The 72,089-nt window shown below is 40.2% G+C and overlaps 3 protein-coding genes across 14 annotated transcripts; all 3 read right to left on the minus strand.

Moving 5' to 3' along the window:
• Positions 1–19,860: 19,860 nt before the first annotated feature.
• LOC308298954 (low-density lipoprotein receptor-like) lies at positions 19,861–44,222 on the minus strand. Of its 12 annotated transcripts, none has more exons than XM_080742657.1 (19): positions 43,879–44,222; positions 42,931–42,994; positions 41,053–41,762; positions 39,939–40,079; positions 38,031–39,352; positions 29,408–29,504; positions 26,596–26,718; positions 26,063–26,185; positions 25,335–25,712; positions 24,577–24,699; positions 24,249–24,371; positions 23,780–23,902; positions 23,381–23,509; positions 22,297–22,489; positions 21,909–22,086; positions 21,640–21,793; positions 21,451–21,516; positions 21,228–21,351; positions 19,861–21,084 (listed from the first exon to the last, which is right to left on the minus strand). In XM_080742657.1, exons 6-19 carry the CDS (start codon positions 29,478–29,480, stop codon positions 20,898–20,900), a joined length of 2,097 nt encoding a protein of 698 aa, XP_080598783.1. In that variant the 5' UTR covers positions 29,481–29,504; positions 38,031–39,352; positions 39,939–40,079; positions 41,053–41,762; positions 42,931–42,994; positions 43,879–44,222; the 3' UTR covers positions 19,861–20,897. The 12 variants fall into 12 exon arrangements, 11 of the variants coding, with proteins under 11 accessions (XP_080598783.1, XP_080598785.1, XP_080598789.1 ...); XM_080742659.1 differs by having other exon boundaries at positions 41,053–41,228; positions 41,404–41,762; positions 42,931–44,222; XM_080742663.1 differs by having other exon boundaries at positions 38,031–38,094; positions 39,270–39,352; positions 42,931–44,222.
• LOC308298956 (zinc finger MYM-type protein 1-like) lies at positions 32,289–38,022 on the minus strand. Its single transcript, XM_080742665.1, has 2 exons — positions 33,006–38,022; positions 32,289–32,780 (listed from the first exon to the last, which is right to left on the minus strand). The coding sequence occupies exons 1-2, from the start codon at positions 34,877–34,879 to the stop codon at positions 32,771–32,773; spliced, it is 1,884 nt and encodes a 627-aa protein (XP_080598791.1). The 5' UTR covers positions 34,880–38,022; the 3' UTR covers positions 32,289–32,770.
• Positions 44,223–44,812: 590 nt separating the features above from the next.
• LOC308299837 (low-density lipoprotein receptor-like) lies at positions 44,813–58,997 on the minus strand. Its single transcript, XM_080743620.1, has 12 exons — positions 58,752–58,997; positions 57,444–57,566; positions 56,917–57,039; positions 56,189–56,566; positions 55,431–55,553; positions 55,103–55,225; positions 54,698–54,756; positions 53,565–53,685; positions 53,166–53,294; positions 46,278–46,462; positions 45,927–46,102; positions 44,813–44,953 (listed from the first exon to the last, which is right to left on the minus strand). The coding sequence occupies exons 1-11, from the start codon at positions 58,822–58,824 to the stop codon at positions 45,947–45,949; spliced, it is 1,593 nt and encodes a 530-aa protein (XP_080599746.1). The 5' UTR covers positions 58,825–58,997; the 3' UTR covers positions 44,813–44,953; positions 45,927–45,946.
• Between the last annotated feature and the right edge of the window lie 13,092 nt (positions 58,998–72,089).

A 72,089-nucleotide genomic window follows, 5' to 3' on the forward strand; every position in this document is an offset into this window, starting at 1 on the left:
ACATTTGTTTTTCATTCTAAATTTAGCTGGTGCGGCTTATATTGAAGTGTGGCTTATAGTCCAGCAATTACGGTACATTATCTTCTATTTTCAAATGTAATTTTAAACTGATTTCTGATACTATATCAACACATTTTGCTGGGGCCCCTGTTATGGACCCCTGGGGTCCCCGGACAACGACCACTGGTCTAAGAATATCTGAAAAAAGTGCGCTCCTAAGAGCACAGATCTCCACCAGGACTGTGTCAGTCGTGGGGTTCAGTCGTCAGCCAGGATACAAGGAATTGCTGAGGGGGGAAATAGAAGTACAACAGATGGTGCAACTGTTCATGTCTGTGGCCATGGGAGCACCAACATGCTTAATGTTTCACTGTAGGCCTTCATGTCACAGAAATACTGTACTATTGTCCCAGCTTCTTCACATCCTGATGGCTGCACCTCTGACTTACACAGCCCTGGCTAGGCAACCCAGCCTGGCAGAGATATGCGTTCTGCAGAGCTGCTTTTTCTAGTCTTACCTGTTCTTCTGATATCATAGATGAACTTTCCCAAGTTTGATACTGGATTCACGCATTCCTGTCCGTTAGCTGTTGTCACACTAGAGATGAATAATAATATTCATGGACAACATGTAAAATGAATGACAACCCACAGGAATATAACTTGGGCTGCTGTCTAGAATATTCTACTCACATGATCTCCCTGCGAGGACAGAAACAAGTCACTTCATATATCCGGTGGTATAAAAAGGATCTTGGATGCATGGAGTCGAGTCCGCCTTGACCTGAACATTTGCAGACATCTGTGGAATGAAGGGACAAGACACTGTTGAATGAACAGTTGTGTTCAAATAATGCAGTTGTGTACAACGTAGGTTCAGGAGTAGAGACAACCCTCTGCTTATCACGACCACTCCCCGTCTCAATCTACCACACTGTCTTCACTCATTAGCCACTCCCCATTCACAATCAGCCGTATCCTCTTCAGCTGCCTCCACTCACCACAGCCTATCCTGTTCCAGTCACCACAGTATAAATACACCTGCAGAGCGACAGTGACTCAGGGGTAGAAAAACTGTCATTATAACACGGAGTGTTCCCAAAAGGTTCCCAGTTCGACCCCAGTTAAGCTGGTTGCACACTGCTGTGTTTTTCAGGGCACGGCGAGAGAGACAGAGATAGAGAGACCCAGTGGTCCGAAAATAAATACGAAACGCGCTGCAGTGTGCAAACGTGATTGACATAACGTGATGTTGATTTCTTTATTTATGCGCTCAGAAATTGTGTGTGTGTGTGTGTGTGTGTGTGTGTGTGTGTGTGAGAGAATGTAATGCACAATCTCTGTAAAGCGCCTTGGATAAAAATGGTAAATGGTAAATGGTGCATTTATATAGCGCTTTTAATCCAAAGCGCTTTACATAGATTGTGCATTACATTCACCCATTCACACACACATTCATACACCGGTGGCGGAGGAAGCCATGCAAGGCACCAACCTACTCACCGGAGGCAATTAGGGGTTCAGAGTCTTGCCCAAGGACCCTTCGACATTAACTCAGGGGGAGCCCGGATTCGAACTGGGAACCCTTCGGGATTTATACCCTTCGTGCTCTAATACCAGTTTCTCTACCCCTGAGCTATGCCGCCCCCCTAAAGGCGCTATATAAATGCACCATTTACCATTTTACCTGCAATTGTGTTTGTGTAGGTGCTCGACAAAGCCGGATGCCTCATGCATACATTTTTTTCTATGTAAACCATTAGCAGACAAATACATGAAATGATTATTCCAAAACGTTGGTAGATGCAGCTGTCACTATGTCACACACTGCACTGTGAGATGCCTTGCATCCCAGAATGAACTTTAATTAGAGTAAAGCCGAAGCCTTTCTTCTGGTTTTAATTATCTGACGCTCAACCGGATTGAATTAACATCCCTCTAACTATTATGACTAATATACAGATACTGTGTGTGTGTGTGTGTGTGTGTGTGTGTGTGTGTGTGTGTGTGTGTGTGTGTGTGTGTGTGTGTGTGTGTGTGTGTGTGTGTGTGTGTGCGTGCGTGTGCGTGTGCGTGTGTGAGTGAGTGTGTACCTGCTGATAGGCTATGTTATAAAATCTGTAAAATGTAATATTCTTTTTGCACCTCGATGTCTAATATCATACCCACTCACCACTCTCCACAATGTTAATATAGGATAACTACAATACTGAAGATGCCTCTCACCTGTCACATCCATCCTGCACTCTGGTGACTCTCCAAGGCCAGAGATGAAACACTTGTAGAATCCTTCATCAGACGTGGAAAAGCTGTGGATGGTCATCTGTCCTGTAGACTCGGCACTGATGAGGGATCCGTTTCTATAGAAATCAGCTGGGAGGTCAGAGGATGGTTTACCAGTTGTCTGGTCTAGGTACAAGCAGCGGAACGTGACATCACTTCCCTGCGGCACAGGATGAACAGGACTCTCCAGGATCACATCCCCATCTAAAACAGCAGTGAGTTATGAACATGTGTTTCATGAACAAGTGAACAAGAACAAGTTTGGTGGCCCCGCAAACTAGATGACAAGTGCAGTTGTCATCAACCAATCAAAATCATTCACATGAAATTGGTATAATGTGAAAGATGTATAACAACAGACCTATATACATTCATAATTTCACATAGACTAGTAAGATGCCTGTGTGTGTGTGTGTGTGTGTGTGTGTGTGTGTGTGTGTGTGTGTGTGTGTGTGTGTGTGTGTGTGTGTGTGTGTGTGTGTGTGTGTGTGTGTGTGTGTGTGTGTGTGTGAAAACTCTCATTCAAATAATTTGTGTGTGTGTGTGTGTGTGTGTGTGTGTGTGTGTGTGTGTGTGTGTGTGTGTGTGTGTGTGTGTGTGTGTGTGTGTGTGTGTGTGTGTGTGTGTGTGTGTGTGTGTGTGTGTGAAAACTCTCATTCAAATAATTCAAAAGGTATCATGCCTTTTGAATGAGAGTAATAAAAGTCTTTGTTAACAATGACAGTATGTTAAATATGTCTACATGGTACAATATATTGATTATAATAATAGTAATAATTATTGATTGTACCAGAGACTGTAATACTGATGGATGGGCTGACTTCTCCTGAGTTAGACTGACACCAATAACGCCCACTGTCCACATAAAACATGGTTACTCTACAGGACTGACCTGTACAGAATCACAATGAAAATAAAGAGATTTCCGTTAAAGTATGTCTGTCTGTCTGTCTGTCTGTCTGTCTGTCTGTCTGTCTGTCTGTCTGTCTGTCTGTCTGTCTGTCTGTCTGTCTGTCTGTCTGTCAAACAAGCAAAACAAACAAACCATTCATTGACAGTATTGGCACAGCTCCGCCTACACAGAATCACAATGGAAATAAAGAGATTTCAGTTAAAAGCCATCCATCCATCCATACCTTTGATGTTTAATCTAGGTCCAAAATCAATGCCACAGGTTTCATTTACACTCTCACTGCCCTCTCTTCTCACAGACCACTCCTGCATAGGTTTCCCTTCCTCCTCACAGCTCAGTGACATTAACTCTTCTTCAAAGAACTGTAATCTTTCAGGAGTGACTCTCAGAGACACTAGAGAGAGAGAGAGAGAGAGAGAGAGAGAGAGAGAGAGAGAGAGAGAGAGAGAGAGAGAGAGAGAGAGAGAGAGAGATTATCTATAATTATTCAAGTGTATGTAAAGTTACTACATTCAGCCTTCCCCTGGAGATGCCATGCTTCCCAGAATGAAGCACTTGTGCATACAGTATAATGATCTGTGTTAAAGGTGGGGGTAAGTGATATTCCTTTGCTAAAATAAGTGTTAAATAATAACTATGTAATCTGATAGCATACAGACTCCATATGATTACTATCAGAATAGGCCTATAGTTATTTAAAACTATATTATAGTGTTCAGTAGCAGGAGCTTTAACCTTTTAACAAATATATATATACGGTACACCATACCTGCCAACCTCAGACCATCAGAAAACAGTAGATTTCGTCAGGGGGGGACCCATAATTGTCCATGCTTCACTAGCATGGACAATGATGGGTACAATTTAAGCCATTAAAACACAAAGAAATTGAAGCAATGTTAGCTCCTTTCAGAACCTCTCCCTCCACTGCTATGCAACTCCGAGATGAGGTTCCTCCCCGTCATATGCCAGAATCTTCCTACTGGGTGGAAGATCCGCCATTAGCGATCACTTCTTACCTTTGGTGAACATTCTATCCGAAAAGTGTTCTGCTGATCTCTCATCGTTTTACTTCTCAAGCGTGGAAGAAAATCGAAGCAACGAGTTGAAATAAAGAGTTGACATTTTGTCAGCCGGTTCTGTGTTTTCCCCCATAGACTGTAGCACTGGAGCCCGGAAGTTAGTCAATAGTTAGCGTTACCGGTGCTGTAGCAGCTGCAGACACCCGCGCCACCCCCATCTGCTCAGACAGGCTCTACCGGGTAAAAGAACAGGCGCACAGTATGGCGGCATCGCAGCGCAAATAAAGAAACAAGTGTTTCTTTTTGCGGCAAAAGAGTTAAAAATAAATAGCAAAAAAATATATATATTCAGGATTCCAATTAAAAAGTATTATCAAGTGTTTGTAGATCGGCTATTTTTGCTACTTTTGTGTGACAGAATGATGAAGTAGGTAGGGAAAGCCTGCACAATTGTAAAGTTTTTCACATTTCAATACTTTACTCAGAGATTCTTTTACCTACATATGTCATATTTTCAGGCAAAGGACCTACACATGTCTGCTATCATAAACCACTTCAGGTTTTTCATTTTATAAAACAGGTCATGAGTTAAAAAAAACGAAGCCCACGTGGGATTAATTGTAACAGCATGAATTACAAATGTAACACAGCTAAAGAACCGCATTAAAACAAATTATTTTTAGTTTAAATCAATTATATTTCATTCAAGCAACTCTTTTACATTGTTTTCATACCAAGATTGTGATAAGATACTATATCATATGCAAGGAAAATATTAAATATTACCAGATGTACTAGTTTGAGCGTTTGAGTGAATTCCATGGCAAAATGCATTGATTACCTAAATAAATAGCAAGTTTGATTAATGCAACACGTTATACATCCCTAATCTGACTTAACATACCCTGTAATTGAATGTCAGCTGACTGAACACAATATTGGCCAATATGTCAAATATGTAAATATGATATTATCATGTTAAATACTTAAATTGTGTTACAATTGCCGATTTGGCACCCCTGCTTTGACGTTGCCTACAGAACAGAACTAACATGCATAGCATGTTAAAACGATATAAACTAATGAAGAACAGATAAATGCAGACAACCATCTAGAATTTATCTCACCAACATTAAAGAAAAGATTTGAAGACCAAAGATACTCAAGATGATTTTTTACGCATTTTGCAAAGTTTTTCTGCAATAACCCGGTCTAGATTGGACACTTCATTACGGCCCTGGTCACATACCGATGCAGATGACGTCATGATGGCATTGACCAATCAAGAGATAATGTGCTTGTTACAATTATGAAGTGTTACAAATGAGGCGGCTCTCCCCCTAGGGCATTAACTACGAAAAAGGTTAAAGGAATAGTTCATGATTTTTTTTCTATTGATTATTCACCCCTAGCCTCGTACCGCCCTCTTCTGGAAACCATTTATCCTGCTGGATTACGGAAGTTGGTCGTTTACTAGGCTAATTCACCCCATGGAGAGTTGGTTTCAATAATATTTAGTTTTTGACAATAACTTGATTATAATAAAAGTAGCTACATTGATTCCGGATGGAGACAGACACAAATGCATTTGTGTCTCAATGTCATTGATCATTTGGGGTGAACTATTCCTTTAAAATACAGAGAAAAGAGGTTTCTGCCCAACATTATATGCAATGTGTCCCTCTGGAGTGAGAGTGGAAATATAATATTGTGGAATCATCAAAGTTGCCCATCACCCCTAGTATAGTGGAGCGGCGTAGCTCTTGAAACATGTCAAATCGTTCAATTTTGCGATAAAAGCGCCAAACTTGGTAGATATGTTGATTGATATATTAGAAACAAATCTGGATATCGGGCCATCAAAAATTTTGATTTTTCAAAATGGCCACTAGCGGTTTGTTAAACCTTCCTAAATCACCCTCTAGAAGTGACAGTTTTAGTGATAGGAAGCTGAAATGTTGCATGCTGTGTGTGCATGTTCATGTCAATTGGTTAAAAGGGGGTGTGGCAATGGGAGTGGCCTATCATAAAAAGGTGCATAACTTTGATATAGATGCACAGATTTGCACAAAATGTTGTAGAAAGGTTGGTCACGACCCAAATAACATCTGAGTAACTGTTCACACCATCTTCCAAAAAAGGGGTTTGTCATTAGGACCAGTGTAATACCAGTGTTAGTACCAGTACAAAACCAGAAGCTCCCTGCAGTCCAAACACCCAGAGGTCGTAGCGGTACGGGGCAGGGTGGAGGAAGCATGGCTTGGCTTTGCATGTGAGCCTACTGTGGAGAGACGTGGGATACTGAACGAGGCCAAACAGCTTCTCTTCAGTACCTATGATAACATCAAGGCCGGGGGAGGAACTGATGGAGAGGGTGCAGAGAGTCCAGGCAGTGCATGGTAAGAGGCAGTATGGAGAAGCCTGGACGAGGACGAGGACCAAGGAAGAGGACCAAGGAGGGACAGGTAGAGGGACACACCAGTGAGGAGAGGGTAGCAACCTGGTTCAACCACTTCCGAGGGCTGCAGGGCACAACATCAGATGGAGAGGAGGAAGATATACCATCATTCCTCCAGGACCTCAACATCAAGGATGATCCCTTCACGGTCATTGAGTTTGCCATGGTGAAAAACACTCTGAGAGAGGGTAAGAGTGCTGTGCCGGACGGCATACCCCCATAGGTCGTAAAGAACTGATGTCTTGACCACATCATCCTACAGTTCTGTAACCTTGCCCTGCTAGGCAACTACCAAGGCATCAGCCTGACCTGTATTGCAGCAAAGGTCTACAACCGGATGATACTAAACCGGATTCGGCATGCCATCGACCCTCACCCGAGGAAAACCAAAATGCCTTTCGAGAGGAGAGAACCACATTATCCCAGATCTTGGCCCTGAGGAGTTGAATTGAGGAGGTGAAGAAGAACAACCTGATGGGAGGGAGCTTCTGGTTTTGTACTGGTACTACACTGGTATTACACTGGTCCTAATGACAAACCCCAACAGTTACTCAGATGTTATTTGGGTCGTGACCAACCTTTCCACAACATTTTGTGCAAATCTGTGCATCTATACCAAAGTTATGCACCTTTTTATGATAGGCCACTCCCATTGCCACACCCCCTTTTAACCAATTGACATGAACATTCACACACAGCATGCAACATTTCAGCTTCCTATCACTAAAACTTTCGCTCCTAGAGGGTGATTTAGGAAGGTTTAACAAACCGCTAGTGGCCATTTTGAAAAATCAAAATTTTTGATGGCCCGATATCCAGATTTGTTTCTAATATATCAATCGACATATCTACCAAGTTTGGCGCTTTTATCACAAAATTGAACGATTTTATAGCCACGCCGCCCTACTATAGCTCCTGAGCCACTGACGCCCCACTGCCAACCCCCACCCAAATACAATGCTTTAACTGTTCGATACGCCCTTCTCACATGACGTCCCCTCGTCGTTCTGCTTTACGGCAGCACGGCTAGTGGGGATCGCCCCACTAGGCTCCCTCTACACAACAGAGCCACCACAAACCTACAGCTACTCGTTCTTAAGGTAAAGTTTATTATGCTACTTTTAGCAGTTTGTCATCATGTTCTCTTGTTAATGTTGTCAGTCTTTTTTCACTTTGGAAATTGCCTTAGATTGGGGTGAGGGGGAAAAAACATAGCATTATAGCTGCTAGTAATGGTACAGGCTGCCTGCCTGTCTACATGAGCCACAAGTCTGGCAATGGCAGAAAACAATTTATTTACAATACATGACAGAAGAAAGTTAAGGACAAAATCACCACTCAGCAGTAGATTATATTAACAAAATGTTAAGCCTTATTTTTTTTTAACTCAGTGTGTACATAATATGATTTAACAGAGGTGAATCCACTTGGCTATGCATACTGGGTTTTATACTGTGTGTTGTTGATGTAATACAAGTTGAGTGGGCATTATCCAAGTCTAGGCCATATCTTTTGTTATGTTAACTACTTAGAAATTGACATCATCTGGTAATCCCCCATTCCCCCTATCAGAATAAGTCTCATTATAATAGTCATAATAGATAAAATAAATGATACTTATGCCTGATCTGTGAAAGATAACCAGCATGTTTTAACCACCTCTCTTGTTTCTCCTATGGCAGCTGTGAGTTAGCAAAGGTAAATAAACGTATATGTATATAGATAAACGTATATAGGCCTATACTCATTGTTATTTCTCTTAACAGGTTACACATAATTCAGGATATGTTCTTATGGAGCCCGAAGAGCAGGTCATGCTGTCTGTGCTGGGAACAGTAAAGCACTTTGGGAGTCAAGTAGCTCCTTTCGGAACCCCTCACTCCACTGCTACGCAGCTCCGAGATGGGGTTCCTACTGGTAGAATGCCGGAATCCGGCATGTTTGAACATTTTTTTAAAATTGTGGAAAATGTGAGTTACAAATGTTTGAGTTACAAATGTTGAGTTACAAACTTTATTTCACCCCCTTGCTTAGAGTTTCTTCCACCTTAAAGAAGTAAAACGATTATAGATTAACAGAGACCCGTCACTTTTTGGATAGAGTGTTCACCAAAGGTAAGAAGTGTTCGCTAACGGCGGATCGGCGATCCAGCCGCAGGATTCCGGCATGCTACCAGTAGGAACCCCATCTCGGAGCTGCGTAGCAGTGGAGTGAGGGGTTCCGAAAGGAGCTAGGAGTACCATTCAGTTATGGGAGCATATGAACAGATGATCCACTCAATGTGACAGAATATTTATCACTTCTAAAATGTACATGGATGCCTTAAGTTGTACATCTTGAGGTATAATTGCATAATTTACAATGCATATCCTGTTCAAAATAAATATTAATAAATGTTATTTGCAATTTACCAAGTGTTTAAGGAAAAAAGCAGCAGTTTAGAAAAGCTGCAGTTTAGAAATCTTATTGTTCCTTTAATGTTTCACAGGTTGAGAACAAAGCAAACATTTTGTTTCAAGAAAAACAATTTACCCTGACCTTCATGCAAAATACAAGACAGAGTAATATTTCAGGTTTGGGGTTAGCTGGGTGCACAGTACACGTGTGTGGATATGATGCACCTTGTTATGGTTATTCTTCACAACATGTGCATGCTTTTTCTCTTGTGTAATGTTATAAATATTCAATAAAAACAATACACTATGAGAGCAATGATGCCTTCAACATCTTTGTTTCTCCCAAGGTTTAACAAATGCTACTTGTTTAATCTGATTTAGCAGACTTGACACAAGTGATGCTAGTGCTGTCAAACAAGTCTATGGAGCTGATCTAGGGACAGCAAGGTTATCCTTTTCAGGTGCTGTGAGACAGAAGAGCATGGTCCTTTCACATCCCTCGTGATGGTCCTCTCACATCCCCCATGGAGGTCCACGTTGCATCTGAGTTGGCCCTAAAACAAAGCATTAAACAAATAAAACAAATGCAACAATAATGTAAATATTAAATGGAAAGCATTAATGTTGAAGATGGTTGCATGTTCATTTATGAACATTTTAAAAGTGGCTATGCAATGTTCAAACAGTTTTTGCTAACTTGCCACTGTCATTGTAGAGACAGGGTAAAACATAATGGCCATCTTTCACAGATCAGACAAATAGGCTATGTATCATTTATTTATGCTGATCTATTCTAGGGGGAGCAAGTTGAGCGTATAAATTATGGTTATCAGCCTATGCATTCAATGACTAGTGGATGGTAGTTAACATAATTAACATAATAGATACTCAACTTGTATTCTATTAAAACAAATCCACAACACAGTATAAAACGGTTTAAAAGGTATCTTTGACATAATGTTGAGTTATATATTGAACACTGGAATAGCTATCAGGTTTGTGTAAATCACTGAAGCTCATTTGCAGCAGATGGACCTAGGGACTGTGTGAACTACTGTTAATCTGAAAAGATTAACAGTAGTCAAAGTTATGGTGGAGGTATGGTGAATGATAATATACCTTGATAAAAAACGGACACTGTTACAACACTATACAATATAATGGCTATCTACTGCTGAGTGGTGATTTTGTCCTTAACTTTCTTCTGTCATCATGTATTGTAAATACATTGTTTTCTGCCATATTATTAATACAAGATACTTTAATGGTTTCCTGTGGAAATAAGCTTAGTCTTTTCATGGATCTCCTTTTAGTAGACCTTGTACCAGTGAACTGTACCGTCATGAAACTGTACCTATTCCTACACAAACTTCGAATAAAGTCTTCAATCAATCAATCAAACCAGACTTGTGGCTCATGTAGACAGACAGGCAGGCAGCCTGTACCATTAGCAGCTATAATGCTATGTTTTTTCCCCCTCACCCCAATCTAAGGCAATTTCCAAAGTGAAAAAAGACTGACAACATTAACAAGAGAACATGATGACAAACCGCTAAAAGTAGCATAATAAACTTTACCTTAAAAACGAGTAGTTGTAGGTTTGTGGTGGCTCTGTTGTGTAGAGGGAGCCTAGTGGGGCGATCCCCACTAGCCGTGCTGCCGTAAAGCAGAACGACCGGACGTGACGTCACTGTGAGAAAGGAGTATTGGCTCCTTGCACGCACCTGCTTGTCAAAAAAAGGTCAAAAATCACGGTATCCGTTTTCACAGAAGGGAAATTTGTATTCTCCCGGTACTTTCACCAAAAATTACTAGGTAGTTTGCCGTAACATTTCGGACGCCAAAACTTCCGGCACACAAAATAAGTGGTCGTTTTCACATGGCATGAATTTCAATATTGCCGTCATTTTTTTAAAAACTTCCAGAAGTTTTGCTCAATGAAAAATCAGTCAGTCAACTAGAAAGCCACAGTTCACATGTTCAACTGCACTCCCGCCAGTCGGCCGGCCAGTGTTGTACCCGAACGCGTTCAAAGAACGATCGTTCATGAACACGTTCATATTTTGGGCGAACGTGAACTGAACGTAATTGTTTTCGCTTGATGAACGATATTGTCGAACGCGGTCATTCTGACGCCCGTGAACGACGTTCGTCGGCGTTCGTCGGCCGTTCATGCGGCGGTCCGCGCCTCCGCGGTTGTCTGTCCTCTCCTCTCTCTTTTCATCACTGTGTGCCCATTCACTGAGCTGAAGTGTATTCTCTCGGTGGAACACTGTCTTACGGACTAGTATAGCGCTGCCCCTAAGCTCCCCCATGCCCCCTCCCCTTTCTACACACAACACTTCAGCTCAGTCTGCACTCTGAGCAGTGAGAGAGAGAGGGAAAAAGTGATCTGCCGTCTCTAAGTGAAGCTGTTAAAACAGGATTTAGATCACTCACTGGAATAATAACTGATCATCATACAGTACATCTTATAATATAGTCTAGCCTACTTCTACCTCTGTTCCTGAAATCCGCGATGTTGTTAGGGTGCTGGGTGCTCCAACTTTCTTGGATCAGATGACAGACTGCACGCACGGTAACACTGCCAGGCATAACGATCGACTCGATCGCCTCATTGAAAATGCGCATTTGACACAGATTTGACCACAGGCAATTAACAGCTCAACATTAATAGCAGCTGTTACAAACGCTTGTTTTCTCTGTCTCACGTGTGTCAACTGTTAAATCTGTAACCAAGATGTCAAATAATTCCGTGTTATAGTGCAGTGGTTCTCAACCTGTGGGTTGGGACCCCTAGGGGGATCCCCAATTGTATTTTTTGGGGGGTCCCTGACTCCCCAGTTGTTAAGCTTAATGTTAACATTGTTTTCTCACTCAACAATAAACAGATCAACATACAGTATAGGTGTGGCATCTGCACATTTCTAAAGCACATGTTCACAAGCATGTAGATCGGCTATTTTCACAATCAAACAGTCAAACTATATGTAATGCCAACTCCTATAATTCCAAGTGCTTGTCAGGGTGGGGGGTCCCCAGTTCATATGATTATTTTGGGGGTTGCATCCTGAAAAGGTTGAGAACCACTGTAGTAGAGTAGTGCAGGTAGGGCCTACTCAGTAGATTCTCTCCACCTTATTTTAAATGACTTGTAAGTTCCACTTCTCAAAGGGGCCACTTTATTTGTCAACCTGAATGGCAAGCCTAATATTATTGTGTTCATGTCTTACTTTATTTAATTCATATTTCTTCAAGACGTCGTGTGTAGGCCAGTGTTTTAGACATATCCTTAGGCCTATTGTATAGATTGCTACACAATAAATGGTAAGGTAAAAAAAAAGAAAAAAAAAGAAAACATAAATAAAAAAATACATAAATATTCTTTTTTTATTTTTATTTTTATTTTTTTGAATAGCCAAAAGTATAAAAAGAATTATGGTTAAAAAAAAGAACGAAAAAGAACTAAGTTAGTTATTTTGGGGAACCATGAACTTTAGTTCAAAATATAGAATCATGAACTAGAAATGAACTAGTTCCTTTTAGAAGTTCTGAACTTGAACTTGAACTAGTTCGTTTTTAAAGTGAACTTTCCCAACACTGCGGCCGGCTACCAAAAACTCATCAATCTCTACAGTAGCATAGACACAATCTCAAAGACTCAACCATACTGTACATACAGCAACAGTAAAATATGTGTCTTGTTCATTTCAGTATATTGTAAAGATTTTATTTTGTTTTAACACATTTATTTCATATAGTGACACAAGCATGCATTCAGTATGGGTTTTTACAAGTTCTTGTTGATTAGCCGTTCACACACACACCACACACACACACACACACACACACACACACACACACACACACACACACACACACACACACACACAGTGAGCGAGTGTGCACGCATGTACTCTCCCACATACTCGCTAATTTATTCATATTATAAGAATGTATTCATTGTATACTGTAGTTTAATAACCTTCATTTCACAGCAATATATATATTTCTGTATATCCATTGACACACTTTTTTTAAATTCAGTTTGAGGTTCTTATTGAAGTTCAAGTCATCACCTACCTTCTGCCGTGCTGATTCCAGCCACTGCCAACAACAGCCACACCAACCACAGAGCCCTGAGGCTCGCCTTCATGTTCTTAGCAACGTTCCTATGTTAAAATTATACAAACTGACATCCAGTAAACAATATTAATAGTGCTTAATTTTAACTGTATAACTGTTATTAGATGTCAGCTCTCCTGTTCCAGATGGAGACTGAAGGGGTGGAACCAACAACCAACTAATATGATACTTTACACATGTAACTCCTCCCATACAGTATGTAGGGCAGTTGTTACAATTTATTATGAGATGGGGGGAAAAAAAGAACACCCTGGTTATCAAATCAACCACCATGAACGTATATATTGAAATTAGTTTTCATAGTTGATGGAGTAGTAAATCTAAGTAGGCTACAACATAATTTAATGTAATGAGCAATCTCTAGGTTGTATACATTACTAATCTGATTGCTATTAAAATAACAGTTTTCATCAGGATGTGGTTTCTCTGTAACTTTCTTACTGAAAGAGGAAGCGTTATCATCAACACCTTCTGAGACTACGTCAAATTATTATTTTGAACTAATCTGCAATTTCTATTCACACAAACACACACAGGCCTACAGTAGAGTGAAAGGTAAAGTCTGATATAATCTTGTATTTTTCAGCTTTTAACATCTCCAAAAAATGTCATATTCCATCCTTGATACATTTTTTCACAGTAGTGGTTCGCTTTGGCCAAAATGCCTCAAAATCATGAACGCAGCAGCCGATTGCTGTGAAAGGCAAAGGAAGAAATGCCACCTGCGACAAAGGTCGCCATATTGGCGACCTTTGCTCCGAGGAGCTGTGTTTCCTTGTTGCACCCTATAGGGACAGTGCAGGGCAATGCCCTGTTTGCCCATGCAGCTCATTTGCTGCCCCTGTGTACAGTTGTAGCAGCTTCAGGGTGTTCAGGCCAGCTGGTGAACTTCTAACATTCAGTAAACAAACCGACATAAAGTATAAGTGCACATAGTCTATCTGCACGTTTCTAAAGTGAAGATTAATGGACTTTCAACTATAAAATAAAAACATTGGCCAAAGTCTAAAAAATATTATGCAAAGAGGCAAAACAATTGTGAAGACAGCCATGTACGGTACATGTCCACAACGTGAGCTTGTAGATCTGCTATTTTCACAATATGCCAGGAGGTCCATGGCCACCCATCAGTATGGGACCAGAGGGGAGCGAGAATGTTTTGCACTCAAGTTTGATCTGCTCCAAATCCCCTTTTTGGAAACTGAAGTGATAAGTGCATCTATTCAGTGACAACTCTTATAGTGTTATTGTTGTAGATATCAGAGGCTGCGGTCAAAAAAACAAGAATTGACACAGTCAATATATAAGCTGGTCAGATGAAAAAAAAAATGTTTTTTGAAAAAAAAAAAAATGTTTTTTGAAAAAAAAAAAGTTTTGGAAAAAAATGTTTTTTGGAAAAAAAAAGTTTTGAAAAAACTCGGGCGTGCTCAAACAACAGTAATAACTGCGTATTACCTTACTGTACTTTACTGTACTGTATACTGTACCTCACTGTACTGTACTGTACATATTCTGTGTTCTATATCTATGAAGTCTGTGTTCTAGATCTATGAATTTTGTCACTCCCCCCCCCCCGTGTATGTGTGTGTGTGTGTGTGTGTGTGTGTGTGTGTGTGTGTGTGTGTGTGTGTGTGTGTGTGTGTGTGTGTGTGTGTGTGTGTGTGTGTGTGTGTGTGTGTGACTTTTACTTATAACTGAGTACATCTACAGTGCAGTATTGATACTTTTAAGATACTTTTAAAAAAACAAGTGTAAAACATTTGAGTACTTTTTCCAACAGCTACTTTCCCCCATAGCCTGGAGGACTCCTGCTAAGTTTACAGTTGCCATATAGCCTATCTATAAATCTATCTGTGATGTCTGATTTTACTAAAACTAGCATGCTTATTAGGCAGTAGTGGGAAAAGTACTCGCATTCTTTACTTAAGTATCATACAAGTGGAAGACTTGTATTCAAAATTTACTTGAGTACAAGTATAAAAAGTATTTGTATTGAAATGTACCAAAAGCAGAAAGTACGCATTATGCAGAACTTAATGTAACCAAGGTGTTCAAATAAGTGTATTGATTGTAGGCATTTTCCAAAATCTTGTGGTATTTCACTGCTACATATCGTTCTAAATATATGCTTTCTTGTCATTTAGTACAATGAATGTGTTACCGTGTCTCTAGAAATGTGCTCATTATTTGTGAAGATACTAACTGTAATTCTCAAAGACTCGCATTGGTTCATTCAGCACATCGTTTTTGCTCTGTTTCATTTGATATTAAAATGCAACTCGAATTAATCTACTGTGTGGACACTGATCAGATGACAGGAAGAAGCAGCTCATCAATGAATGTACTTTGTGTTGCTTTTGTAAATTGTGTAGGGTACGATATTTTCATGACTTCACACCAAAGCCCATATCATGGTCATAGAGTTAAATCATTGACAACTTGCATACTCGTTCAGTTCATATGTTAATGCAGATGGTATGCAGATGGTGTGACACATCACCTACTACAGCCTACAACGATGCCCAGGGCAACACTGCATATTGTCTATAAATGGCTCACAGTTTAAATAACGTACGGTTTATTTGGACAATCATCTGTAACAGATGAAGTATAATTTAATACGACGTGATTAACGTTTGTTTGACATCCTCATCACAATTACATTGGATGCATCGCGTTGATTAAAGTGAATGGCTGCTATAGTTTTGCTAGTTTTCATCACCTAATCACCTTCCTTTCATAACCTAATCTCTACGTTTAGAATTGAAAGAAGAAAAATAATGTTAATGTTAGTATGAAGCTAATTATAAAGCTTAAATGGATGATGATGTCAACAATGACTTGTGAAAATCAAAGAATGATAGCCGATCTACAAGCAATCATACAAACATTTTGTACTTTGATGCCAATACTTTTGTACTTTTACTCAAGTATAGACCTCTCTTTTCTTCTGTTTCATTTATCACAAGCAGGCTGGCCACAGGCACTGCCTCAGTGTGAAGGAATGGTGCTCCCTGCTGGACAAAATATGTCATTACAGCAGTACAGATCTGGAGGGCCTGGCCAATGGATCATGAGCTCGGTGACCATGTGACATGGACAGCCAATCGGCAAATAGGTCCCCTAGGTCCCCTGAATGTCTCAGGACAATGTAATCTGTTTAAAGAGCTGGTCCTGCTGACCAGCTAAAAACAACAGGCCTGTGACATCAACTCTACTCAGTTGATCTGAGTGGTTCCGGGGGATAAAATAATTACACATTTTTAAAGTTCCATTGTGACACATGTTTGCATAGTCTGTGAGAGAACAGAGGTCAGGAGCCGTGTTCAGATGCGTAGGGGTGGATGGTTCATGCAGCAGAGTGTGTGTGAGGATAGTGAGGTGGTTTCAGTGGTGAGGCACTCCTGGACTTGCGTCATGGCACCCTGCCACGGCACCAGAGGTGGATTTTAAACGAACTAATATGTTAATATATTAAAGGTCAAAGTTTGAGAATGACATAAAAGCCAGTTCCAAATTAACTTTCCTGGGTTTAAGATGTTTGGTAAATTAATGTATTGATTGGTGAATCAATGTACTGATTCACTTACTGGGGGTATCTCATAAATCTGGCAGCATGCACTTCCGTGAGGAGGTTATTGTCATGTGTACTTTGACATACAACACTGGGCACTCAGCTAAGGATGAGCTTGACTCTGTTTGAATTAGGTTAATGGTGCCACCTGCCCCTCTATTGTGTGATGCTTGCTTTATGGTCTGCTCTATGCCATAAAAAGGCTTACGTACTGTCAATCGCTGGCCATTTTCAGCAGAAACGGTGGTTGAGTGGTCCCTCCGGTTTCGGAGCTAAATTCTAATTGGGGAAACAATGTTGGGAGTTCAACATTAAAAGGAGAATATGCTATTTGCTGAGAATTGGACAAGAACCTCAGAAGAAGAGCTTTTACTTTGATTAAGGATCTGTACTTTTGTTGGACTATACTTTTGTTGGATGACGAATAAACAAGAAGCAACATTTAATTTTGAAGTTCTGTGGACAATCCCTCTTTCTTGATATTAGTATCTATTATTAATATCAGTATTATTTTTCATGTCAGATGCTACACTTTTTTTTACATAAGTTCCAATACTGCAATATAGAAATACTCTGTTACATGTAAAAGTCTGGGATTCTAAATTTACTTGAGTAAAAAGTATTTGTATCAAAATGTACTCAAATTACCAACATTAGAAGTACTCACTATATGCAGATATTTCCAGTTTCACAAGTTTTCAAATGTATAAAATGTGAATTGATTGAAAATAGCAGATCTACAAGACAGCGGATTATTGTTTAACAGATATGGTCAGATAACCACGGTAGGCCTGTGACATCAACACTTCACTGATCATGTTTAAAGGCCACAAAAAAAACTGAAAATTACACTTGCAAGACAGCAAGAAGACAGGTCCAGAGCTGTGTTCTGATGAAATGAGTGGGGAGGATGGATGGTTCATGCAGCAGAGTGTGTGTGAGGATGGTGAGGTGGTTTCAGTGGTGAGCAGCTACAGTATTAATAGCTCTTCTTAGGAAGCAGCTCAGAGCTTATCAGAGCAGATCTGCTGCATAGACGTTATAGTACACAGACATAGTTGAAGCTGTTATATTACACATACAGTTTTTGCTTTGATATAGCAAAACATCAGGCCGCGGAGCCTTCAAATCCAGTCCTATTCAGTCAGTGAGTTATGGCCATTTGAAGAGTTAAATACTGCTGTAGCCCCCATATGAGTGTGTTTTAGTGAGACTATTATTATCAGGGCTGAACAGTGTTTGTGCCAAATGTGGTGCAGATCGGGGCAACGGTGCACCTTGCAAGTCTGGATGTTATGTTTGACCGTGCAGTCTGTGCAGCTTTTCTTTTCTTTGTTTCTCCAGGGCAGTGGTGTGTTCTAGGTTAGTATTATATTTTTTTTAATTAAACTTTACTAATGCAGTCTATTGTTGTCTATTGTTTAATGTGTGAATTCCTTCAACAGAGGCCGTTATCTTCACCTCCAGGCCATTGAAGTCCACATGTTGGCTGCCCAGCCTCTCCTCCTATCAGATATGCTTTCTCAGACGGTTTTTGAAGTGCTACGCTTCACTGCATTTTTTAGTCCTGCACGTCACTCTACTACTTATATAATGTATTACGGTAGAGCACACCTGCACCAGGGTCAATGTGCTTATTCTATGGTAACTTGGTATTTTCATGTGTGAATGTTTCTAAAAATGTACACAGAAGGGTAAACGCAAAGTGTCTCTGACTGACACAACTAGAAAAAAAAAAACACTTAATAATGTAAATGCACTCAGTTAAACCAAATGATAAATCTCTCTCATTCAATAAGAGGAGCAGCTAGGTGTGTATGTGTTTCAGTGCTGGGTTGTGGTACGGTGCTGTTTCCCTGGGTGAGACGTTGATAGGAAATGCTGAGGCAACACTTGGCTTCCTGAAACTCATGCTGCTCAAACGTAGCCTATATATTATATAACAAATCAAGTGTATTGAATAATCCCTAACAGAAAGCAACAAAAGCATAACTGAATGAATGAATGAAATAACAGGGCATGACTAAGGAAGGAGGACCCATGTGGCGTGGAGTCACTAGATTAGTAGTGTGTGTAAATGTAGATCATCCATTTTCACAGTTTTTGCCTCTTATATTATTAGAACATATTTGTTTTATCTTAAAAACTATTTAATTGCCATTTCACTGTCATCTGTGGCCTGACAAGGCACTCCCATGACAACTCTATAATATAGTGAGGCGTCACAGCTGAGCAGACTATATATATTTACTGTATATACAGCCTCTCATAAAAAAATGGACTCTGATGTCAACTAGTGGAGACAGAAGTCGAGTAGCTCATGAACCACTTAAACCCAACACAGTTGCCCGGGGTCCCCCAGGGCTCTACTTGGTTCGCCCCCTTTTTCCATAGACACCAAATCTCTGTTGGTGTCTGGCCGGTGAAATACCGGTATATCAATCTCTAACTCATGCTGTGTCAAACTTGTATTATTGATTTGAGATGCATCTCCTGTGGTTTTAGCTGTTTTTATGGTGAAGTGTACGAAGCCCATGATGTCTAAGTCTAGCCTATATTATATTGTCAGCTTAGGGGATTTTATTGTTGATTTATTTTTTATGTTATTTGTAGCGATGGCTTAAGATTTTACATTAGACTGAAAATGATTTGTTATGTTTTTTACATATATGATTCTAGATGAGCATTTCTATGCATTAATGAGTTACTTGGTGTTTACTGATTACCTTACTTACTAAAAGTGAAAACCATTCAAAACATAGAGCTTTGCTCAGGGTGTAAAATCCCAAGTAAATAGATTAATAAAATAATGAGTATAACAATTAACCAGTTCTATATATTATCTCTATTGTAACTCCCAGGGGGTCCTCAGAGTTACTACAGGGCCTCCAAATCTTTGTGTGATAGAAACGTTTTTCTCCTTTTTATATTAATCCCTATTATTGAATTATTCCATTATACTTAACCAAAAATAGAAGATACAAGCTCACAACGCCTCGCAGTGAGCTTGTAGATCGGCTATGTTCGGCAAAGAGCTTTGGTGTAGAGGGGAAAGAGCAGACTAAGTACAGAGTGAAAGGTCAAGTTTATTAAGTATTGATGGTTCAAGTGTTTACATATCTGATAACACAAATTGACATGAATCCAAAATACACTGATGATTGTGCTGTCAAACGATGAAACTATATGGAATCTGGGGGTCCCTGCTTCATCTCTCTCTCAGCTAAGGGGTCCTTGGCCTGAAAACGTTGAAGACCCCTGCTCTACACTGTGGGCCTACATTAAATATGATTTACAAAAAAAGTTCACAATGTGATACATTGCAAAGCTGAGTGTTAATTAGAGTGTATTGCCATGCAACTCATTGTAATACAGAGTGTGATGTTGATTTGTTAAATGTTTGCCTCAGAATAGAGACAACATAGCCTACTGTTGAAGTGGTTAAAAAGGCTAAAAGCCGTGACAGGCAATAACATTGCTATTGAAACCTCAGAACTGACTCACTAGTGGTAATGTAGTACAAAAAAATGCATATTTTTATTAACAGTTTGCTAATAGTACAATTTCACAATGAATGTCCTTCACACATGACTTGCATGACTTGTTGGAAAAAAGGAAACAAATGTTTGCCTATAAGGATTCAAGATAGAAGATTTATATATGACTAACGAATAAGGAGCAGAGAATTATAACCTTGTAACTAATGAAATAGCCCACATTGTTCTTCCGGCAGCACCTATATTTGGTGTAGCTGATGTGTACTACAAAAAAGAAAGAAAAAAGCTAACCAACATGAACGCACACAAAGTAGTGCAATTAATACCATTGCTGACATTATGAAAGAATAAGGCATCTCTACAAGCACTAGCAGAATGCTATACACACACACATATATATATATATATATATATATATATATATATATATATATAAACACTGTGTGCAGTGTAGTAGTGTAATAGGTGTAATAGTGTAATTGCTTGGTCTAAGCTATGCCTGAACAGACACACAGACAGACCCATGTGTAGATGGCTCGCTTCCTACAGAGCCACACCATTAAAAGCAATTATTTAGTTTTGCATTAAGCTATTGTCTGTATCTAAAGTTACACAGCAACTCTCACGGTTGACATAGCCCTTCTGGCCAGTGAGATGGTGACATTCCTCTCCGTGTCAGTGGTCATTCTAGAGGTTGTGTCCAGTATACAGCTGTAAGTGGTTGACAGGTGCTCCTCTGACACATTCCTGAAGTTTAGAGATGCTGTCATTTTTAACAGTCCAACATCTGTCTCTCTGGAGAGGAGAGGAGAGAAGAGGCATTTGTGATTTGTGTGTGTGTGTGTGTGTGTGTGCGTGTGTGTGTGTGTGTGTGTGCGTGCGTGCGCGTGTGTGTGTGTGTGCATATGTGTGCGTGTGTGTGTGAGAGGGGAGCTTACTTTGTAGAGTTGTAGTACACTGATAGACTGCTGTTTTTATCCACACGTGAGTCTCCATTCATCCAGTATAAATCATCATAGTCACCCATCAGGATAGCTTTGCAATCAATCCTTAGCAGTGAGTCTGTAAGCAGTTTCTACATTATTAGGCTATTACTGTATCTAAAAGAGTAATCTTGCAACACGCAATCAAATGTCTTCAAATGGACATGCTGAGGCTTACCATCATCCACCTCAAACACCTGCCCTGATTGAGGGTTTATAATAGTTGGAAGTTGATCTGGTGTTACTGTGAAACATAGAGAAAAACATTTTAAGAAAGTATTTTACATAACATAACATAACATAACATAACACTATACAGTACATACAATTTAACAATAAAAATAAATAAAATACATATAAATCTCACTGCTCTTATCGACAGAGACATCATATGTATGGGTCTGATTATACAGCTGACCGTCATACAGGTAAGACCTGGTGCATGTGAACAGACTACCGTTCTTATCGTCATCTTCATTTAATACGTAAATGTAAGATGAAGATTGCAGTGACACAGTTCCCTACAAGAAACAGACAAAACAAAGTATTAAAGTATTAATAAAATAGAATAAATGCAGAGACTTGTGTATTGTATGCTGTAAAATGTGTTTCACTGGAGCTTCTTATACAAAATACCTTGTGCCAAGCAGTAATGTTCCTGGTTAGTCCAGGGATCTTTGAATGAGGTGGGCATTTCAATATGCAGGATGATCCTTGATAACACCTATGTGAGTAATAGGTTTCCTCTAGACAATCTGAAGTCTGTAACAGTGCTGAGCATACCGTCAAACGCCAGGTACGGAAGGAGACATTCCTGTTATAAAGAAAGACAAGGCCTTAATGAAGATTACATTGCTCTCTTATAAAGTTACATTACAACAGAGGCTTTTACTTGAATAAAGCGGTGGTGCTGCTATGCATCTGTCTGCAATAAGAGTTTTAAAACATGGTCGCTTGAGACAAACTCAGACAATCTCTAAAAACCTGTATATTTTAGTATAATATACACATAAATATACTTTACCCCAGAGAACATGTGTAGTTATTCCCCTGGTGAAAAGTGGAAACATTCAGAGCAATCAGGTACCTCCCATGGGTCAACACAGGATGCTGCTTATTGGGCTGATCCATCCCATCCCAAGTCCAGTTCACTTTAGCTTTAGGGCACTTAAGCACCACCATGTCACCCTCGGCCACATTCCACTGCATCGCTGCAACTGATTTTAAACAAATTCATTTGATTCGGCATTAGACTCACTTTATTCACCGGGTACACATTTTGCACAGGAATTCGATGAGGTGACAATGGTGCAAGTGTGCTCAGATAATAAACTATAATAATAAACGTATAAAGTGTATAAAGCACTTTTCGAAATCAATAGCCGCTTTCCAATCCGAGGGATTCACACTTTGAAGTGCGCATTTCAAGGGCTATGACGTCACTGGTCACAGATCTACAAGCTCACAATGCGTCGCAACGCAACGCATTGTGAGCTTGTAGATTGCTATTTGGCGCGGCCCAGTGACGTCATAGCCCTTCAAATGCGCACTTCAAAGTGCGAACCCCTCGGATTGGAAAGCGGCTAGTGTCTGGATGATATATTTTGTTAATGTTTTATTTTAACATAGTAATCACATGGTCATTAGTAACAACCACCTGTTTTACCCTGGCAAGTTCCAACTCTTAACACTAACAACACTGTTATGCTTCCAATGAAAACACCACCAATACACACACACACACACACACACACACACACACACACACACACACACACACACACACACACACACACACACACACACACACACACACACACACATGCATGTTTGGAATTATATCAACTTGAAATCACAGACATTATATTTCAACACATGCATGGAGTTACACACATTTATTGATAGAGTAGCTATATGGAATGGAAAGGTGATTAGATCCTTAAAAAAAAAGCTCATCCAAAAAGAAAATGTAGGAAGGAGTTTTTAAATTGTGATATTTATACTGAGCTTGTAGATCGTCTGTTTTCCATGAAAGTTTGCCTTTTATGACATTCCCAGAACAGGGAGGCTAGGGTTCATGTGTTTAAGACAATGAAGTCAAACAATACCTGATTCAGCCTTGCAGGTCTTTGTAACAGGATCTATCTCATAGCCCTGCCTGCATTCACACTTGTAGCTTCCGGGCAGGTTGATGCAAATCTGACTGCAAATATCTGGATCGATGCACTCATCAATGTCTGCAGGTAGTGGGAGAAAAGATCAAAATGTCAAATCTTATTAGAGTGTAAATCTCAATAGCCGAGTTTATTTAAGCTGTGCAGGGCTGTGTCTAGGAAATTACATTTCCATTCCTTTGAATGGGATCCTCTTGGGTGGGTGTAACAAAGGTTACACCCAGTTTCTCTAGTATGGGTTGAAACCTCAAACAATCGTTAAAACCATGTTCTCATTTGGGTCTCCATTTCCCTCTGTTTAAATGAGCATAACAATGGTGTCAGTCCTCTCACCTTGACAGGTTTTCTTGTCCGCCGCAAGGCTGTGTCCAGCAGGGCAGGAGCAGTTGTAACCGACCTTCAGATCAGTACACAAGTGAGAGCAGCCTCCGTTGCCAGTCAAGCACTCGTTGTTGTCTATGTGGAATCAAATATAAAAGAAAGAACAGTCAATGCTAGCGCTCATGACAGACTTTTTCCATATGGAAGCTCACTATTTCAAACCACTAACTACCTTGGCCAGTAATCCCTGACTACCAGGCTTGCTATTCCTGTCATAGTTTCCAAGCTAAGATATGGTTTTCTCTTTTTCCCCCCCAATGATGGTATGTCGGAGCAGAGCTTGAGAGAGTGTATTCCTAAATCACACTGGGTATACAGAGTTCTTGAATTACACAATATTTGCTAACAAATTCAATAAGCCTGCAGTAAAAAAAGGAAGGAAAGGTGTTTCTATACAAGGTTGCAATGACATTTTACTTACTACACTCTTTAACAGGTTCATCTGACCAGTCTTGACAGTCTCTCCGTTTATTGCACACCTTCTCCATGCCAATACACTCCCCACTGCGACACTGGAACTTATCTGGGCCTTCACACACATTCTCTGAGGAGAAGAGTAGGTAAATACATCTGCATTAGATAGATGCATGTAGACATAACTCACTGACTTCTTCTGAAAATGCAGCAGGCACATTCATCTGAGTCTGAATTGCTTATATAAGCACACTAGCAAAAGATATGCTGTGACTGAATGCTGTGACTGAATGACGATTAAACTAAATAGGATATCTGTTGGATCTGAGAATCACCTTTGTGACAGTCAATCTCGTCACTCTGGTCCCCGCAATCATATTCTTTGTCACACTGCCGGCTGCCATGGATACAGGTACCATCAGTGCACTGGAACTCATCTGGTCGGCAAGTAGGACGACCTGCAAAAAAGAAACCTGACGTTGCAGTGTTGGTGTATTTATTGAAAGATGTTTTCAGTTCAAATTGTCTGAAAGCTCGTTACGGCTCAAGAATTTGAGATTCAGCACAATACCAGCAATACAGAAGTGGGGTCTAGGGCTGTCACGATTATGACATTTTCCATGGCGATTAATTTTCACTCAAATAATGGCGATTAATGATTTAATTGTGTTTTTGTTATCGACAATACCATTTCTGTTTGGCTTGTAGGCTTTGAAGTTGCACATGGCAGATATGACACATAACCTAAATATACAAAGAAATTACTGACATATTTGACATCAAAAAGAACATTGATAGTGGATATAGCGGATCTACAAGCTCACAACGCGTCGCATCGCGGTGCGTTGTGAGCTTGTAGATCTGCCATTTCCACAATTTTTGAAAATGTTTGAAAATATATGAACAGTTTTCAACACGGAAACGATTATGACAAAAGAATTGCGATTATGTCAAAGAATTGCCATTAGACGATTATGTCAAAGAATTGCGATTCGAAGATTATGTAATAATTGTGACAGGCTCAGTGGGGTCCAAAAAAAAAGAGGGTTAGGGTTAGGTTAAGAGCTAAAAATGCTGAAACGAGGTTGCTTACTGCAGTTTGCTTCGTCTGATCCATCCTGGCAGTCCACCCCGCCGTCACAGCGCCAGGTGCCATGGACACATTCCCCGCTACCACAGTGGAACTCGTGGGAGCCACACGGCATCTCTGTCTTCTCCGGCTGCCGACCCACACAGTTCTGGGGCCACTCGTCAGAGCCGTCGGCGCAGTCCCTGTCCCCGTCACATGCCCACAGGCCAGGCACACACACCGTGTTGTTACACTGGAACGCACCCATGCTACAGGTGGCGGCGGGACAAGCAGACTCGTCCGAGCCGTCCGAGCAGTCGCTGTCCACGTCGCACACGAAGGAGGAAGACACGCATTGTCCGTTGGCACAGCGGAACTCGTCAAGGGTGCACGCCTTAGCCGCTGTGGGTGTACAGAGTAGGGTGTTGATACTCAAAAAGCAATCACTAAAATAATAATAATAATCTTCTGCCAATTAAAAACATTTTGCCTATTTTATCATTTATTCATTTGTTTTAACACATTTTTGGCTTTTTAATGACTCTCCTTGCGTTCAATAAAGTCATATATCCATCTATCGGCTTGTGTTTGGATTGATGGATTAACCACCTTCAACCTGACCCTATTTTGGGCATGTCATTATAGGTGAAAATGTTTAATAATTTAAAAAAGAAACCCAGAGATCTACTGAAACAGGGCTTAAGTTAACTATTTTCTACCATTCTAGTAGATAATATACTCTAATATCTTACTGCAGTTCTGTTCATCAGCTCCATTGTCACACTCAGCCTTGCCATCACATCTCCAGCCAGCAGGAATGCACTGTCTCCTGGTCCCACCACAGCTGAACTCAGTAGACAGACAGCTCCTGGCCTCTGATGATGGAAACGGGAAGAAGCACAGAAGGAATTCCATCAACTAATCAATAATGGATGAGTCCTGTTTCCGTTTCTTCTTTTACAAATTTACAGAGCTGATAGGCTACTGTACATAAGGTTGGGTTTGGTTTATTGGCCCATGACTACATTTATGGTGTACATTTAGTCAATCATTTACCACACCACTCCACAGCTACCTTTTATTTGTAGTTATGTTTTGCAGTAGACTGGCATTCAAATGGTTATACCATTATGATTATGTTAATCGAGTGGCAGCCTCCACCCTAGATCTGTTTATGTCAAACATTCAAATAAAGAGAGAGGACTGGTACAGTTCTTTATTTCTTAAATGTACATTTTACACAGTTCTTTTTGTGTAAGTACTGTATACATTATACTGTATTTACCACAGCTAGTAGGCAGCTCATCGGATCCATCGTCACAGTCATCACTTCCATCACACACCCATCTGTTGGGGATGCACTTTGAATTTTCACACCGAAACTGCCTTGAGTTGCATGTTGCTGCATCTATGTATAAGAAAATACATAAAAGAATAAAGAGAGAGAGAGACCATTAATAAAAAACTATTGCAACATTGAATGAGTTTGTCCAACTAGCATTGTGGCAGAGTCAAACTGTAATACTAAACCGGTTCAGTAATTATAAAAAACAAACAAAACTTCTGTCTCCAGGCCACCGGAAGTCTTTTTCAAGATTGACTGAAGAGCATTCTGGTGATGCTCGCGGAGGTAGAACTGAGAATGTGTCCACATACAGTCACTAAACACTCTAGCTGGGAAGGAACACTGAGACGATACAGCTTTTTACAAGTTGTTTGTGATGACATTCCAGCTCATATGAGCTTATTAATGATTGTCACGATAATGAATTCATAATATCAAATCTTACATATGATATGACAAACTCTGTTATGAGTGTTTGATAGTGAATTATGAACACATTATGTCAACATAAGATAACTCCTATCCTGGTTAAGTTAATATACAACCATGATGACTACAAATTACAGTGTCGAGATAAAGATTACAAATGGTGTGAAACTACACAGTTACACTGTGTATTGCTACATCAGGGATTAACCATTATGTTCATTGCGACCGTCAGGGAGCAGTTTACTATGAAAACCTCCACCGGCCGTCCGTCCGTCCGTCCGTCACACGTCACACGTCACACCTTTGTTTGTGTACGGTGTGATGTCATATATCTTCAGTATGACATCACACCACATGTGTACACAAACCTTTGTGTACGTTGCTGTGGCAACAGTCTGTTGTTGCTGGTCTGTTAGTGTACGTTAGCAACCACCTTAGCAACCATGGTTTTACCCTAGCAACCAACTGTTTACCCTAGCAACCAACTGTTTACCATAGCAACCATGTTTTTTTTACCCTAGCAACCAACTGGGCATAAAAGGGATTCTGTTAGGGATCTCCATATATGGGCATAAAAGGGATTCTGTTAGGGATCTCCATATATGGGCATAAAAGGGATTCTGTTAGGGATCTCCATATATGGGCATAAAAGGGATTCTGTTAGGGATCTCCATATATGGGCATAAAAGGGATTCTGTTAGCTGTTAGTGATCTCCATATATGGGCATAAAAGGGATGCTGTTAGGGATCTCCATATATGGGCATAAAAGGGATTCTGTTAGGGATCTCCATATATGGGCATGAAAGGGATTATGTTAGGGATCTCCATATATGGGCATAAAAGGGATTGTATCCCAGATGATGCCCTGTTAGGAGATCCACACTAACAGAATCCATATATGGTCCTACCGACAGCTGCTTCCAGAGGATCAACAACAACAAAAAGCAGCAAGAACACAAAGCCATTGACAAGGCCCTGCAGAAAATGCATGACACGCTGCTGCGCCACACTCAGCACCCCTAAAAACCAGTACTTGGGATTTGTTGATGTAAATGTTCACATAGAGTGTAATAATTGGTAAAACAAACTTTTGGCCTATTTGTGGAGATAAGCGACCAACGGTCGCTTATCTCCCGATTAGGGAGTCTTACTGGTAGTGACATTTCTCAAGTGACTAAGAGCCCCCGCACCCTTATATGGATGGATTCACTTTTCTCACACACACACACACACACACACACACACACACACACACACACACACACACACACACACACACACACACACACACACACACGTGCATGTTTGGAATTATATCAACTTGAAATCACAGACATTATATTTCAACACATGCATGGAGAAACCTGCACCTTGACATGAACACAGAGATTACAGTTACACACATTTATTGATAGAGTAGCTATATGGAATGGAAAGGTGATTAGATCCTTCGTTTTCATTTTACAAGGCACAAATACTTAGTTTCCATACAATCTATTATTTGTATTGCAAAAAGATTCTATACTGATTATGTGCATTTTAAAACTATACGATACAAAGCCAAAACTGTACGATATTTTGCTTTTGCGAACAAGATTTTTTTATTTGGTTACTATATCGTTACACCCCTATACATGTATGTATTCAGTTTGGGTTTTGAGAAGTTCTTGTAGTCATAGGCGGCGCCAGGGGGGTGCTTTCAGGTGCTTTAGCACCTCCAAAGAAGCCCATAGCACCCCCGTAGCACCCCCAAGAAATGCTCAGCCAATTTTCTTTTTTCAGTCATCAAATAAAATTATCTTTGTTCAAATCTGTGACATTGGTGAAAAAAAGATTCCTGCCCACTAGAAGTCCTTCATGATAAGTTAGGAGAAAAATAAAATGTGCCAGAAATGATCAGTATCTGCATTGTGTGCAGCCTATAGCCTGCCCTATACATCACTCCTTTTATTTTTAATTACCATTTATTTAATGTGACTTAACACTTGTGATGCGATACTTGAATTGTACTGATTGAACAGTGATTCGCTTTGTCAAGAATAGTACACTAGGCTTTTTTTTTCTTTTTTTGGTTGTTTATCAGAATAGTGGATTTTGCAATGCAGCACAAGATATTTGGCTGTACGTATAGGCTTTTGGAGCCTAGCAAAAATAAAGATAAATAAATGTGTGTTTGTTTAGGCTCTTATACTGTATATACGTAAATTGGTAGGCTATATCCACAAATACTTAGCACCTCCATTAACAGCCAAGCTCCCTTCCAGCACCCCCATTAAAAATTGTCTGGAGCCGCCACTGCTTGTAGTTCAAGTCATCACGTACCTGATGCTGTGTTGAATCCAGCCACTGCCAACAACAGCCACACCAACCACAGAGCCCTGAGGCTCGCCTTCATCTCTCCTAATGATCTTAAAACAAACTGACACCAGTAAACAATATTAATAATGCTTAATGATAGCAGTACAGTATTTTCTGGACTATAAGGCGCACCTGACTATAAGGCGCACTGTCAATGAATGGTCTATTTTCAAACTGTTTTCATATATAAGGCGCACCTGACTATAAGGCGCACATAATAGACGCTACCGTTGCGTTATGCATCCAACAGATGGAGCTGTGCTAAAGGGAATGTCAATGTCAATGAATGATCCATATATAAGGCGCACTGGACTATAAGGCGCACTGTAGTTTTTTGAGAAAATTAAAGGCTTTTAAGTGCGCCTTATAGTCCGGAAAATACGGTATATCTGTTTTATTAGACGTCAGCTCTCCTGTTCCAGATGAAGGGATGGAAGTTACAACCAACTAATATGATACTATGCATGTAACTCCTCCCATAGGCACAAAAACTCTTTTAAACACTTTCAAACTTTGTACATTGCAACACATGTTTGCACAGTAGGGGGAAGAGTGGGGCACAATTTGAGATACTTTTTACATTTGCTCCCCTCTAGCCGAGCTAAAAGATATATCATTAATTCAGGATGTTTCCTAACAATGGCCCCTCACACACACTAGCCTTGCGTCCTTTACTCTACAGTTTATGCTTGCGTCACACCAACACACAATCGCTAACTTGCTTTGATAGACTGGAATGCTCATCAGTACTAAATCTCAAATATAAACTTTGTGTGTAGGCCTACTGTGTACCTTGCTGTTGTAATCGCCAATTGGCCAAAATACAATGTGTGTGAGTTCCAAAAGATTAGGGTAGCGATGTCTCAGTGGATGTTTTCAACCCAAATGTGCTTGTCGGTAGCCTTAAAGGAGTAGTTCACCCCCAAAATGACTTATTTTCTATTGATTACTCACATTTATTACAATAAATGTACCCCCATTGATGGGGACCCAAATGCAATTGAGACGGGTCCCCTTCCGGAATCACTAAATCTCAAATATACTAACCTTTGTGTGTGTACTCTGTACAGGAGCGTGTCGATACACGGGTGATTGTTAACCTGGTGAAAACATAACCTGCCGACGCGGGAGAGTAGCTCATCTGTCGATGTTGGTGAATGTTAGCCCATGACTAATATCAGGGGCTGAACAGTGTTTGTGCCAAGTTTGGTGCAGATCGGAGCAACGGTGCACCTCGCAAGTCTGGATGTTATGTTTGACCGTGCGGTCTGTGCAGCTTTTTTTTTGTTTTTGTTTTGGTAAGATATTTATTTGGGCTTGTCTGCCTTTATCGAAAGTATTTGTAGTACATATAGGAAATGGGGAGAGAGAGAGAGAGTGACACGCAGCGAAGCCCATCAGGATCGGAGGGGGCACCTCCTCCTGTGTATCAGATGCGTATCAGATATGCTTTCCTCTAGGCAATTTTAATCTAGGATATTTGCCTATAATTTGGGGTCGGCCATATACGTAGCAGAATGGTTAATGAGTCCACCTAGGACTCTGGAGGTCCCCCAAGTCCCAGGTACGATTCCAGCTCTCAGCAATGTCTCAAAGTGTCCCTGAGCAAGACACTCAACCCATAACTGCAACTCCCTCCATGCTCCACTGTGGGCAGCACAGAGGTGAAGGTGAAAACTAAAGTTCCCCCTTGGGATGTGATAGGTATAAAACTATATATAGGCTATTATGATGACACACACAAAAAAGGGACTCCAGGGCAGTGGTGTGTTCTAGATTAGTATTATATTTTTTATATATTTTTTAATTAAACTTTACTAATGAAGTCTATTGTTGGTCTATTGTTTAATGTGTGAATTCCTTCAACAGAGGCAGTTTTTTTTGTCTTAAAACCCATAGATTTGTCATTTCACTGTCATCTGTGGCCTGACAAGGCACTCCCATGACAACTTTAGAATATAGTGAGGCATCACAGCTGAGCTGTCTGTTTTTACTGTACTGCTACAGCCTCTCATAACAATGGACTCTGCTGCCATCTAGTGGAGACAGAAGTCGAGTAGCTCAACAGACAAATCTCTCATGAACTAGTTTTTCCAACTCATGCTGTGTCAAACTATCATTGATTTGAGATGCATCTCCTGTGGTTTTAGCTGTTTGTATGGTGAAGTGTACGAAGCCCATGATTTAAAGTCTATATTAGGCCTATATTGTCAGATAAGGGGATTTTATTGTTGAATAAACGTTATCTGTAGCAATGGCTAAAGATTTTACATTGTAGACTGATACTTCTTGGTTATGTTTTACCTATGATCCTTGATGAGCATTTCTATGCATTAATGAGTTACTTGGTGTTTACCTTGCTTACAAAACGTGAAAACCATTCAAAACATAGAGCTTTGCTCAGGGTGTAAAATCCCAAGTAAATAGATTAATAAAACAATGAGAATAATGATTAACCAGTTCTATACATTGTCTGTATATTGTCTTGACACCCTCTACACCAAGGGTCTTCAACAGAGTTCCTACAGAGTTCCTCAGAGTAACTACAGGGGGTCCTTAAAATCTTTGTGTGATAGAAACCTTTTTTTACATTTAGCACTTGAACCCTAACTTCATTATTCTGAGAACTTTAGCCAAAAATAGCAGACCTACAAGCTCTACAAGCTACAAAGAAACTTCAAGTTTATTAGGTAATGACTGTTCAATTATCTGAAAACACAAATTTACATGAATCCAAAATACACTGATGATTGTGCTGTCAAACGATGAAACTAAATGGAACATTGTTTAACAACTGTTGAAGTGGTTAAAAGGCAAAAAGCTGAGACAGACAATAACATTCGTATTGAAACCTCAGAACTGACTCAATAGTGGTAACAGTAGTAAAAGAGCAAAAATGTACATTTTGTATTGATTGAATACTTTATTAACAGTTTGCTAATAGTACAGTGGTACGCTTTCACAATAAATGTCCTTCACACATGACTCACATAACTTGTTGGAAAGTGCACATTTCAGCACCATATCAATAGGCACACAACATTTTTTTTCCTATAAGGATTCGAGTTCAAAGATTTAGCCTATAACTAACGAATAAGGAGCAGAGAATTATAAGCGTGTAACTAATGAAATAGCCCACATTGACAGCGCCTATATTTGGTGTATTTGATGTGTACAAAAAAGGGGCATCTCTACAAGCACTAGCAGAAATGCTTATGTTTTTTTTTCATATATTTAAATTGTGGAGGAAAACTCTCCCTCCCTCTCTCTGTCTCTCTCTTTGACTGTGCCTTCACTCCCTCGAGCCGGTGCTGCTATATCTGGGCCTCATCGTTTGCTAAAAATGAAGAAAGAAAATGGAAAGAAAGAAAACATATATTACAACCACGAAAGGCGTGTATCAGAACACATCAGAACTGCTGTCAATTTCTATCGATCTCAAATCACTGCAAACAACAAAGACTGCTGAACATGGTTCTGAAAAAAACTGCTATACAGTAAATAATACAGCAGACAAACCATTTACACTTTAACAACATGTAGGCCTATATATGTCACTTACCATTCATGTGTGTTCTTTATGGGAAAGGCGGTTCTCCTTGCAGCTTTGCGATTGATGAACTTATTGGCTATGACGTCCAGGTCCATTTCCTCCTTGGCCACATGCTGGTGACAGTTTAACAGAGCAAGGTGATTGAGTCTTGCTTTCCCCGTTGTGGACTGCAGATGGGCTTTCAGTCTCTGCAGGCCTGAAAATGACCTTTCCGAGCTGCACGATGTCACTGGGATAGTCAGCACTTGTTTCACCAGTCTTGTGACAGCTGATAACACACCTCTTCTTAAGAAACCTCTTTCAAAACCATGATCGCCTTTCAAGAACTCAACCACATCATGAAAAGTGTTCAGGCAAACTCCTCTTTGCCATGCTATGTCCAAGCACATGTCACGATGCAGCGTCAGCTGGACTTCATCGAAATCGTTCCCATAGAACTGCACTATGCGTTTGCAATCGCCCTTTCCCACCACAAAATCCTCGACATCTTGCATGTGTCTCAATACAGAGGCACCAAACCTGCAGTCCAGGGAAGATGACACTGTGGCCATGGCCTCAGAGTATTCCTGCCGGTGCATTTCTTCTGGTGTTTGGAAGGTGGGTCGAGGAGGAGCACCTCCATCGTCCAATCTGCGTCTTGGTATTGGCACAGCCGGCCTCTCCAAGTCCAGGTCAGTCGCTGCTGCAGTAGTGTTTTCCCACAATTGTTGGAATCCTTCGCGAAGAGACGCTACGTCTCCTCTGAGTGTGTCCACCATCTGTCTAGCGTTCTGAAGGTGCAGCGGCTGGTTTTGAAACGTGGCGTTAAATGTTTCCATGCACACAAAGATTTTCAGCATGAGATGCAATGAGAAAAATGTGCTAAACTGCAGTAGCTGAGCAAGCAGAATAGTGGCTCTATATCCTGCCTCATGTCTGTCTTCCACAGACAGGTGCTCGAGAAAGTCCAACAGTGCACCGTAGTTGGAAGCAATGGATTGTAAGGAGGCCATTTCCACAGTCCAGGCTTGGGGGCTCAGGGGTCTCAAAGACGGTGCGTCTTCGCCTTGGTACTCCTTAAACCAGGCGACTGGCTCTGGTGAATTTCTGATCAGTGTTATTGTGTCACAAACAACTCCCATGACGATAGCACACGCCGGGGTGTTTTGGGCGACATCCTGTGCAACTAAATCCAGAACACGTGCGGTGGGATGGGTGTACAGTGCTCGGGGCTCCAGCTCCTGCATGCGGGCTTGTAGGCCTGTTCCAATGCCAGGGAGCTTTGCAGCCCCCTCATAACAGTGTCCTCTGCATTTACTAATTGGCAGTGAGAGTCTCGTCAAGACGTCTTTTAACAGCTGAAACAGTGGCTCTGCTGTCTGCAGACCCTCTGCTCTCTCATAAAATCCAACAAAAAGTTCCTCTGTCTCCAGATTTTCAGTCACAAAACGAATACAGACGGACACTTGCTCTTTGAGTCGAAAGTCGGTCATCTGGTCCATCACCACGGAGAAACACTCAGCAGACTGTGTTTCTTCCTTGAGTATTCTCAGCAAATCATGCGACATTATTTCGGTCATCTCGCTAAGGATGTCATGAGAGAGCCATTGACTCGTGTCCTTACGATCCAGCCATACTTGCAGCTCTGGGATATCTTCTTCGCCACGCAATTTCACTAACTCGGCCACGCGCTTGGTCCCATTGGTCTCATCATCATCATCATCTGTTTCTCCTAACAATCCCTGGCACAAAAGGAACCGAAGAGAGGACAAAATGGCCAGCAAAGCTCGTCTTGCCTCGGCCATCTGCTTTTGTTTACCAGCAGCCGTCTCTGCAGCTCCTCCTGGTGCTGGGGTCTTCCATAGGGTCCTCTGGATGAATCTCTTCTTTGCTGGTGGTGCCATCCTCTTGTAGTACGTTCAGTATGAGTGCTGGCTAGCTACTCTCTGTGCCCCTTTTCTACTGTACCTGCCAGGTGATGGCCCATGAAAGACAAAACATGACATTTGCATGCCTATAGACGAGGCCCGCTCCAATGAATGGACACTGTGGTGATTGGCTGCCTGTCCATGATGGACTAGGAGGGGACGGGGGGGGGGGGGTCATTTACTTAAGTACTGTACTTAAGTCCAATTTTGAGGTATTGGTATTTTACTTGAGTTGTCCAATTTCCAATACTTTTACTTTTACTCCACTATATATCTCAGATCCAAATATTGTACTTTTACTCCACTACATTTATTTGAAAACTTTAGTCAGTTTTGTAGATTGATTATTATTACAAAACAACATGTATCTACAAGCTGTATATCTGTTTCCCAATGTATCTATTGCACACAACGCGCCGCTTCACGCTGCGTTGTGAGCTTGTAGATTGGCTGTTTTCACTACTTCTTAAACATTTGTTTTCAAATTTATGGAATTTCTTAGACTTATTTTATTTATTCTTGAGATTACTTTGAAAAATTGTAATTCATGAAAATCTGTCCCACTGTTTGGGAACCAGTGATCTTATGATACACAATAAAATGTTACTTAGTCAAGTAAAACAGCTTAATTAATTCCTTGATGTAAAATAAAATCAAAAGAGGGTGACAAAATGTTTATTTACATCCATGCTGCAGATTGTGTCATTGGCTCAATAAATAAAAGCAATATAGTCCATGTATTGATTGTTGAGTGAATCTTTACTCTGATGCAAACCTGGGAAGCAAACTGTTGGGATTTAGAAACGATTCTACAAATTGTCTCTGTCGGGCAGAAACCTTTTATCTTCATTTTCTAACTGTTTGTGTTTTTTCATAAAAAGAATGCTACTTGATCATACTACAGTATCAAACAAAAATAGCAGATCTACAAGCTCGAAACGTGACTCAAAGGGCGTCTTGCAGTGTTGATCAATTAACCACATAGACTAGTCTCACAGGGCTCTGGGCCTATTGTCTTCTAGGGCCCTTCCCTTTTCTCTGTACACTAAGTGTAATTGCAAAACAGTTTGTGTGTTAGGCTACTGTACGTTGCAATGCTGACTGATAATATGAGTTTATTGCAAGGCAACTCGTTGCAATGCAACTCTTTGCAATACAGAGCTTGTAGATCTTCTATTTTCACTTAGTGTTTGCCCCAGTGTTTACCCTAACCCTAACCCAATAAAGGGTTGAAGTGGTTTAAAAGGCTAACTGCAGTGACAGTCACTAAGAGTGATCCTGAAAACTCTGAACTGAATCAACATCATGAGTATTATTAATCGGTGGTGGGAAACTCAATTGTTTCATTTCAGTAAAACTAACTAAACACTGCAATGTAGAAATAGTGTTGCAAGTAAAAGTCGGGGCATTCAAAATGTACTGTATTGGCAACATTGAAATTACTCACCCTGTTTCCATTCATATGTATACAAATTAAATTAAATATTTAGAAAATAGCAGATCTATCTATCATAATTGTAGTGGAGTAAACGGTATATAACATCTGCCTATAGATGTATAGTGGAGTAGAAGTAAAAGTACCTCAAAAGTGTACAGTACTTAGTAAATGTACTTAAGTTGCTTTCCACCATGGTATTAATGACATAAACATTGTAAACTGGCATCAACGTTTTGAACCATTAACTGTATGGATGCCATGTCTGTCAACCACATTACGATAAAACAGGGAAGTAAAACGCTTTTTTGTAGGCAATTACTTCCCATAACTATCGCCAGTGATGAATCTTTGCCCAGAATACATCTTAAGATTTGATTGTGGAACTGGACGTCCACCCATAAAGTTGTTGTTCAATTAGGCTACTATCTATTTGTAAAAGTTAAATTTTACTCTCAGTTGTCATAGCATTGTGTAAAAGCAGTCTAATTCCACAGGAGCATGCTGGATATGGTGTTAATTGACCAATTCATCAGAGCTATAAGAGCTATAAGTCATCCTTTGTGCTTTACATTCTTGCATTCACTTATAGGAGGATAATGTTAATCACACCAATCTGCTCCATTGTGGACAGGATGCATCTTTATTCACATCCATGCTGCATGTATGTTAATGTGTCAACAAGTCAAAGTCCATTATTGAGTGAATTGTTACTCTGAGGCAAGCAGGCGGATATGTTAAACACACTGGTGCTATATAAATGCACTGTTAGCATTTACCTGAAGACATGGCATATGGGGGGGGGGGGGGTGATGTTTTTTTTGGTCATTGATGGGTCAATAACTTTGAGAGTGGAACTCTATAGCTTTACTGTTCACGTGTATTTCAGTGCATAATGATGGTTGATGGTGGCTCATTGTCATTATAAGCAAGTCATGGATGGTGGCTCTGGTAATTTGTTCTATGTATCACAGTAAAATGTCTCTTCAGAAAGTAACTTTTCCCCCAACTCCTTCAATTATCTGATACCAGAGTTTTTCCAAAGAGTACTTGAACGTGATGAAAAGTTAGTTGTTGTTTTTAGAAACATGACCAGAAACGGACCATGAAAGTTATAATAATGACAAATAAAAATAACATTATGTCCACTGAGAGAGAGCAGAAATACAGCATGTGAATCTCACATTATGGTCACTTATGGTTGTAGTGACCAAATGCTGTTGTTTCCAATTTAGTCCAATTCACACGAATATGACCAGGGTATCAAAGAGTCTTGTTAACGGGACATAGCCTGATCATGTTTTATTTTATTCTGTGATTTCTATGTTGCGCTTTCTTCTCTTTCGTTTGACATCAAACACCAGACTGTTTTGAAGAGAACAGAAAGACGTACTCAATAGTATTTCCATAAGTAACAAATACAGTATTTTGAGCTTGTAAAGCTGAAGGGCTGAAGTGTGATAGGAAACACATTAATGAGCCACTTGAACCTGTGTTCCAATAGACCCTCTGCAGTTGTTATTTCATCACAGGCTCTTTTTAATATGGTTCATTGTTTCAATATTGGCTTTTCAAAAATAGCAGATCTACAAGCTCACAACATTGCATTGTGACTGGTTGTGAGCGTGAGGACAGGTTCTTTTTGTTGTAGCATGACAACAGGGCATCAATTCACAACACAAATAATATTACCTTTAAATATGGAGATATGCTGTTTCTGCCCAGCAGCAATGAACTTGTCTCAGAGAAACTCTCCCTGGAGAAGGAGAAATTGTCAAATATACAGTTTTCACTTTTGACAATTATTTTGGTCTTGCTTGATGCGAAGGGATTAAGTGGGGGTTAAATCAGGGGTTCTCCATTTTTCAGACCGAGACCCCAAAAATAATCTGAATTGGGACGCCCCCTCCACCATATCAAACACTATATAGGAATTGTAGGAGTTGAGATATTACATTTTATTTACATGTTTACTATGTTTGCCTCTCAATATTTTACTGTATGGTCAATGTTTGACTATTTCATAGTGTAGTTTATTGACTCATTTTAGAGTTATTAAAAACGTCTTAAACATCACTTAAATTATCAGTTTACAAATACTGTTGAGAGTGAGAAAAGTTAAGAGCACACACACACACACACACACACACACCCCCACACACACACGCACGCGCGCACACACACACACACACACACACACACACACACACACACACACACACACACACACACACACACACACACACACACACATACTGTACACACACACACACACACACACACACACACACACACACACACACACACACACACACACACACACACACACCCAGGGGGCGTCCAGCTAAATGTCATAGACTCATAGGAATACAGTATGGACCCTTATGGGTATGTACAGAGAGTGCACGAATGGAACCAAATGGACCCATGGTTCCATTTGTACAGTCTCAGAGTTAAATTAACATTGGTTAATTGGGGTCCCAGAGATAGAAATGGCATGTGGTTTCTTCTGTTACTTTTATAACTAATACAGTTCAACTGACTTCAGAAAGAAGCATTATTTTGGATAGGAAACCATTATATAAGCATCACTGTTAATACGCTATTTAGGTCGCATTACACATGTTTTTTAAGGACAGTTGAACAGTAAAGTAAAAATGTTGTACCATTGTGTTTTCGAAGAAAGTTAATAGTATGCATAATTCTATGCCACCTGAATGGCAGAGTGGTGTCATCTAGGTGATTAGCCTCCATCCATTCACATGCACCTCCTCCTAAATTATTCTATAGACATATTGCCTGAATGACATCACAAGTGATATCAGAGATGATGAGGCGTGATATCGGGAGCTGATGCATAATTCAAAGTGATTAGCTTCCTGGCCGCCTCATTGGTCGAATAATGGATGCTTGAAAGGTATATAGGTGGACCTTGCTGTGTCTATGATCAGGTCACACAGTCAGGAGTACAGGACACAGACTTTTGACTGCCACGATGCCCGAGACCCATGAGCCTGTGACCAAAGGAAAAAAAAGGTAATGTCATACTTTTCTATATATTAGCTGCGTATGCCATTTATTTAATTAATTGTATGCACTGGAATAACTGAAAAAGAAACATAATGCCTATTATTTTGATGAATGAATGAATTATAAATGTTCCTTTTTTCAGGCAATGTAAGGCAATGTAATTGCATTATGTATTAAGTAGGACTATTATGTTGATATAACACAGCACAATAAAGATAAAAAGCCTTCTTCTTCAGAAACACTGAACTAATTTCTTTTTTCCTGTCTGTCTTCTCAGTAATACTGCTGCCACAATTCCATGTGGAGATATTGCTCTTTCTCAACATCCAAGTTTACAGGTCAGTCACAAGGTGTATTACTGGGTTTATTCATTTCACTTTCTTTGGTTCATTTGTTGGTAGTTTAGTGCATGAGCAGTTTTCGTTAGAAATGCTGTTTGCTACAAGCCCGAATTGTGCATTGTCACATTAAAGACCATTATAAAACCTTATCATGCCCAGCACCCAATAATGTTCCATGGCGTATACATTGAATAACATCATTCCATTTATATTTTATAGAGATACTTGCCTCCAGGATTTGACTATCATGTGTGCTCCATTGAGGAGACACAGGCAGAATATGACCATCCTGCAGTCAGCGCTATCATACGTCTCACATTGAAGACTGAACAAGAAGCAACCGATTGGATTCTGAAGACACGTTGCACCCCTGTGACATGGCGGAAAAACCACAGAGGAGCATCAAAAGGAGTGAAGACTATCTGTAATGTGAGAAACCATCATCTATACATAACTAATTCGACTGAGACACAGTATTATTGTTGTACAATGTGTTGATGTTATATGTAAATATGTTTCAGGTTCTCTGCAACTGTCAGCACAATGTGAGGGAGCGGTCAGCCACAGCATGCACCAGATCCACATCCAAAAACACTGACTGTCCAGCTACAATGACCGTGACCGTGAAGTGCGTCACTGAAACTGTAGGCGGCAGAAAGTCACGGTGAGTTTGTACATTCCAAATAAGTGCTTTACCGGTAATTCAAATGCAACTATTCCACGAAGGTTAACATATTTTGTGCTGATTGTCTAATTTTATTTTGTGATCTTTTTCTCAGGAGTAAGGACAAACACATGCCACAGTATCCTACTGTGATAACTCTCAAGAACATCCATAACCACAACATATATTCAGCTGACTTTTTGAAACACAGAGATGTTGGACCAAAGGCCATTGCGACTTTAACCAGACACTTTGAAAAAGGGGCCACTCCATCTTCTGCCTTACATGACCTCAATGTTGAGCTTCAAGCCGAGTTTGGTGCCAACTATGTATATGCTGCCGCTGACAGAGCCACCTGCCCTGACCTTGGGTTTTCCCAGAGGTAAGCATTCTGCACATTAAAAGATTAAAAGTTTAGTTAACCCTCCATTTGGTGTGAATGACAATGAACAGATTAATAACTTTTAGTCAGGCTTACTCAGTATTTCAGTGTCTTTCAGATAAATAATTAAATAAATATTAATATGTAATAATCATTACACATCTTTTTCTACAGGCTGCACAAAAAGATGTTTAAAGAGGAATTTGGCGTGAAGACAGGGCCAATCATGCTTGCTGCCCTTGAGAAACAAGTTGAGCAGTACAACCACACGTGTAAGGAGACATGTGCCAAGCTCACCACGTCAGCTTCAGGGACCCCTATTGTTGCCATCTGCTCCCCCTTAATGAAGCGTGTGCATCAGACAGGTCACAGTGGTGAACTTTGTTCTGCTGTGCCATTGTCTGCTCCAAGTGGCGACAAAGAGAATTCTGATCCTTCCATGGTACATGGCGAAGAAGCCGACCCTGAGAATTCTACGGAACATCCCTCAGTGGTGCATGGCGAAGAGGGTAAGAGAAATACATTTGCTGGTTACAAGTACCTAATTACATGTAAAATATTACTATATTATCAAATAATACAATATATTTAGGCTGCTGGACATTATGTGGGAGCCTATTGTGCACTGGTTGTGTTGTAAAGTTTCACCTTTTTTTTCACAGAAACGCCAGACACACCGGACCACCACACCACCATGATCAATGATCTGCGTAGAGCCATGGCTTCCTTGGTAAATAATCCATCGGTCGTTTCATCGGTCGCTACTCGCGATGTCGCTGATCTTCTCAAGCGGACACAAGCTGTTCTTGCTGCAGCTGCTGCCTCTGGCTCTCCTAAAGGAGCGACAGCCATCAGGCGAGGAGCGAAACGATCAGGCCCAATCATTAGATGTCAGCCAGGTTCAGCTGGCCATCGAGTGCCTGGTGGGCCGTGTAAGAGGCGTCGATCTCTGGCAACTCTGTCTGCGTCACAGTCACCGAGTAGCTGCAGCACTGACCATCCCTACTCTGCGAACAAGAAACGGCGACTTTTTCCACACCACAATTTGGCAGATTCTGTGGAGGATAATCACCCACATCCCAACAACTAATGATGTGAAGTCTTAATTACAAGTGAATATGTGTGAATTATTCTGCTTGCCTTTTCTGCTTCATTTTCACATTGTGACACTGCTGCTGAAGATATTGCTAAATACACTTTTTATTGTATATTTGTATTTTTTGTTCCACTGCCCTGGTATAACAGTTGAAACTGCACATTCATTTTAACTTTTACTGCCACTTTATTTGAAGTTGAAACTTTTTGTTGCACTGCCCTGGTAGGAATACAGTGTATAAAAACTGAACTAATGTCCCCTCATTTATGTTTGTATACTATATAAACGATGTATACTATTCTAGTACTTTTTAGTCCCACACTGCTCCCACTGCATTGATGAAGTGATCACTCAGGAGAGCACTTCACACAGTACAATTTAGGTATTTAGCAGGAGTTGCGACGACGCGTTGTGAGCTTGTACATCTGCTATTTTCAAACATTATGTACCTTTACCTTTTGAAGTATATTTTTCTGATCTAATGTAACGTCACACAATAATGACAAATAAAAATAACATTATGTCCACTGAGAGAGAGCAGAAATACAGCATGTGAATCTCACATTATGGTCACTTATGGTTGTAGTGACCAAATGCTGTTGTTTCCAATTTAGTCCAATTCACACGAATATGACCAGGGTATCAAAGAGTCTTGTTAACGGGACATAGCCTGATCATGTTTTATTTTATTCTGTGATTTCTAGACTTCTATGTTGCGCTTTCTTCTCTTTCGTTTGACATCAAACACCAGACTGTTTTGAAGAGAACAGAAAGACGTACTCAATAGTATTTCCATAAGTAACAAATACAGTATTTTGAGCTTGTAAAGCTGAAGGGCTGAAGTGTGATAGGAAACACATTAATGAGCCACTTGAACCTGTGTTCCAATAGACCCTCTGCAGTTGTTATTTCATCACAGGCTCTTTTTAATATGGTTCATTGTTTCAATATTGGCTTTTCAAAAATAGCAGATCTACAAGCTCACAACATTGCATTGTGACTGGTTGTGAGCGTGAGGACAGGGTCTTTTTGTTGTAGCATGACAACAGGGCATCAATTCACAACACAAATAATATTACCTTTAAATATGGAGATATGCTGTTTCTGCCCAGCAGCAATGAACTTGTCTCAGAGAAACTCTCCCTGGAGAAGGAGAAATTGTCAAATATACAGTTTTCACTTTTGACAATTATTTTGGTCTTGCTTGATGCGAAGGGATTAAGTGGGGGTTAAATCAGGGGTTCTCCATTTTTCAGACCGAGACCCCAAAAATAATCTGAATTGGGACGCCCCCTCCACCATATCAAACACTATATAGGAATTGTAGGAGTTGAGATATTACATTTTATTTACATGTTTACTATGTTTGCCTCTCAATATTTTACTGTATGGTCAATGTTTGACTATTTCATAGTGTAGTTTATTGACTCATTTTAGAGTTATTAAAAACGTCTTAAACATCACTTAAATTATCAGTTTACAAATACTGTTGAGAGTGAGAAAAGTTAAGAGCACACACACACACACACACACACACACCCCCACACACACACGCACGCGCGCACACACACACACACACACACACACACACACACACACACACACACACACACACACACACACACACACACACACACATACTGTACACACACACACACACACACACACACACACACACACACACACACACCCAGGGGGCGTCCAGCTAAATGTCATAGACTCATAGGAATACAGTATGGACCCTTATGGGTATGTACAGAGAGTGCACGAATGGAACCAAATGGACCCATGGTTCCATTTGTACAGTCTCAGAGTTAAATTAACATTGGTTAATTGGGGTCCCAGAGATAGAAATGGCATGTGGTTTCTTCTGTTACTTTTATAACTAATACAGTTCAACTGACTTCAGAAAGAAGCATTATTTTGGATAGGAAACCATTATATAAGCATCACTGTTAATACGCTATTTAGGTCGCATTACACATGTTTTTTAAGGACAGTTGAACAGTAAAGTAAAAATGTTGTACCATTGTGTTTTCGAAGAAAGTTAATAGTATGCATAATTCTATGCCACCTGAATGGCAGAGTGGTGTCATCTAGGTGATTAGCCTCCATCCATTCACATGCACCTCCTCCTAAATTATTCTATAGACATATTGCCTGAATGACATCACAAGTGATATCAGAGATGATGAGGCGTGATATCGGGAGCTGATGCATAATTCAAAGTGATTAGCTTCCTGGCCGCCTCATTGGTCGAATAATGGATGCTTGAAAGGTATATAGGTGGACCTTGCTGTGTCTATGATCAGGTCACACAGTCAGGAGTACAGGACACAGACTTTTGACTGCCACGATGCCCGAGACCCATGAGCCTGTGACCAAAGGAAAAAAAAGGTAATGTCATACTTTTCTATATATTAGCTGCGTATGCCATTTATTTAATTAATTGTATGCACTGGAATAACTGAAAAAGAAACATAATGCCTATTATTTTGATGAATGAATGAATTATAAATGTTCCTTTTTTCAGGCAATGTAAGGCAATGTAATTGCATTATGTATTAAGTAGGACTATTATGTTGATATAACACAGCACAATAAAGATAAAAAGCCTTCTTCTTCAGAAACACTGAACTAATTTCTTTTTTCCTGTCTGTCTTCTCAGTAATACTGCTGCCACAATTCCATGTGGAGATATTGCTCTTTCTCAACATCCAAGTTTACAGGTCAGTCACAAGGTGTATTACTGGGTTTATTCATTTCACTTTCTTTGGTTCATTTGTTGGTAGTTTAGTGCATGAGCAGTTTTCGTTAGAAATGCTGTTTGCTACAAGCCCGAATTGTGCATTGTCACATTAAAGACCATTATAAAACCTTATCATGCCCAGCACCCAATAATGTTCCATGGCGTATACATTGAATAACATCATTCCATTTATATTTTATAGAGATACTTGCCTCCAGGATTTGACTATCATGTGTGCTCCATTGAGGAGACACAGGCAGAATATGACCATCCTGCAGTCAGCGCTATCATACGTCTCACATTGAAGACTGAACAAGAAGCAACCGATTGGATTCTGAAGACACGTTGCACCCCTGTGACATGGTGGAAAAACCACAGAGGAGCATCAAAAGGAGTGAAGACTATCTGTAATGTGAGAAACCATCATCTATACATAACTAATTCGACTGAGACACAGTATTATTGTTGTACAATGTGTTGATGTTATATGTAAATATGTTTCAGGTTCTCTGCAACTGTCAGCACAATGTGAGGGAGCGGTCAGCCACAGCATGCACCAGATCCACATCCAAAAACACTGACTGTCCAGCTACAATGACCGTGACCGTGAAGTGCGTCACTGAAACTGTAGGCGGCAGAAAGTCACGGTGAGTTTGTACATTCCAAATAAGTGCTTTACCGGTAATTCAAATGCAACTATTCCACGAAGGTTAACATATTTTGTGCTGATTGTCTAATTTTATTTTGTGATCTTTTTCTCAGGAGTAAGGACAAACACATGCCACAGTATCCTACTGTGATAACTCTCAAGAACATCCATAACCACAACATATATTCAGCTGACTTTTTGAAACACAGAGATGTTGGACCAAAGGCCATTGCGACTTTAACCAGACACTTTGAAAAAGGGGCCACTCCATCTTCTGCCTTACATGACCTCAATGTTGAGCTTCAAGCCGAGTTTGGTGCCAACTATGTATATGCTGCCGCTGACAGAGCCACCTGCCCTGACCTTGGGTTTTCCCAGAGGTAAGCATTCTGCACATTAAAAGATTAAAAGTTTAGTTAACCCTCCATTTGGTGTGAATGACAATGAACAGATTAATAACTTTTAGTCAGGCTTACTCAGTATTTCAGTGTCTTTCAGATAAATAATTAAATAAATATTAATATGTAATAATCATTACACATCTTTTTCTACAGGCTGCACAAAAAGATGTTTAAAGAGGAATTTGGCGTGAAGACAGGGCCAATCATGCTTGCTGCCCTTGAGAAACAAGTTGAGCAGTACAACCACACGTGTAAGGAGACATGTGCCAAGCTCACCACGTCAGCTTCAGGGACCCCTATTGTTGCCATCTGCTCCCCCTTAATGAAGCGTGTGCATCAGACAGGTCACAGTGGTGAACTTTGTTCTGCTGTGCCATTGTCTGCTCCAAGTGGCGACAAAGAGAATTCTGATCCTTCCATGGTACATGGCGAAGAAGCCGACCCTGAGAATTCTACGGAACATCCCTCAGTGGTGCATGGCGAAGAGGGTAAGAGAAATACATTTGCTGGTTACAAGTACCTAATTACATGTAAAATATTACTATATTATCAAATAATACAATATATTTAGGCTGCTGGACATTATGTGGGAGCCTATTGTGCACTGGTTGTGTTGTAAAGTTTCACCTTTTTTTTCACAGAAACGCCAGACACACCGGACCACCACACCACCATGATCAATGATCTGCGTAGAGCCATGGCTTCCTTGGTAAATAATCCATCGGTCGTTTCATCGGTCGCTACTCGCGATGTCGCTGATCTTCTCAAGCGGACACAAGCTGTTCTTGCTGCAGCTGCTGCCTCTGGCTCTCCTAAAGGAGCGACAGCCATCAGGCGAGGAGCGAAACGATCAGGCCCAATCATTAGATGTCAGCCAGGTTCAGCTGGCCATCGAGTGCCTGGTGGGCCGTGTAAGAGGCGTCGATCTCTGGCAACTCTGTCTGCGTCACAGTCACCGAGTAGCTGCAGCACTGACCATCCCTACTCTGCGAACAAGAAACGGCGACTTTTTCCACACCACAATTTGGCAGATTCTGTGGAGGATAATCACCCACATCCCAACAACTAATGATGTGAAGTCTTAATTACAAGTGAATATGTGTGAATTATTCTGCTTGCCTTTTCTGCTTCATTTTCACATTGTGACACTGCTGCTGAAGATATTGCTAAATACACTTTTTATTGTATATTTGTATTTTTTGTTCCACTGCCCTGGTATAACAGTTGAAACTGCACATTCATTTTAACTTTTACTGCCACTTTATTTGAAGTTGAAACTTTTTGTTGCACTGCCCTGGTATAACAGTTGTAACTGTGAATTTTACATTAAAGTGTATAAAAACTGAACTAATGTCCCCTCATTTATGTTTGTATACTATATAAACGATGTATACTATTCTAGTACTTTTTAGTCCCACACTGCTCCCACTGCATTGATGAAGTGATCACTCAGGAGAGCACTTCACACAGTACAATTTAGGTATTTAGCAGGGGTTGCGATGATGCGTTGTGAGCTTGTACATCTGCTATTTTCAAACATTACACACAGAAAAACACTGGGTTAAAAACAACCCAATTTGGGTTGTTTCCCAACCCAACACTGGTTAAATATTGGACCGACCCACCGCTGGGTTAATTTAACCTAACATGTTGGGTTATTCATATAACCCAATGTGTTGGGTTATTTAAAATGTATTATATTTCCTCATTATTATATATTACTATTATGTTGGTGGTTCCTGTTTTAAATTGAAATTAAACTGATAGTTGTCGATTTATTTAAATAATCACAAAGCATGGGCGAAGTGATTCAGCCTATGCTAATCTTCCCTGTTAAGTTACAATATCTACTCATTTATTGACATTGCCTAAATGAGATAATACATGGAAGAATAGCATGGTCCCAGAGGCTAAACCTTCAGGCATCCTCAAAGGTTCTGCATCTAGTTTCAACTTTAGGGGGCGGGAGCTCAACCCTAACCTAGCACCCTAGCACTTTAGCTTATGGTTGAAGCTCAAATACTGACAAATCAAATTCTGACATAATGTCAGTCAGCTTGCCTTGGCAGACACTTGGATATGACACTGTGTCATATCCACACAGTGTCATTGACACATTTAGCATTTTTTGCTCCTGAAAGCTTAAAATGACACTGGAAATGCTTTACCCAGCATGCTTTGCATTGCTATGCAAATGCTTTGCATTGTTATGCAAAGCAATGGTGACCAACGTATTTACCCAACGTGTTGGGTAGTCCAAAATAACTCAACAAATTCTATGGAAATTACAACCCAACAGCTAATAACACCATACCCAACAGAAATAACTCAGCGAATTGGGTTATCAGAATACCCATTTGCATGAAAACAACCCAATTAAATAACCCAATAGGCTTAACCCAGCCAAAACAACCCATCATTTTTTAGTGTGTATGTACCTTTACCTTTTGAAGTATATTTTTCTGATCTAATGTAACGCCTCATCAAGCAATGGGGGTCCGTACGTAGCCTAATGCATGTCAAACTGGGCCTTGAAATTGAAAATGTTGGGAATCAATGCTAGAGCCGTACAAATCTGTTCTGATGGCATATCTTTTCAAATGGGTGTCAATTTGGGGGTCCTTTACCTTTGAGAACCTTGGCATGTCCTATTTTAACATCATATGTTGGCAAAATACCCAATCTGCAAGCTCGCAATATGTTACGATGTGTTGTGAGCTTGTAGTTCTGATATTTTTTCGTTCATTTTTACACCAGAAAAAGGATGCTAAATTCAAGTGGATTACAATTAGGCCTACTATAGCATTGTAGATCTGCCATTTCTTCTAGGGATGGCTTCCCCAAGTGCAAATGTGTGCCAAGAACAATCTTTGTTTCATATTAAGCTAATAACCATAGATGTGTGTGTTTTTTTTTTTTTTTACAACTCAATACTTCCATAAATGTCAACTAGAGACCCACTATAACTGCCAACTATTCATACAAAACAATGCATCCCTAGCTCTAACTACAGGCATCAAGGGTCTTAAGGTTGTATTCTAAATCTCCAACAAATGATAGTATCCATCCCTTTTTATCTTAAGACAATAACTTAAACCTATAGCATATAATAGCATATCTTGGAGATCTGATATGTGTACTTGTTTGGGTCCTGACATACATGACTGTATGGCATGGATGACTTACACACTGGCTACACTATACTAAGATATGGCTATTGGTACTGCACCATTGAATACATATAATTGTTGTATTCATGTAGTGCAATCAAGCATTTGTATGTGTCTTTGTTATGGTCCAAGGGTAGTACTGTTCACAGTACGAAAGGAAAAGCAGTCCTAAAGTAGCTTATTTTCATATTTTAAAATATGGCCCCCATTGAAAAAGGTTTGCATAGTCCTGGTCTGAGGTGAGACTTCAGTCAATGGTGATACTTAACCATTAGGGAGGGCATGTGAGAACGACCACCTATACAGTGGGTGGGAGAGTTCTTCTCACCCACTGCCTGTATAGGCTGATGTTGTATGATAATGTATTTCCCAACAATGCAAGGGTATTCAAGTGCAAACACAGTTTTTTTGGTCAATGATGGGTCTATAGCTTTGAGAGTGGAACTCTATAGCTTTACTGTTCACGTGTAATTCAGTGCATAATGATGGTTGATGATGGCTCATTGTCATTATAAGCAAGTCATGGATGGTGGCTCTGGTAATTTGTTCTATGTATCACTGTAAAATGTCTCTTCAGAAAGTTACTTTTCCCCCCAACTCCTTCAGTGATCTGATACCAGAGTTGTTCCAAATAGTACTTGAACGTGATGAAAAGTTATAGTTGTTGTTTTTATAAACATGACCAGAAACGGCTCATGAAAGTTATAATAATGACACATAAAAATAACAATGTCCACTGAGAGAGAGCAGAAACAACATGTGAATCTCACATTATGGTCACTTATGGTTGTAGTGACCAAGTGGTGTTGTTTCCAATTCAGTCCAATTCACACGAATAGGACCAGGGGATCAAAGAGTCTTTACATGCAATGAGACATAGCCAATATAGCAGATCTACAAGCTCACAACATTGCATTGTGACTGGATGTGAGCTTGTGGACGGGTAGTTTTGTTGTAGTATGACAACGTAGGGCATCAATTCACCAATAATATTACGTTTAAATATGGACATGCTGTTTCTGGTAGAAGAATAAAAGTCTGCACACCGATTTATGCTCCCAATGATAACGTTTTCAGGCCCATAGGCCATCATAATGCTACCTAAAAGAGGCGCCTCTTGTCTATTGTAGAGATAGTAAACATGGGACAAAAAACACCTTAATATATCAAAAATATACACAGGAGAGACTGTTATTCGTTCATTTTTACACCAGAAAAAGGATGCTAAATTCAAGTGGATTACAATTAGGCCTACTATAGCATTGTAGATCTGCCATTTCTTCTAGGGATGGCTTCCCCAAGTGCAAATGTGTGCCAAGAACAATCTTTGTTTCATATTAAGCTAATAACCATAGATGTGTGTGTTTTTTTTGTTTTTTTTTTACAACTCAATACTTCCATAAATGTCAACTAGAGACCCACTATAACTGCCAACTATTCATACAAAACAATGCATCCCTAGCTCTAACTACAGGCATCAAGGGTCTTAAGGTTGTATTCTAAATCTCCAACAAATGATAGTATCCATCCCTTTTTATCTTAAGACAATAACTTAAACCTATAGCATATAATAGCATATCTTGGAGATCTGATATGTGTACTTGTTTGGGTCCTGACATACATGACTGTATGGCATGGATGACTTACACACTGGCTACACTATACTAAGATATGGCTATTGGTACTGCACCATTGAATAAATATAATTGTTGTATTCATGTAGTGCAATCAAGCATTTGTATGTGTCTTTGTTATGGTCCAAGGGTAGTACTGTTCACAGTACGAAAGGAAAAGCAGTCCTAAAGTAGCTTATTTTCATATTTTAAAATATGGCCCCCATTGAAAAAGGTTTGCATAGTCCTGGTCTGAGGTGAGACTTCAGTCAATGGTGATACTTAACCATTAGGGAGGGCATGTGAGAACGACCACCTATACAGTGGGTGGGAGAGTTCTTCTCACCCACTGCCTGTATAGGCTGATGTTGTATGATAATGTATTTCCCAACAATGCAAGGGTATTCAAGTGCAAACACAGTTTTTTTGGTCAATGATGGGTCTATAGCTTTGAGAGTGGAACTCTATAGCTTTACTGTTCACGTGTAATTCAGTGCATAATGATGGTTGATGATGGCTCATTGTCATTATAAGCAAGTCATGGATGGTGGCTCTGGTAATTTGTTCTATGTATCACTGTAAAATGTCTCTTCAGAAAGTTACTTTTCCCCCCAACTCCTTCAGTGATCTGATACCAGAGTTGTTCCAAATAGTACTTGAACGTGATGAAAAGTTATAGTTGTTGTTTTTATAAACATGACCAGAAACGGCTCATGAAAGTTATAATAATGACACATAAAAATAACAATGTCCACTGAGAGAGAGCAGAAACAACATGTGAATCTCACATTATGGTCACTTATGGTTGTAGTGACCAAGTGGTGTTGTTTCCAATTCAGTCCAATTCACACGAATAGGACCAGGGGATCAAAGAGTCTTTACATGCAATGAGACATAGCCAATATAGCAGATCTACAAGCTCACAACATTGCATTGTGACTGGATGTGAGCTTGTGGACGGGTAGTTTTGTTGTAGTATGACAACGTAGGGCATCAATTCACCAATAATATTACGTTTAAATATGGACATGCTGTTTCTGGTAGAAGAATAAAAGTCTGCACACCGATTTATGCTCCCAATGATAAAGTTTTCAGGCCCATAGGCCATCATAATGCTACCTAAAAGAGGCGCCTCTTGTCTATTGTAGAGATAGTAAACATGGGACAAAAAACACCTTAATATATCAAAAATATACACAGGAGAGACTGTTATTCGTTCATTTTTACACCAGAAAAAGGATGCTAAATTCAAGTGGATTACAATTAGGCCTACTATAGCATTGTAGATCTGCCATTTCTTCTAGGGATGGCTTCCCCAAGTGCAAATGTGTGCCAAGAACAATCTTTGTTTCATATTAAGCTAATAACCATAGATGTGTGTGTTTTTTTTGTTTTTTTTTTACAACTCAATACTTCCATAAATGTCAACTAGAGACCCACTATAACTGCCAACTATTCATACAAAACAATGCATCCCTAGCTCTAACTACAGGCATCAAGGGTCTTAAGGTTGTATTCTAAATCTCCAACAAATGATAGTATCCATCCCTTTTTATCTTAAGACAATAACTTAAACCTATAGCATATAATAGCATATCTTGGAGATCTGATATGTGTACTTGTTTGGGTCCTGACATACATGACTGTATGGCATGGATGACTTACACACTGGCTACACTATACTAAGATATGGCTATTGGTACTGCACCATTGAATAAATATAATTGTTGTATTCATGTAGTGCAATCAAGCATTTGTATGTGTCACTTAAGCACCACCATGTCACCCTCGGCCACATTCCACTGCATCGCTGCAACTGATTTTAAACAAATTCATTTGATTCGGGTACACATTTTGCACAGGAATTCGATGAGGTGACAATGGTGCAAGTGTGCTCAGATAATAAACTATAATAATAAACGTATAAAGTGTATAAAGCACTTTTCGAAATCAATAGCCGCTTTCCAATCCGAGGGATTCACACTTTGAAGTGCGCATTTCAAGGGCTATGACGTCACTGGGCCGCGCCAAATAGCAATCTACAAGCTCACCCCTCGGATTGGAAAGCGGCTAGTGTCTGGATGATATATTTTGTTAATGTTTTATTTTAACATAGTAATCACATGGTCATTAGTAACAACCACCTGTTTTACCCTGGCAAGTTCCAACTCTTAACACTAACAACACTGTTATGCTTCCAATGAAAACACCACCAATACACACACACACACACACACACACACACACACACACACACACACACACACACACTGACACACACACACACACACACACACACACACACACGCATGTTTGGAATTATATCAACTTGAAATCACAGACATTATATTTCAACACATGCATGGAGTTACACACATTTATTGATAGAGTAGCTATATGGAATGGAAAGGTGATTAGATCCTTAAAAAAAAGCTCATCCAAAAAGAAAATGTAGGAAGGAGTTTTTAAATTGTGATATTTATACTGAGCTTGTAGATCGTCTGTTTTCCATGTTGCGACGCATTGTGAGCTTGTAGATCTGTGACCAGTGACGTCATAGCCCTTGAAATGCGCACTTCAAAGTGTGAATCCCTCGGATTGGAAAGCGGCTATTGATTTCGAAAAGTGCTTTATACACTTTATACGTTTATTATTAAAGTTTGCCTTTTATGACATTCCCAGAACAGGGAGGCTAGGGTTCATGTGTTTAAGACAATGAAGTCAAACAATACCTGATTTAGCCTTGCAGGTCTTTGTAACAGGATCTATCTCATAGCCCTGCCTGCATTCACACCTGTAGCTTCCGGGCAGGTTGATGCAAATCTGACTGCAAATATCTGGATCGATGCACTCATCAATGTCTGCAGGTAGTGGGAGAAAAGATCAAAATGTCAAATCTTATTAGAGTGTAAATCTCAATAGCCGAGTTTATTTAAGCTGTGCAGGGCTGTGTCTAGGAAATTACATTTCCATTCCTTTGAATGGGATCCTCTTGGGTGGGTGTAACAAAGGTTACACCCAGTTTCTCTAGTATGGGTTGAAACCTCAAACAATCGTTAAAACCATGTTCTCATTTGGGTCTCCATTTCCCTCTGTTTAAATGAGCATAACAATGGTGTCAGTCCTCTCACCTTGACAGGTTTTCTTGTCCACCGCAAGGCTGTGTCCAGCAGGGCAGGAGCAGTTGTAACCGACCTTTAGGACGGGGGCCAATTCTGAAATTGGCACAAATTGGTACCACCCAAGGTGACCATACATTTTTTACATTTTTGACTTCCTACATGTCTCTAGTTTACATTTTGGTATGATAACCCTTTCTGAGACCCAGCTTAATTGATGTTATCAGCCGCTAGAGTCGGTCTCCCATCGACTTTCTATACAGGAGGAAAATACCCAGAAAGGTTTTTTTTTCTGGGTATTTAAGTGGGATGTGAGGGGTCTAACTAGGGGTTTGTTATGATGCTGAATCCATTGCAGGCATTTGTTTTGCACAAAAAACATTCCGTGGGCTAGAAATGGCCTCAGAAAACAATACACGTATGGGTGAGTATTCATGTTAGCCGGAGGCCTTAGGGTTTTTTTTCTCGTGCTAATCAGTCTAAAAGTGCAAAATTTTGCACAGATGTAGCTCAGGGCATGCTCTAATGATTTAGCTAGGGCGCCCGAGTCTGCAACATTCAGGGTCGCCACAGCGGCCAAATCAAGTTGGGCTCCCATCGACTTTAGTGATGAAAAGTGATGAGTCATCACTTTTCAGAGTTCTGTGGGTGCTGTGGTGACCCCGAAGGTCGCCGACTCGGGCGCCCTAGCTAAATCATTAGAGCATGCCCTGAGCTACATCTGTGCAAAATTTTGCACTTTTAGACTGATTAGCACGAGAAAAAAAACCCTAAGGCCTCCGGCTAACATGAATACTCACCCATACGTGTATTGTTTTCTGAGGCCATTTCTAGCCCACGGAATGTTTTTTGTGCAAAACAAATGCCTGCAATGGATTCAGCATCATGACAAACCCCTAGTTAGACCCCTCACATCCCACTTAAATACCCAGAAAAAAGAACTTTTCTGGGTATTTTCCTCCTGTATAGAAAGTCGATGGGAGACCGACTCTAGCGGCTGATAACATCAATTAAGCTGGGTCTCAGAAAGGGTTATCATACCAAAATGTAAACTAGAGACATGTACGAAGACGAAAATGTAAAAAACGTACGGTCACCTTGGGTGGTACCAATTTGTGCCAATTTCAGAATTGGCCCCCGTCCTACTTCAGATCAGTACACAAGTGAGAGCAGCCTCCGTTGCCAGTCAAGCACTCGTTGTTGTCTATGTGGAATCAAATATAAAAGAAAGAACAGTCAATGCTAGCGCTCATGACAGACTTTTTCCATATGGAAGCTCACTATTTCAAACCACTAACTACCTTGGCCAGTAATCCCTGACTACCAGGCTTGCTATTCCTGTCATAGTTTCCAAGCTAAGATATGGTTTTCTCTTTTCCCCCCCCAATGATGGTATGTCGGAGCAGAGCTTGAGAGAGTGTATTCCTAAATCACACTGGGTGTACAGAGTTCTTGAATTACACAATATTTACTAACAAATTCAATAAGCCTGCAGTAAAAAAAGGAAGGAAAGGTGTTTCTATACAAGGTTGCAATGACATTTTACTTACTACACTCTTTAACAGGTTCATCTGACCAGTCTTGACAGTCTCTCCGTTTATTGCACACCTTCTCCATGCCAATACACTCCCCACTGCGACACTGGAACTTATCTGGGCCTTCACACACATTCTCTGAGGAGAAGAGTAGGTAAATGCATCTGCATTAGATAGATGCATGTAGACATAACTCACTGACTTCTTCTGAAAATGCAGCAGGCACATTCATCTGAGTCTGAATTGCTTATATAAGCACACTAGCAAAAGATATGCTGTGACTGAATGCTGTGACTGAATGACGATTAAACTAAATATGATATCTGTTGGATCTGAGAATCACCTTTGTGACAGTCAATCTCGTCACTCTGGTCCCCGCAATCATATTCTTTGTCACACTGCCGGCTGCCATGGATACAGGTACCATCATTGCACTGGAACTCATCTGGTCGGCAAGTAGGACGACCTGCAAAAAAGAAACCTGACGTTGCAGTGTTGGTGTATTTATTGAAAGATGTTTTCAGTTCAAATTGTCTGAAAGCTCGTTACGGCTCAAGAATTTGAGATTCAGCACAATACCAGCAATACAGAAGTGGGGTCTAGGGCTGTCACGATTATGACATTTTCCATGGCGATTAATTTTCACTCAAATAATGGCGATTAATGATTTAATTGTGTTTTTGTTATCGACAATACCATTTCTGTTTGGCTTGTAGGCTTTGAAGTTGCACATGGCAGATATGACACATAACCTAAATATACAAAGAAATTACTGACATATTTGACATCAAAAAGAACATTGATAGTGGATATAGCGGATCTACAAGCTCACAACGCGTCGCATCGCGGTGCGTTGTGAGCTTGTAGATCTGCCATTTCCACAATTTTTGAAAATGTTTGAAAATATATGAACAGTTTTCAACACGGAAACGATTATGACAAAAGAATTGCGATTATGTCAAAGAATTGCCATTAGACGATTATGTCAAAGAATTGCTATTCGAAGATTATGTAATAATTGTGACAGGCTCAGTGGGGTCCAAAAAAAAAGAGGGTTAGGGTTAAGTTAAGAGCTAAAAATGCTGAAACGAGGTTGCTTACTGCAGTTTGCTTCGTCTGATCCATCCTGGCAGTCCACCCCGCCGTCACAGCGCCAGGTGCCGTGGACACATTCCCCGCTACCACAGTGGAACTCGTGGGAGCCACACGGCATCTCTGTCTTCTCCGGCTGCCGACCCACACAGTTCTGGGGCCACTCGTCAGAGCCGTCGGCGCAGTCCCTGTCCCCGTCACATGCCCACAGGCCAGGCACACACACCGTGTTGTTACACTGGAACGCACCCATGCTACAGGTGGCGGCGGGACAAGCAGACTCGTCCGAGCCGTCCGAGCAGTCGCTGTCCACGTCGCACACGAAGGAGGAAGACACGCATTGTCCGTTGGCACAGCGGAACTCGTCAAGGGTGCACGCCTTAGCCGCTGTGGGTGTACAGAGTAGGGTGTTGATACTCAAAAAGCAATCACTAAAATAATAATAATAATCTTCTGCCAATTAAAAACATTTTGCCTATTTTATCATTTATTCATTTGTTTTAACACATTTTTGGCTTTTTAATGACTCTCCTTGCGTTCAATAAAGTCATATATCCATCTATCGGCTTGTGTTTGCATTGATGGATTAACCACCTTCAACCTGACCCTATTTTGGGCATGTCATTATAGGTGAAAATGTTTAATAATTTAAAAAAGAAACCCAGAGATCTACTGAAACAGGGCTTAAGTTAACTATTTTCTACCATTCTAGTAGATAATATACTCTCATATCTTACTGCAGTTCTGTTCATCAGCTCCATTGTCACACTCAGCCTTGCCATCACATCTCCAGCCAGCAGGAATGCACTGTCTCCTGGTCCCACCACAGATGAACTCAGTAGACAGACAGCTCCTGGCCTCTGATGATGGAAACGGGAAGAAGCACAGAAGGAATTCCATCAACTAATCAATAATGGATGAGTCCTGTTTCCGTTTCTTCAAATTTACAGAGCTGATAGGCTACTGTACATAAGGTTGGGTTTGGTTTATTGGCCCATGACTACATTTATGGTGTACATTTAGTCAATCATTTACCACACCACTCCACAGCTACCTTTTATTTGTAGTTATGTTTTGCAGTAGACTGGCATTCAAATGGTTATACCATTATGATTGTGTTAATTGAGTGGCAGCCTCCACCCTAGATCTGTTTATGTCAAACATTCAAATAAAGAGAGAGGACTGGTACAGTTCTTTATTTCTTAAATGTACATTTTACACAGTTCTTTTTGTGTAAGTACTGTATACATTATACTGTATTTACCACAGCTAGTAGGCAGCTCATCGGATCCATCGTCACAGTCATCACTTCCATCACACACCCATCTGTTGGGGATGCACTTTGAATTTTCACACCGAAACTGCCTTGAGTTGCATGTTGCTGCATCTATGTATAAGAAAATACATAAAAGAATAAAGAGAGAGAGAGACCATTAATAAAAAACTATTGCAACATTGAATGAGTTTGTCCAACTAGCATTGTGGCAGAGTCAAACTGTAATACTAAACCGGTTCAGTAATTATAAAAAACAAACAAAACTTCTGTCTCCAGCTAGGCCACCGGAAGTCTTTTTCAAGATTGACTGAAGAGCATTCTGGTGATGCTCGCGGAGGTAGAACTGAGAATGTGTCCACATACAGTCACTAAACACTCTAGCTGGGAAGGAACACTGAGACGATACAGCTTTTTACAAGTTGTTTGTGATGACATTCCAGCTCATATGAGCTTATTAATGATTGTCACGATAATGAATTCATAATATCAAATCTTACATATGATATGACAAACTCTGTTATGAGTGTTTGATAGTGAATTATGAACACATTATGTCAACATAAGATAACTCCTATCCTGGTTAAGTTAATATACAACCATGATGACTACAAATTACAGTGTCGAGATAAAGATTACAAATGGTGTGAAACTACACAGTTACACTGTGTATTGCTACATCAGGGATTAACCATTATGTTCATAGTGACATTTCCAGGAAACTGCATAATGAGGAAATTGTGGTCACTTTTTCTCAAGTGACTAAGAGCCCCCGCACCCTTATATGGATGGATTCACTTTTCTCACACACACACACACACACACACACACACACACACACACACACACACACACACACACACACACACACACACACACACACACACACACACACACACACACGTGCATGTTTGGAATTATATCAACTTGAAATCACAGACATTATATTTCAACACATGCATGGAGAAACCTGCACCTTGACATGAACACAGAGATTACAGTTACACACATTTATTGATAGAGTAGCTATATGGAATGGAAAGGTGATTCGATCCTTCGTTTTCATTTTACATGGCACAAATACTTAGTTTCCATACAATCTATTATTTGTATTGCAAAAAGATTCTATGCTGATTATGTGCATTTTAAAACTATACGATACAAAGCCAAAACGGTACGATATTTTGCTTTTGCGAACAAGAATTTTTTATTTGGTTACTATATCGTTACACCCCTATACATGTATGTATTCAGTTTGGGTTTTGAGAAGTTCTTGTTGTAGTTCAAGTCATCACGTACCTGATGCTGTGTTGAATCCAGCCACTGCCAACAACAGCCACACCAACCACAGAGCCCTGAGGCTCACCTTCATCTCTCCTAATGATCTTAAAACAAACTGACACCAGTAAACAATATTAATAATGCTTAATGATAGCAGTATATCTGTTTTATTAGACGTCAGCTCTCCTGTTCCAGATGAAGGGATGGAAGTTACAACCAACTAATATGATACTATGCATGTAACTCCTCCCATAGGCACAAAAACTCTTTTAAACACTTTCAAACTTTGTACATTGCAACACATGTTTGCACAGTAGGGGGAAGAGTGGGGCACAATTTGAGATACTTTTTACATTTGCTCCCCTCTAGCCGAGCTAAAAGATATATCATTAATTCAGGATGTTTCCTAACAATGGCCCCTCACACACACTAGCCTTGCGTCCTTTTACTCTACAGTTTATGCTTGCGTCACACCAACACACAATCGCTAACTTGCTTTGATAGACTGGAATGCTCATCAGTACTAAATCTCAAATATAAACTTTGTGTGTAGGCCTACTGTGTACCTTGCTGTTGTAATCGCCAATTGGCCAAAATACAATGTGTGTGAGTTCCAAAAGATTAGGGTAGCGATGTCTCAGTGGATGTTTTCAACCCAAATGTGCTTGTCGGTAGCCTTAAAGGAGTAGTTCACCCCCAAAATGACTTATTTTCTATTGATTACTCACGACTTGAGTTCAATAATATTTTCATGGTTTTTGTCACATCCCAAAGACAATACTTTTATTACAATAAATGTACCCCCATTGATGGGGACCCAAATGCAATTGAGACGGGACCCCTTCCGGAATCACTAAATCTCAAATATACTAACCTTTGTGTGTGTACTCTGTACAGGAGCGTGTCGATACACGGGTGATTGTTAACCTGGTGAAAACATAACCTGCCGACGCGGGAGAGTAGCTCATCTGTCGATGTTGGTGAATGTTAGCCCATGACTAATATCAGGGGCTGAACAGTGTTTGTGCCAAGTTTGGTGCAGATCGGAGCAACGGTGCACCTCGCAAGTCTGGATGTTATGTTTGACCGTGCGGTCTGTGCAGCTTTTTTTTTGTTTTTGTTTTGGTAAGATATTTATTTGGGCTTGTCTGCCTTTATCGAAAGTATTTGTAGTACATATAGGAAATGGGGGGAGAGAGAGAGAGTGACACGCAGCGAAGCCCATCAGGATCGGAGGGGGCACCTCCTCCTGTGTATCAGATGCGTATCAGATATGCTTTCCTCTAGGCAATTTTAATCTAGGATATTTGCCTATAATTTGGGGTCGGCCATATACGTAGCAGAATGGTTAATGAGTCCACCTAGGACTCTGGAGGTCCCCCAAGTCCCAGGTACGATTCCAGCTCTCAGCAATGTCTCAAAGTGTCCCTGAGCAAGACACTCAACCCATAACTGCTCCTCCCTCCATGCTCCACTGTGGGCAGCACAGAGGTGAAGGTGAAAACTAAAGTTCCCCCTTGGGATGTGATAGGTATAAAACTATATATAGGCTATTATGATGACACACACAAAAAAGGGACTCCAGGGCAGTGGTGTGTTCTAGATTAGTATTATATTTTTTATATATTTTTTAATTAAACTTTACTAATGAAGTCTATTGTTGGTCTATTGTTTAATGTGTGAATTCCTTCAACAGAGGCAGTTTTTTTGTCTTAAAACCCATAGATTTGTCATTTCACTGTCATCTGTGGCCTGACAAGGCACTCCCATGAGTCAACTTTAGAATATAGTGAGGCATCACAGCTGAGCTGTCTGTTTTTACTGTACTGCTACAGCCTCTCATAACAATGGACTCTGCTGCCATCTAGTGGAGACAGAAGTCGAGTAGCTCAACAGACAAATCTCTCATGAACTAGTTTTTCCAACTCATGCTGTGTCAAACTATCATTGATTTGAGATGCATCTCCTGTGGTTTTAGCTGTTTGTATGGTGAAGTGTACGAAGCCCATGATTTAAAGTCTATATTAGGCCTATATTGTCAGATAAGGGGATTTTATTGTTGAATAAACGTTATCTGTAGCAATGGCTAAAGATTTTACATTGTAGACTGATACTTCTTGGTTATGTTTTACCTATGATCCTTGATGAGCATTTCTATGCATTAATGAGTTACTTGGTGTTTACCTTGCTTACAAAACGTGAAAACCATTCAAAACATAGAGCTTTGCTCAGGGTGTAAAATCCCAAGTAAATAGATTAATAAAACAATGAGAATAATGATTAACCAGTTCTATACATTGTCTGTATATTGTCTTGACACCCTCTACACCAAGGGTCTTCAACAGAGTTCCTCAGTGTAACTACAGGGGGTCCTTAAAATCTTTGTGTGATAGAAACCTTTTTTCTCCTTTTTTTACATTTAGCACCCTAACTTCATTATTCTGAGAACTTTAGCCAAAAATAGCAGACCTACAAGCTCTACAAGCTACAAAGAAACTTCAAGTTTATTAGGTAATGACTGTTCAATTATCTGAAAACACAAATTTACATGAATCCAAAATACACTGATGATTGTGCTGTCAAACGATGAAACTAAATGGAACATTGTTTAACAACTGTTGAAGTGGTTAAAAGGCAAAAAGCTGTGACAGACAATAACATTCGTATTGAAACCTCAGAACTGACTCAATAGTGGTAACAGTAGTAAAAGAGCAAAAATGTACATTTTGTATTGATTGAATACTTTATTAACAGTTTGCTAATAGTACAGTGGTACGATTTCACAATAAATGTCCTTCACACATGACTCACATAACTTGTTGGAAAGTGCACATTTCAGCACCATATCAATAGGCACACAACATTGTTTTCCCTATAAGGATTCGAGTTCAAAGATTTAGCCTATAACTAACGAATAAGGAGCAGAGAATTATAAGCGTGTAACTAATGAAATAGCCCACATTGACAGCACCTATATTTGGTGTATTTGATGTGTACAAAAAAAGGGGCATCTCTACAAGCACTAGCAGAAATGCTTATGTTTTTTTTCATATATTTAAATTGTGGAGGAAAACTCTCCCTCCCTCTCTCTGTCTCTCTCTTTGACTGTGCCTTCACTCCCTCGAGCCGGTGCTGCTATATCTGGGCCTCATCGTTTGCTAAAAATGAAGAAAGAAAATGGAAAGAAAGAAAACATATATTACAACCACGAAAGGCGTGTATCAGAACACATCAGAACTGCTGTCAATTTCTATCGATCTCAAATCACTGCAAACAACAACTTAGACTGCTGGCCATGGTTCTGAAAAAACTGTTATACAGTAAATAATATAGCAGACAAACCGTTTACACTTTAACAACATGTAGGCCTATATATTTCACTTACAATTCATGTGTTTTCTTTATGGGAAAGGCGGTACTCCTTGCAGCTTTGCGATTGATGAACTTATTGGCTATGACGTCCAGGTCCATTTCCTCCTTGGCCACATGCTGGTGACAGTTTAACAGAGCAAGGTGATTGAGTCTTGCTTTCCCCGTTGTGGACTGCAGATGGGCTTTCAGTCTCTGCAGGCCTGAAAATGACCTTTCCGAGCTGCACGAAGTCACGGGGACAGTCAGCACTTGTTTCACCAGTCTTGTGACAGCTGATAACACACCTCTTCTTAAGAAACCTCTTTCAAAACCATGATCGCCTTTCAAGAACTCAACCACGTCATGAAAAGTGTTCAGGCAAACTCCTCTTTGCCATGCTATGTCCAAGCACATGTCACGGTGCAGCGTCAGCTGGACTTCATCGAAATCGTTCCCATAGAACTGCACTATGCGTTTGCAATCGCCCTTTCCGACCACAAAGTCCTCGACATCTTGCATGTGTCTCAATACAGAGGCACCAAACCTGCAGTCCAGGGAAGATGACGCTGTGGCCATGGCCTCAGAGTATTCCTGCCGGTGCATTTCTTCTGGTGTTTGGAAGGTGGGTCGAGGAGGAGCACCACCATCGTCCAATCGGTGTCTTGGTATTGGCACAGCCGGGCTCTCCAAGTCCAGATCAGTCGCTGCTGCAGTAGTGTTTTCCCACAATTGTTGGAATCCTTCGCGAAGAGACGCTACGTCTCCTCTGAGTGTGTCCACCATCTGTCTAGCGTTCTGAAGGTGCAGCGGCTGGTTTTGAAACGTGGCGTTAAATGTTTCCATGCACACAAAGATTTTCAGCATGAGATGCAATGAGAAAAATGTGCTAAACTGCTGTAGTTGAGGAAGCAGAATACTGGCTCTATATCCTGCCTCACGTTTGTCTTCCACAGACAGGTGCTCGAGAAAGTCCAACAGCGCACCGTAGTTGGAAGCAATGGATTGTAAGGAGGCCGTTTCCACAGTCCAGGCTTGGGGGCTTAAGGGTCTCAAAGACGGTGCGTCTTCGCCTTGGTACTCCTTAAACCAGACAACTGGCTCTGGAGAATTTCTGATGAGTGTTATTGTGTCACAAACAACTCCCATGACGATAGCACACGCCGGGATGTTTTGGGCGACATCCTGTGCTACTAAATCCAAAACACGTGTGGTGGGATGGGTGTACAGTGCTCGGGGCTCCAGCTCCTGCATGCGGGCTTGTAGGCCTGTTCCAATGGCAGGGAGCTTTGCAGCCCCCTCATAACATTGTCCTCTGCATTTACTCATTGGCAGTGAGAGTCTCGTCAAGACGTCTTTTAACAGCTGAAACAATGGCTCTGCTGTCTGCAGACCCTCTGCTCTCTCATAAAATCCAACAAAAAATTCCTCTGTCTCCAGATCTTCAGTCACAAAACGAATACAGACGGACACCTGCTCTTTGAGTCGAAAGTCGGTCATCTGGTCCATCACCACAGAAAAAAACTCAGCAGATTGTGTTTCTTCCTTGAGTATTCTCAGCAAATCATGCGACATCATTTCGGTCATCTCGCTAAGGATGTCATGAGAGAGCCATTGACTCGTGTCCTTACGATCCAGCCATGCTTGCAGCTCTGGGATATCTTCTTCGCCACGCAATTTCACTAACTCTGCCACGCGCTTGGTCCCATTGGTCTCATCATCATCTGTTTCTCCCAACAATCCCTGGCACAAAAGGAACCGAAGAGAGGACAAAATGGCCAGCAAAGCTCGCCTTGCCTCGGCCATCTGCTTTTGTTTACCAGCAGCAGTCTCTGCAGCTCCTCCTGGTGCTGGGGTCTTCCATAGGGTCCTCTGGATGAATCTCTTCTTTGCTGGTGGTGCCATCCTCTTGTAGTACGTTCAGTATGAGTGCTGGCTAGCTACTCTCTGTGCCCTTTTTCTACTGTACCTGCCAGGTGATGGCCCATGAAAGACAAAACATGACATTTGCATGCCTATAGACGAGGGCCGCTCCAATGAATGGACACTGTGGTGATTGGCTGCCTGTCCATGATGGACTAGGAGGGGGGCAGGCAGGGGGAGTGGGTGTGTGTGTGTGTAGGGGGGGTATCATTTACTTAAGTACTGTACTTGAGTCCAATTTTGAGGTATTGGTAATTTACTTGAGTTGTCCAATTTCCAATACTTTTACATTTACTCCACTATATATCTCAGATCCAACTATTGTAATTTACTCCACTACATTTAGGATATTTGAAAACTTTAGTCAGTTTTGTAGATTGATTATTATTACAAAACAGCATGTATCTACAAGCTGTATATTTGTTTCCCAAAGTATCTATTGCTCACAACGTGCCGCTTCGTGCTGCGTTTTGAGCTTGTAGATTGGCTGTTTTCACTACTTCTTAAACATTTGTTTTCAAATGTATTTTTGGAATTTCTTAGGTTTTTAATTCATGAAAATCTTGGGAATGTTTTGAAATACAAAGGGACCCATAAAAATGCGTCCATGACTCAAAAATGGGTCCCAACTCACTGTTTGGGAACCAGTGATACATGATTTAAATGAGATCTATAACTCAATAACATGTTACTTCATCAATAATTCCTTGATGTAAAATACAAACAAAAGAGGGTGTCAAACCATATATTTACGAACGTTTAATTTTATTCTCAGCTGTCACAGCAATCTACTTCCAGTTCCATAGGAACATGCTGGATGTGCTATTGTCCTTTGAGCATTACATTCTTGCAGGGTAGGTTAATCACACCAGTCTGCTCCATTCTGGACATGACGCTTAGATCTTTATTTACATTCATGCTGCATGTTGTGTTAAGGGCGAAATGAATCAAAGCAATATTGCCCATTTTGAGTGAATCTTTACTCTCATGCAAACCTGGGAAGCAAACTGTTGGAATTCTATAAATCGTCTCTGTCGGACAGAAACCTCTTGTCTTTATTTTCTAACTTTTTGTGTTTTCGAAAAACAAATGCCCTACTTGGTCATTCAATCAAACAAAAGCACAGATCTACAAGCTTGAAAAGTGTTGTGTTGGTCAATTAACCACATAAACCCAGTCGACTGGAGTCTTACAGGGCTCTTTAGGCCTACTGTCTGACTGACTATATATAGCAATAAAGGGGTTGAAGTGGTTTAAAAGGTTAACTGCAGTGACAGTCAATACAAGTGATCCTGAAAACTTTGAACTGAATCAATATCATGAGTATCAGTGGTGATTACTCAATTGTTTACACTGCAATGTAGAAATAGTGTTGCAAGTAAAAGTTGGGACATTCAAAATGTATTAAGTAAAAGTACAAAAATATAATTTGGCATCAAAATGTACTCTATTGAAACATTTAAATTACTCATCCTGTTTCACAAGGTATCCTATGTATACAAATTAAATTAAATATTTAGAAAATAGCAGATCTACCTATCATAATTGTAGTGGTGTAAAAGGTAGGCCTATAACAGTTGCCTCTATAGCTAGTGGAGTAGAAGTAATAGTATACCCCAAAATTGTACAGTACTTAGTAAATGTACTTTGTTGCTTTCCACCATGGTATTAATAACATAAACATTTTAAACGTTTTGAACCATTAACTTTATGGATGCCATGTCTGTCAACCACATTACGATAAAACAGGGAAGTAAAAAAAAAAAAAAAAATCATAAATTAAATAGACACGTTCTTTTTTTGTAGGCTATTACTTCCCATAACTATAACCAGTGGCGATTGCCCAGAATACATCTTAAGATGTGAGAGTGGAACTGGTCATCCACCCATAAAGTTGTTCAATTACTATCTATTTGTAAAAGTTTCATCTTACTCTCAGTCGTCATAGCATTGTGTAAAAGCAGTCTAATTCCACAGGAACATGCTGGATGTGGTGTTAATTGACCAATTCATCAGAGCTATAAGCCATCCTTTGTGCTTTACATTCTTGCATTCACTTATAGGAGGATAATGTTAATCACGCCAATCTGCTCCATTGTGGACAGGATGCATCTTTATTCACATCCATGCTGCATGTATGTTAATGTGTCATTGGATGGGCCATTTGTGTGTACGTATGCACACACACACACACACACACACACACACACACACACACACACACACACATTAGGTCCTTTTATCATGGCATATAAGCTTTGTAAAATTGGACTTTTCCATATTGCCCTTCTTGTGTCCAAAAATACATATTTAGCCACTTGCACGCATGCCCCCACCCACTGAAATCAAATTAGCTAAAATCTGAAAAGATAAAAGCAGTAAATGAAAAAATAATAATAATAATATTTATAATAATAATATATATATATAATAATATATATATAATATATATATATATATATATATATATATATATATATATATATATATATATATATATATATATATATATATATATATATACATATATTTTCTTTTCTCTTTTATCTAAAATATGTACCCTTGTTGTAAAAATCAAAGTTGTCCTTTAAGTTTCAGCTAGGCAGTGTGGGCCCAGGGGGCGTCCAGCTAAATGTTATAGGAACCAAATCATAAATGTCATAGGAATACAGGTGGGTTATGGGTATGTACAGAGAGTGTACAAATGGAACCAAATGGTTCCATTTGTACAGTCTCAGAGTTAAATTAACATTGGTTAATTGGGGTCCCAGAGATAGAAATGGCATGAAATGGCGGTCCATACGTAGCCTAATGCATGTCAAACTGGGCCTTGAAATTGAAATTGTTGGGAATCACTGCTAGAGCCGTACAAATCTGTTCTGATGGCATATCTTTTCAAATGGGGGTCCGGGGGCTAATAGGTGTCAATTTGGGGGTCCTTTACCTTTGAGAACCATGGCATGTCCTATTTTAACCTCATATGTTGGCAGAAAAATACCCAATCTGTAAGCTTGCAATATGTTGCGATGTGTTGTGAGCTTGTAGTTCTGATATTTTTTCGTGTAATGTTTACCCCAGAAAAAGGATGCTAAATTCATGTGGATTAACTCTGGTTTATGTGGGAATGGGGGGATGATGGCTCATTGTCATTACTAGAAGCGTCTAGTCGGCGACCTGGCCAACTCGGAACAATGTAAATAGGGAATGAATGCCCCGCCCTTTAATGCAAACCCCATTATACCTGTTTTCATAGGACCCGTTTTGACCATCTGTCTGCCTGTGTCCATTTATGCCCATATATGGAGTTATCTGTATCTGTCTGTCTGTATGTCGCTGTCCATTTTATGTCCATATATGGAGATCACTGCAGTTATAGTTCTGGGTCAATTTTATGCCCATATATGGAGATATCTGTCTATCTGCGTCCATTTTATGCCCATATATGGAGTATCTGTCTGTGCCTCCAACTGTGTTGCAGACACAGTGCCGGTTCCCCCTTTAATGCAAACCTCATTATACCTGTTGTCATAGGACCCGTTTTGAACATCTGTTTGCCTGTGTCCATTTATGCCCATATATGGAGATATCTGTATCTGTCTGTCTGCGTCCATTTTATGCCCATATATGGAGATCTTTGACCATCTGTTTGCCTCTGTCCATTTATGTCCATATATGGAGATATCTGTATCTGTCTGTCTGCAATCCATTTTATGCCCATATATGGGGGCATTCATTTTATGCCCATATATGGAGAACGCGCGTGCCCGTGGGACGAACGGTTCTTGCCCATATATGGAGATCTGCCCATATGCCCATATATGGAGATCTCTGTATCTGTGTCCCCTTTATGCCCATATACGGAAATTGCGTCCATTTTATGTCACAATGAGTCAGCGACCATCTGTTTGCCTGTTTGTCTTTGAGTCGGCAGAAGTGATGTCAGAATGCCCATATGCCCATATATGTAGACCATCTGTTTAACTGTTTGTCTTTGAGTCAGCAGAAGTGATGTCAGATTGCCCATATGCCCTGCCCATATGCCCATATATGTAGCCAATATGGAGATCTGCCCATATGCCCATATATGGAGATCTCTGTATGAGTCAGCCCTTGTGCCGATACGTCCATTTATGCCCATATATCTGTGTAGCCCATATGGAGATCTGCCCATATGCCCATATATGGAGATACATAACCATGGCATTTTGTGTTGACTCATGTTGCGTACGCGATGTCAGAGCCTTTTATGAAATGATGTCACAATGAGTCAGCGCTTGCGCCGATTTCCTCCGGAACAGCCTGATGTCAACAATCAGCTCCGCATAAGGAGATTCCGAACGTTTTGCGCCGTTTCGGAAAAAACGCGCGTCGGGTCGGGTCGAGGCCGGGCACTGCACTCCGCGCCGCGGCGGAGAACACGCGTGCCGAATCTGAAGCCGGTGGGACGAACGGTTCTCGAGATACGCGGATTACATACACGCAGACAGACAGACAGACAGACACGCAGAGACTTCTCGCATTTATAGATAGATAAGCAAGTCATGGATGGTGGCTCTGGTAATTTGTTCTATGTATCACTGTAAAATGTCTCTTCAGAAAGTTACTTTTCCCCCCAACTCCTTCAGTGATCTGATACCAGAGTTGTTCCAAATAGTACTTGAACATGATGAAAAGTTAGTTGTTTTTATAAACATGACCAGAAACGGCTCATGAAAGTTATAATAATGACACATCAAAATAACATTATGTCCACTGAGAGAGAGCAGAAATACAGCATGTGAATCTCACATTATGGTCACTTATGGTTGTAGTGACCAAATGCTGTTGTTTCCAATTTAGTCCAATTCACACGAATATGACCAGGGGATCAAAGAGTCTTGTAACGGGACATAGTCTGATCATGTTTTATTTTATTCTGTGATTTCTAGACTTCTATGTTGCGCTTTCTTCTCTTTCGTTTGACATCAAACACCAGACTGTTTTGAAGAGAACAGAAAGAAGTACTCAATAGTATTGTGAGCTTGTAGTTCTGATATTTTTTCGTGTAATGTTTACCCCAGAAAAAGGATGCTAAATTCATGTGGATTAACTCTGGTTTATGTGGGAATCCATGGTGAATGGTGCACCCACTGCACCTGACCTAGTAGTCACATGATCAGGTAGTTAGAAAAGCACATACACTGGTGATCTTCTCACACAGCGTGAAGGAGAGCTCATGGTAGGCCAAAGATCAGCTGTGTGTTGCACTGAACAGCCTTGTTTAATGCCATGTTTATACTTTGTTGTATGGTGCCATGCTGTTGTTTTTTATTTTTACCCCACATTGGGGACATTCTGCATGGCAATGGCAACACATAGGCCTACTGCAGCATATCTTGTAGATCTGCTATTTCCTCTAGGGATGGCTTTCCCAAGTGCAAATATATGCCAAGAACAAATTTTATTTCATATTAAGCTAATTACCAAAGATGGTCCTCTTAGAACTCATTACTTCCATAAATGCCAAGTAAAGACCCACTATAACTTCCAACTATTCATATAAAACAATGCATCCCTACCTCTAACTACTGGCATCAAGGGTCTTAAGGTTGTATTCTAAATCTCCAACAAATGAAACGATGAAAATAATTCTCGTTGTGATAGTATCCATCACTTTTTATCTTAAGACAATAACTTAAACCTATAGCATATAATAGCATATATTGGAGATCTGTTATGTGTACTTGTTTGGGTCCTGACATACATGACAGTCATACATGACTGTATGACATGGATGACTTACACACTGGCTACACTATACTACACAGGGCTATTGATACTGCACCATAGAATAAATACAATTGTTGTATTCATGTAGTGAAATTGAGCATTTGTATGTGTCTTTGTTATGGTCCAAGGGTAGTAAGTTCACAAAGTACGAAAGGAAAAGCAGTCCGTCCTAAAGTAGCCTATTTTCATATTTTAAAATATGGCCCCCTTTGAAAAGGGTTTGCATAGTCCTGGTCTAAGGTGAGAATTCAGTCAATGGTGATACTTAACCATTAGGGAGGGCATGTGAGAACGACCACCTATACAGTGAGTGGGAGAGTTCTTCTCACCCACTGCCTGTATAGGCTGTTGTTGTATGATAATGTATTTCCCAACAATGCAAGGGTATTCAAGTGCAAACACTGTTTTTTTTTTTTTTTTTTTTTTTTTGGGTAATTGAAGGGTCTATAGCTTTGAGAGTGGAACTCTATAGCTTTACTGTTCACATGCAATTCAGTGCATAATGATGGTTGATGATGGCTCATTGTCATTATAAGCAAGTCATGGATGGTGGCTCTGGTAATTTGTTCTGTATCACTGTAAAATGTCTCTTCAGAAAGTTACTTTTCCCCCCAACTCCTTCAGTGATCTGATACCAGAGTTGTTCCAAATAGTACTTGAACATGATGAAAAGTTAGTTGTTTTTATAAACATGACCAGAAACGGCTCATGAAAGTTATAATAATGACACATCAAAATAACATTATGTCCACTGAGAGAGAGCAGAAATACAGCATGTGAATCTCACATTATGGTCACTTATGGTTGTAGTGACCAAATGCTGTTGTTTCCAATTTAGTCCAATTCACACGAATATGACCAGGGGATCAAAGAGTCTTGTAACGGGACATAGCCTGATCATGTTTTATTTTATTCTGTGATTTCTAGACTTCTATGTTGCGCTTTCTTCTCTTTCGTTTGACATCAAACACCAGACTGTTTTGAAGAGAACAGAAAGAAGTACTCAATAGTATTTCCATAAGTAACAAATACAGTATTTTGAGCTTGTAAAGCTGAAGGGCTGAAGTGTGATAGGAAACACATTAATGAGCCACTTGAACCTGTGTTCCAATAGACCCTCTGCAGTTATTTCATCTCAGGCTCTTTTTAATATGGTTCATTGTTTCAAAAGTAGCAAACATAGCAGATCTACAAGCTCACAACATTGCATTGTGACTGGTTGTGAGCTTGAGGACAGGGTATTTGTGTTGTAGCATGACAACAGGGCATCAATTCACAACACAAATAATATTACCTTTAAATATGGAGATATGCAGCAATGAACTTGTCTCAGAGAAACTCTCCCTGGAGAAGGAGAAATTGTCAATTATACAGTTTTCACTTTGACAATTATTTTGGTCTAGCTTGATGCGAAGGGATTAAGTGGGGGTTAAATCAGGGGTTCTTCATTTTTCAGACCGAGACCCCAAAAATAATACTATGTTTGCCTCTTAATATTTTACTGTATGGCCAATGTTTGACTATTTCATAGTGTAGTTTATTTACTCATTTTAGAGTTATTGAAAATGTCTTAAACATCACTTAAATTATCAGTTTACAAATACTGTTGAGAGTGAGAAAAGTTAAGAGCACACACACACACACACACACACACACGCACGCACGCACTCTCTCACACACACACACACACACACACACACACACACACACACACACACACACACACACACACACACACACACGCGCACACACACACACACACACACACACACACACACACACACACACACACACATTTTAGGTCCTTTTATCATGGCATATTATAAGCCTTGTAAAATTGGACTTTTCCATATTGCCCTTATTGTATCTAAAAAATACATATTTAGCCACTTTCACGCATGCACCCACCCACTGAAATCAAATTAGCTAAAATCTGAAAAGCAGTAAATGACAAAAAAATACACATATTTTCTTCTCTCTTTTATGTAAAATATTTACCCTTGTTGTAAAAAACAAAGTTGTTCTTTAAGTTTCAGCTTGGCAGTGGTTCTCAAAGTGGGGCCCAGGGGTCGTCCAGCTAAATGTTATAGGAATACAGTATGGACCCTTATGGGTATGTACAGAGAGTGCACGAATGGAACCAAATGGACCCATGGTTCCATTTGTACAGTCTCAGAGTTAAATTAACATTGGTTAATTGGGGTCCCAGAGATAGAAATGGCATGTGGTTTCTTCTGTTACTTTTATAACTAATACAGTTCAACTGACTTCAGAAAGAAGCATTATTTTGGATAGGAAACCATTATATAAGCATCA

Source organism: Nannobrachium achirus, assembly GCF_963921795.1.
Source record: "Nannobrachium achirus genome assembly, chromosome: 15".
Classification (NCBI taxonomy): domain Eukaryota; kingdom Metazoa; phylum Chordata; class Actinopteri; order Myctophiformes; family Myctophidae; genus Nannobrachium; species Nannobrachium achirus.

Excerpts from the sequence above, each read along its gene's own strand:
- LOC308298954 (XM_080742662.1), bottom strand. The coding sequence starts at position 29,480 with ATGAAGGCGAGCCTCAGGGCTCTGTGGTTGGTGTGGCTGTTGTTGGCA. Across the intron at positions 24,700-25,334 it reads ATCAGACGAAGCAAACTGCA|GTCGTCCTACTTGCCGACCA; the intron begins GTAAGCAACCTC and ends TCTTTTTTGCAG. Across the intron at positions 21,794-21,908 it reads ACATTACTGCTTGGCACAAG|GGAACTGTGTCACTGCAATC; the intron begins GTATTTTGTATA and ends TGTTTCTTGTAG.
- LOC308298956 (XM_080742665.1), bottom strand. The coding sequence starts at position 34,879 with ATGGCACCACCAGCAAAGAAGAGATTCATCCAGAGGACCCTATGGAAG.
- LOC308299837 (XM_080743620.1), bottom strand. The coding sequence starts at position 58,824 with ATGAAGGTGAGCCTCAGGGCTCTGTGGTTGGTGTGGCTGTTGTTGGCA. Across the intron at positions 57,040-57,443 it reads TGAGCTGCCTACTAGCTGTG|AGGCCAGGAGCTGTCTGTCT; the intron begins GTAAATACAGTA and ends TTCCATCATCAG. Across the intron at positions 55,226-55,430 it reads CGAGATTGACTGTCACAAAG|AGAATGTGTGTGAAGGCCCA; the intron begins GTGATTCTCAGA and ends TCTTCTCCTCAG.